Genomic DNA, 72089 nt, shown 5'->3' with positions numbered 1-72089 from the left:
TGTACCCAGCAGAGTCATACTGCCTATGTATAGCAGACTTCTTGCACTTTACTCTTACAAACTAGAATGGAGGCTCCAAGTATTTTGCACATATTTATTATGTAACTGGTAAATGGCCTATTTATCATTCAATGTTTTCAGCATTTCCTCCCAAAAAACACCCGTTTTCGGTGGAAATACACAAAAATTAAGTATCAACCCAATGTACCATGGAGGGATTATATCTCAATATCTGCTGCAGTACCTCCATTTCCAACAGCAGCCATAGCCCCCAGAGTGTTTTATGTTTCAGATTTACCAAGTTCCAGCAGTTTACTTCATGGCAGTCCCTATGGCCTGTCCCTGCGTCTGAGTCTGAGTTTTGATACATTTGAGCGATAAATACAAGCGCAATGGGCGTGCTTTATGGCAGCCCATATTTGCTTAAAAGTATTCGCAGCCCCACAGGTCTCGAAGCAAAGTTAAGTGAATTCAGGCTCAGAGCAGGTCGCGAAGGCAACTCGCACCCTTCGCATTGAATAGGATTTACCCCTTAAACAGGGCCGTGCAAGGTTTCTCGGCGCTCTAGACAAAATTTCAGCCTATTACTCCCCCCCCAAATGTGCGTTGTGTCAGTAAGTGTAACGGCGTTGTAGCCAGTATATTATATACTGTTTACAGTGCCATTACACTTATTGACACATATACACACAACATTCTTTGCTTGTTAATATACTGTATATATTATATATATTACATACTAATTACAGTCCACTACAGGCAGCGCTTATTCCTACTCCCTAGCCTCTCGCTCCACTCCAATCTGTCCTCAATGTTGCAGCTAGACTCATCTTCCTCTCCCGTCGCTCCACATCTCCCTCCCCCCTATGCAAAGCCCTACACTGGCTTCCCTTCCCTTACAGAATCCTCTTCAAACTCTTCACTGTCATGTATAAGGCCCTCTCTAACTCCACTGTTCCCTACATCTCCTACCTCACCTCCATACATACTCCCTCCCGCCTTCTCCGGTGACTGTCACTGTTCCTCCATCCTGCTTACTACATCTCACCCCTATATCCAAGATTTCTCCTGCGCTGTCCCCCAGCAGTAGAACAATTTCTCCCGCCCAATTAGACATTCCCCTAGCCTGCTTAGCTTCAAACAGGGGCTGGAAACCCACCTGTTTGTAAAAGCATATCCTTCCACCACATGACCATGTCACCTTGCAGTGTGCTTCAGCCTGTAGCGTCACCCACTCCTACCGATCTTGCCTCCTGCCCTCAGACACCCTTTCACTGGCTCACTCCCCTTCACTAGCTCACTCCTAATGTTAACCGCCTGTTGCCCCTTTCCTCTAGACTGTAACCTCCTAGGAGCAGGGTCTTCATCCAACACCTGCAGGGTCTGCCTAGCAGTGGCAGTGACTACCCATTGGAAGCACTACTAATCACAGTCGGACAGGCAGTCTAAGGGGGAGGTGTTTTCTCCCCTTGGGACTTGCAGTTCGGACTGCAATTAACATAGAGAGTGCTTACAATGGGAAGTCACTCCACTGCTGTAATGGCCAGAGGCACACTTCCAAAATTAGGGGGCTTGCCTGTCTTTACAGGAGTCCGGGAGGAGTACCCGATTTTCGGGAGGCTCCTGGCCGAATCGTGAGGGTAGGAAAGTATGACATAATGACTGCATACTGTTGCAATTTACTGGTGCGCTGCTGATCCCGGCTAGTGATGGCCATCAGTATAATAACCATCGATGGTCAGCATTGATGGTGCCATCGGTCATTACAAGTTATGGCATTAAATCCATCTACAATAAAACATTGATGGTTTGCACCTGTCGAAGGTCACCCCTGCAGGAGAGCACAGCAGGTTGCGAGCATTGGATTTTCGCCATCAATGACAAGACCATCGGTGGCAAAACATTGATGGTCGATGGTCATACCTAGTCCAGTCATGCCCAATTTAATTGGGTGCCAGGGCATGCTGACATTTAGAGAACCACAGGTGCTAGCATGCCCTCCTATATGGGCCTGCTGGGAGCTGTAGTGCACCTGTAAAATAAAAAAATACAGTAATCTCACACCATGAAAAGGTACTTTACTAAATAAACTCACCCTCAAACACCCATATTATCCACTTTATTATTAGATTGCATTGCAGATTTGTCATTTAAAGAGCCGATTTAATTCAGAAAATTGAACTCAGAGGGTGGAATTCAATTGTTTCCAGCCCCCATCGCGCCCGATGGAGCTATTCAATTGTTGCTTCTGTCGGACGCGGTCAGCTGTCAGCACTCCATTTCAGGTCAGAGCCCCAGAGGGGTGAGAGCTAAAATGTGCGACAAGTGACCTGTTTGGGCGCCCAAACGTCACTTTTCACGGTTGCGCCCAGCACTTTGGTCGGGGGTAGCCGGGAGATGGTGAGTAACACAGGGGCTGTCAGGGGAAAAGAAGTGGATAGATCCCCTTCAGTTTTTGTACCCTGACGTCATCAGATACTGTTCAACGTCATTCCCTACTATACATGTAGACATAGAGGGGACAAGTTTCTTCTTTTGGTGGACTGTATGGGCATGGAAACGCACTTCCGCCCTCACTGCACGTCACTTCCAGGTATTAAAACTGAATGGGAATATACCTTTCCGTCAGGGGAAAGGGGTCTCAGGTTTTACTTAGCGGTCACCCTCCTCGGCAGATCTATTTTTAGTAACAGCTGCGGTAGCCAGCTACTGCTTCTCAGCGGCAGCAGGCGAAGTAGGAGTGGAATTAACTCCACTGTATGTGGAGAATTAGTAAATAGACCCTAGAATCACAAGGGAAATAATTAGCTCCACCTGTGGATCTTTTAAATGTGTCATTCGTAAGGAATACACGTGTGCAGCTGCTGGGTGACCTGTAAAACGTGAACTATGTGGGGTGCTGAGGGCTTGATTCAGAGCCGGACGATATTTGTGAACGGTCGTTCAGAAAAAGGGGCCGGCTATTTAAATTGAGCGCTCGCTCTTTGCAGTCTGTTGACGCCTCTATGTCTGAGCGAGCGAACGAAACATGCGCTCGCTATTTTGTAAAGACACCCCCTGGCCGTTTGCATCATACGTCATCTCTGCTATTTATTAGATTATAATCGAGTACATCGAAAGGCGTCTGAACTGCTCGCAGTGCTTGTGGTAGGTTTTACTTCCCGCAATCACTGCGAGCAGTTCAGGCAGACAGACAACCAAGTGACGTGGTCGATGACGCTGCTTTGTTAATTATGCACACCCATTAAACGCCCATTTTGACCGGTTGGCACGCCTGCGTTCGGATCTCCACTCCCCGTTTTCAAGCACCTTCCCTTGTTACCACCCACAAACGCCTCATTCTGTCACTCAAATTAGCAGGCCCTCGCTGTTTTGCGGGTGGACGATTTCCGACCGCAATGACTGGTTGGCGCATGCGCATTACGACCCATACGCATGCGCAGATGTGCGAACATCGCTCGGAGCGAGTGAGCAGCCGCTTACGAGCGGCTCTGAATCAGGCCCTGAGTTTGAGAACCACTGCATTAGATACTCCAAATAAAGCATCCTGGATCAGCTCCCTGATAAATGGTGTCTCAGTGAGGTCGGGCAGGTCCTAGAGACTGTCTGCTCAGCTTACCTAGTAGGAGCCAGAATTTTTTTGCAAAGAAACAAAAAAATAAAGGTTAAAGACAAATATGTCTTTGTTGGGGCACTCTTAGAAGATAAATTGTAAATTAATTTGTATATGATAGATGGCTAATGCAATAAAACAGCGTTTAATAAAGAACCTAAAATAAATTCTCTCTTGAGTATTTTAATGAAAATAAGGGTAAATAGTACCGAATAGAACGACACATATATAGATATATCTCCCAATATATTGGGAAATGAGGATCACCAAAGTGATCCAAGATACAGGTGAGCAATATATACGTAACTCGTTATAATCAATAAACATTAAATTATGAAATAAGCACAACTGGCAAATTGCTAACCAACATAGTATGAATATGACATGTACGGCATATGAAAAATATACCAACATATATTGTAGAAAGGATAAATAATAAATCCAAGTGGCGAAAATATAATAAATACAGTGGATCTCACACTCCAGTTAATCTAATAAAAGTCCCAGAGAAAAACTGTAGAACATCAAATAACAAGGAGAATATATAAAGAACTGTAATGCTAAATTGCAATCATCTGGGAAAATGATAGCGATAATCTAATAATATAATGCAACTCCAAAAACAAATAGGAAAGTAGATAATAGGCAAATGTTGATATGCACAATAAATAAGAAAAGTTAGAATGGATCTAGAATAACATATAAAGTGACATGTGCAAATTCATATTAAGTGTGCATAGCATATAGGCTTAAACTATAAATCAAGATTTTAGACACAGTAAAAGTCAATAATGACAGACTCTATAAGGTGACATGTGTAAATGTCATATTAAATGTGCTTTGCATCTGAGCTTTGAACTGTAACTCAATGCACCAAGACACAGAGACATATAGGCTTAAACTGTAAATCAAAATTAAACACAGTAAAAGTCAATAATAACAGGCTCTGTAAAGTGACATGTGCAAGTTTCATATTAGATGTGCATTGCATCTGAGCTTTAACTGTAACTCAATGCACAAAGGGTATATAGATAATAATCACTTATATAGATGTATTGTTATACATAGCATGGGCGCTGCTTCAAGGTATATCAAATTAAGGCAAATAAAGGTATGAATACCAGATGAAGGAAGCAAGTCAGGGATATAGAAAATGCACCCGCACTTCTACTGTCGCCCGTCGATCAAACGGGGGATGAGAGAGTGCAAGTGCAATATTATCCCAGAAGAAACAACAGCCAGCACTTCTGCTGTCTGAGAAGTGACTGAGTCTCTCACCTGTTACCAATAGGGCATTGCAGGAGGAGTCATCAGCCAGGAGCTCAGATGAGAGAGCGCCCAGAGAGTAAGAAAAGTACCTGACAATGGGTAACAAAAGTGTAATCAGAGCTGCAGTATAGTAAGTGTGGAGTGGAGATCCCGCTGCCGTCTGCAGCAGAAAGGAGAGGACGCGCGTTTCGCCGACGGAGCTTGGTCACCTGATCATCGGAGGTTACTAATGCTTGCTGAAAGATAAAGGGCATTCCCCCAATCACGAGGATATGTCTGAAATTGACAGGAAAAAGCCAATCCTAGGTGGAAGCAAAATATCAAATCACAGCCGCCACCCAGGTCCACGGGGAAGAAATTAGCATATGTAAACAAACACATAGCGTTTGTTAAAACAAAAGACAGCATTCAGTTACACAGAAATTGTATATATACTGATGTCTGGGGACAAAATATACAGATAACAGTAAGATATGAAAATTTCATATCTTACTGTTATGTGTATATTTTGTCCCCAGACATCAGTCTATTATTTATTATTTTTGTTCTGGTGTTATTGCAGGTACTTATTACTTTATTTATTAATATACATTAATGCTTATTCTTCTCCTTTTTCTGTTTGATTAGTATATGTATATATTAGAGATGAGCGGTTCGGATTCTGTGGAATCCGAACCGCTCCGAACATTGGGGATCCGAGTCCACCCGAACCCTGTTCGGGTGTTCACCGCCTGACTCGGATCCCCGTTCGGGGCCAAACGGCGGCCGCCTGATGTCGGATTCTCACTAGAGAATCCGACATCAAATCTCCTCGCGTGTAGGGCAGAGCGCAGTGATAGCGCTCTGCCCTACACAGACACAGACACACAGCAGCCAATGAGAGTCACACATGAGCTCCGTCTTCCGGCTCCCTCCTCAGCGTGTGACAGAGCGGACGGCGCGGGAGCGGGGATACAGGTAAGTTTTTATTTTTAATTTTTTTATTTGTGCAAGGGCCGGGGGCACTACTGGGGGGGGTCTGCACTACTGGGGGGGGTCTGCTCCTGGGGGGGGCTATACTACTGGGGGGGCCATACTACAGTGGGGCCTGCTACTGGGGGGCTATACTACTGGGGGGGTCTGCTACTGGGGGGCCATACTACTGGGGGGGATCTGCACTACTGGGGGGGGTCTGCTACTGGGGGGGGCTATACTACTGGGGGGCCATACTACAGAGGGGCCTGCTACTGGGGGGGCTATACTACTGGGGGGGTCTGCACTACTGGGGGGGATCTGCTACTGGGGGGGGCTATACTACTGGGGCGGCCATACTACAGAGGGGCCTGCTACTGGGGGGGGCTATACTACTGGGGGGAGGTCTGCTACTGGGGGGGCCATACTACTGAGGGGCCTGCTACTGGGGGGGCCATACTACTGGGGGGGCTTACTACTACTGGGGGGGGCTGCTACTGGGGCAGCCTACTACAGGGGGGGCCATACTACAGGGGGGGCCCATACTACAGGGGGGGCTACTACTGGGGCTGCCTACTACTGGGGGGGGCCTGCTACTGGGGCAGCCTACTACTGGGGGGGCCATACTACTGGGGGGGCCATACTACTGGGTGGCATGCTAATGGGGGGCATACTACTGGGGGGGCCTGCTAATGGGGGGCATACTGCTGGGTGGCATGCTAATGGGGGGCATACTACTGGGGGGGCCTGCTAATGGGGGGCATACTACTGGGGGGCATTCTACTGGGGGCACTGCATAGTGGACCCTACTACTAAGGGGACTGCATAGGGGGCACCACTGCTGGGGGACATTGTGTAAGGGACACCGCTACTGTGGGCATTGTGTAAAAGGGTCACTACTGTGGGCATTGTGTAAAAGGGGCACTACTGTGTGTCGTAACATAAATAAGAGACACTACTTTATGGTGTAATGTGAATCAGGCCCTATGTGCGGTGTAATGCTAATAAGATTGTGCACTGTGACTCCTAGGGCCGTAGCCCACTTTGTAAACAAGTACTGTGACTCTGCTGGCCATACCCCACTGGTTGGGTGCACTACTTTTCATTTCTGCCACTGCTGTGTGGCAATGTGTCATAGATGTGCTTTATACTGTGGTGTCTGTGTCGTTGTGCCGCTGCTTTGTCGCTTAGTAACCAGTCAGCTCACTGCAACCTTTGGCCAATAATGTTGAAAACAATATTATAAGCTGTGATATGGTCTAAATTGACTGGAAATTAATGTTATTGAGGTTAATAATACTCTAGGAAGAAAAAAAAGACCAATTTATGTGATTTTAGCTTTGTTTGTCAATTTTTGTAAAAAAATCCAAATCCAAATCCAAATCCAAATCCAAAGCCAGTCACCGCAGTTTGGCAAATCCAAATCCAAAGCCGGACGACGAATTAGAACCAAATCCAAATCCAAATCCGGCAAAAATGGTCCGGCGCACATCCCTAGTAAATATACAATTTCTGTGTAACTGAATGCTGTCTTTTGCTTTAACAAACGGTATGTGTTTGTTTACATATGCTAATTTCTTCCCCGTGGACCTGGGTGGCGGCTGTGATTTGATATTTTGCTTCCACCTAGGATTGGCTCTTTTTCCTGTCAATTTCAGACATATCCTCGTGATTGGGGGAATGCCCTTCATCTTTCAGCAAGCATTAGTAACCTCCGATGATCAGGTGACCAAGCTCCGTCGGTGAAACACGCGTCCTCTCCTTTCTGCTGCAGACGGCAGCGGGATCTCCACTCCACACTTACTATACTGCAGCTCTGATTACACTTTTGTTACCCATTATCAGGTACTTTTCTTACTCTCTGGGCGCTCTCTCATCTGAGCTCTTGGCTGATGACTCCTCCTGCAATGCCCTATTGGTAACAGGTGAGAGACTCGGCCACTTCTCAGACAGCAGAAGCGCTGGCTGTTGTTTCTTCTGGGATAATATTGCACTTGCACTCTCTCATCCCCCGTTTGATCGACGGGCGACAGTAGAAGTGCGGCTGCATTTTCTATATCCCAGACTTGCTTCCTTCATCTGGTATTCATACCTTTATTTGCCTTATTTTGATATACCTTGAAGCAGCGCCCATGCTATGTATAACAATACATCTATATAAGTGATTATTATCTATATACCCTTTGTGCATTGAGTTACAGTTAAAGCTCAGATGCAATGCACATCTAATATGAAACTTGCACATGTCACTTTACAGAGCCTGTTATTATTGACTTTTACTGTGTTTAATTTTGATTTACAGTTTAAGCCTATATGTCTCTGTGTCTTGGTGCATTGAGTTACAGTTCAAAGCTCAGATGCAAAGCACATTTAATATGAAATGTACACATGTCACTTTATAGAGTCTGTCATTATTGACTTTTACTGTGTCTAAAATCTTGATTTACCGTTTAAGCCTATATGCTATGCACACTTAAACTTCTATCGTCAGATGATAGATGTGACCCATAAACTTAAACTAAACTTAACTAAAATAAACACAGGAGACCAAGTTATGCCGTTTAAATTAATTGGTCAGCTTTATTTGGTTACAAAGGTAGACATGGTGGCAGGAGAAAGAACGGCAATTAACCAGCGTCCACTTGTCTTAGGCCGGAAGTAAATCACAACTTGTGAGGGCCAACTATCCCAGACAAGGGTAGGGTGATCTTAAAAACTTGCAAGGGCCAACTATCCCTTTCAGAGCAAGTGATGCGGCCCCAACACCCATGCCAATGCACCATTCATCCTGCTCGGTCGAGAGGTGCCGCTGACCCCAATAGGGTGAAATCAGCCTATCAGTGCATTGAAGGGGTGCGCACCGCTATTACTGCTGCAAGATGGACACTTCAATATTGCCGGTCTTTCTCGCCACAGCGGCTCTCAGGAGAGAAGCAGCCCGCCACCATGCTAACCAACCAAGCCCTTAAAAACTGCAAAAATATCTTCTAGAAACAAAAAATTTCCCTCCTCAGTAAGATGAACTCCATCCCGGCGGAAAAGGTGGGCATCCTGAATCCGAATTAAAGGATGGTGCACCACCAACCCTCCCAATTCCAGCACGTGCCTAGCCACCCATTTGTTAACCTTCCTCCTGGACCTGTCCAAAGCCACACTATTATAGCAATATCGCCATGAAAGCCTGGCGATGATAGGGGACCACACCAAAAGTCAGTTAGGCAATAACCGAACCACCTCTCTCAAGTCACGCACAATCGCATGGCGCAACTCTAAAGAAGTTTGCTGGCCCAAATCATTGCCCCCGAGATGTATAATTAACACTAAAGGGGAACCAAATTCAGCTACTGACCTGTGCAAACTGTGCAACAAAGCTTCCCAAAGCATGCCCCTCTGCCCCAACCACCTAACACTCTCCCAACGTGGGAACACGGAGGCATCTACAACAAAGCGCAACTGCCCGGCCCAAAAAATAAAAGAGTGACCAATGAACCAAATGGGCCTAGCGTCCTGGACACCTGCAAATATACAGAAATAAAATAGATAAGTATATATGCAGCATGTAAATCACAAAGGAGGAGTGGGAGGGTGGGAGGGGGGGTGGAAGACTTGACCCGAGGTGAAAACCTACAAAAAACCTGCTGGATCTTTTTTATATTTCATTCGTTCACATTAATATTATATTAAGCTAAACGATCAATGTCCAAAGCAGGGCAAAAAACAGGGCAAAATCTCTCGGGACCCCCACCGGAAAGGCAGCGAGTTGGCCAAGGCACTCAAGTCCAAACGAATAAAGTATAACAATTTATGAGTCCAGACGAACATAACTTCTGTAGGCATTGGACTTCCATCTTCCGGGAGCCTGGATCTCCTGTGAAGAAAGACCCGAGGAGGCCGCAAAAGTGGCGGCACCTATTCTAAAAGAATGGGTGCCGTAATCCGAAGGGGAAAGCCCGAGGTGCCGTATGCAGCGATGGAAGACCAATCTAAATTGGAATTTAGTCAAAGGACTTCCGTCCTCGTGCATAAGCCAAGCCCCCGGCCGTATTGGCCTGCAAAGAGTATATTGGGAGGCCAAGTGAACCGGACAAATCCCGTCATCAGGACAGGATTTCAGGGACACCCATTGACCTCTACCCATCTGATCGGTCTTGGAACGCCGAATACGGCACAACAGCATATCACGCAGCAAAATGTGACAACGAAGCAGAGGGGGCTGAGCGCAGCGCGAAGACGCTACCAGCTCGCTGATGCGAAAAGCCCCATGAAAGGCCATCGCAAAAGCGAGGCGGAATAACAGAACCTCGAATTGCGAAGAACAAATGCCCGTCAAACTTTCACCTAGACGCGCTAACAAATCAGGACCAATAGGACGACGCTGGTCATCCGTGGCAGGCCTGACGCGAGACCAACCCCTAAGGGCCCTTTGTATTAAAAAACCCTTAGTTGTGTCCCTCCGCCCCGCTAGGCGCAAAAAGAACGAAATCCCAGCAAGCCTCTGGGCAACATAAGCCCGCGACCTGCCGGAATCGAACAAGAAACAAACAAAAGCAACCATATTAGTATCACAAGAGCTACCTGACGAACTCCGTCCTTACAAAAACTTCTCCCACTGTTGCCAAGATGTCTGGTAGGCCGTTAACGTCCGTGGGGCCACAAACCGATGTGCGAGATCTTCCATTCTGGTTTGATGATCTGCCAACAATGAAATGGACAAAGCTCACCTTTTAATGCCGCGTACGGGGCCAATTCGCGGAACCTCTGCCAATCCTGTCTGGAGAGCGCATCTGCAATGGAATTATCAGTACCCGGCACATGACGAGCTATTAACAATATGTTAAACTGCAAAGCGCGCAGAACCAGCCAAGCAAGAAGCCGCAACACTGGTAGCGACGACGATCTTTGGTTATTGATCGCATGTACTACCCCCAGGTTATCGCACCAAAAAACTATGGAACGGTCGCGCAACCGCTGACACCATAGCTCTAATGCCACCACTATGGGAAACAACTCCAGTAGGAGCAAGTTCTTGGTCAATCCTGCCTGTACCCATTCCGCCGGCCAAACTGAAAAACACCAATCTCCTCCCAAAAAAGATCCGAAACCTGATGATCCAGCAACATCCGTGAAGAGCTGCAGGCAAGCATTAGGCTGAGGATCCGCAGGCCAGACGCGCACTCCATTAAAATCGACCAAAAATGTCTCCCAAACCATCAGGTCCAGCTTTAGTATCTTCCCCATCGGGATAACTCGACATGCGAAGTTAAACAGCCCGAGCAGGGATTGACCTTGACGAAGAGTTACCTTTCCTCCTGCCAACGCTAGGAGGATAGTATCCTGCAAACGACGAATCTTGTCCGGCGGCAGCCGGCAAAGACCCTCCAAGGTATCAATTTCAATACCCAAGAAAACCAGCTTAGTGGCTGGGCCCTCAGTTTTATCGTGCGCAATAGGTACTCCAAATTCCGAGAAGAGTGCTTGCACTGAAAAAAGGAGACGCGAACCAGCTGGACCTACGCACAAGAAGTCGTCCAAGTAATGGGCTATGCTCGTCTCCCCAGACCCCACCGCGACACACCAATGGAGAAAGGAACTGAAACGCTCGAAGAACGCGCAGGAAATCGAACAACCCATCGGAAGACATTTGTCCAGGTAATAGCCATCCGTCAACCGAAACCCCATGAAGCGAAATGATTCAGGATGCAAGGGCAACAATCTGAAGGTGGACTCAATGTCCACTTTCGCCATGAAAGAACCCGGACCCGCTGCGCGAACCAACGCTAACGCAGATTCGAATGACTGGTACTGTACGCGGCAGACCTCAACATCTATGGCGTCGTTAACCGATGTGCCTGATGGATGTGACAGGTGCTGAATTAAACGGTAACTCCCGGGGGCCTTCTTGGGGACAACACCCACAGGGGAAAGGACCAGATCGGGTATCGGAGGCTGCGGGAAAGGTCCAATCATGCGACCCAGCCCGACCTCCTTCATAACCTTATCCTTTAGCATGTGAGGTAAATCGCAGGCCGAGCGTAAATTCCTAGGGGACCCGGAACTGACAGGCCGTATTATTGGAAGCGAAAATCCCTCTGCAAAACCCTTACGCAAAAAGACGGCGTCGTCCCGCACAGGATACCAGTCTAACCATTTTGCCATGGCATCCAGACGAATGGGAGTTGACGCTTTACTTCGAAGTCCCGGCCCCTGACCGTTTGGCAGAGGGTGCCGCAGCGGAGGCCTGAGCTCCTCCTGGACCGCGGGAGCAGTCCTTACAGGGGTGTGCCGCACCGCAGCGGAGGCACTGGTGTCGAAAGCGACACCTGTTACCAAGGGTACAATTCCCATTGTTGTATGCGTAACACTTCCGCTTGTTTTGCCCTCCATTGGCTGTCCTTGGTGCCGAGGGGGACGAGGGTTGAACTGGCCGCCCAGGGGACTGATCAGCAAGGACGCGTGTAGGCTGTGTCACCTCCATCCACACCTCAACATCTTTACAACCCAATTCCATGACCTTAACCTGATCTTGCTTTCGACGAAACTCTTCGTCGTATTGACGCCACGCCGTACTGCGTGAGGCCTTGAATAGGCCATGTATCAGGTGTAAATATCGGATAAGATTAAGGTACTCGGAAGGCCTGGTTTTGAGATAGCAAGTTGAGAACACGCAGAACCCAGATATCCAATTCGTGTAAGACTTAAAGGCCTCCAGACCAATACCCCCTTTTGCCTTTGTGGTCGCAGCAGCTTTCTTCGCCGTAGCTGTAAGGGTGAACATATCTACGTAGCGCCCTTTTTTGATCCGCTGCTTAACCCTGGTACGCATACCTCGAGTGACAGCTGTATTAGCGCAGTGTACAACATCCTCCGGACCCGCTCCGCGATCTACACTGGTACTACTGCCGGAGGACCGTTCGCTAGAATGCCTGTGACGACGTGAGCGACGTCTACGAGACCTCCTTGCCCTTTTACGCCAAGCCTTCTGCGAACTATCGCTTGAAGAGGAGGAGGAAATGGAAGTAGACCCGCAGTCAGATGTACTGTCACACTCACCAGAAGCACTGGCAAGGGCATTGGTAACTCCAGCGCCTGCGTTAGCTCTGACTTCAGCCGTCGCACTTCTGGTCGGGGCTGCGACCACTGTTAACTCCTCCAGACTGTCGTCTGAAAAAGAAGAGACTGAGGCAGCATCGTGCGCATTGTCTGTGTCCGTAGCCTGATTGGGCAGAGGAAGGGAGATGGCAGAGGGAGAGAAAGAAACGGAAGGAGCTGCGGGCATGGGAGCGAGGGAAAGACCGCAAATCCTGCCTAATTGCTGCACCAGCGGGCCAAGCTGCGTCTGCACGGTGGACGCCGCCGACGCAGAAGGGCCTCCAGTGTCAGCGTTTCCAGGCTGCTGGGTCAAAAGCGGCGTCAGTGCACCCACCACAGACACCAGCAGTCAGGCTATGGCACCAGCATCCAGCAAAGGAACACTCCCTGGTGCCACAGGCCCTGCAGGCATAGCAGACGCCGGAGCAGCAGCTACCCCCACAGGCTTGGAGGAGCTGGCTACTGCAGACATGGGGGACCCCATGTCTGCATCATTATAAACAGAGGGCAGCAGAAGAGGGGACGGATTAACCTGCCTGTCACTATGCAGGTGTTGGCTCCGCCCCCTTCGTCTCCGCCCCCCACCTGTAGTAACATTGGCCTGCGTGCAAGCCGGCGCCATGACAGGCATCCGGCCTGCACGCTTATGCGGCCGCTTCCGCCGCCCTTCCCCCCGGACTTCAGCCGGCTCACTCTGAGCGGCCACTGGGGGAGAAGGGACGGACGGTGTGACTACCCGCTGCTGGCCGCGGGAACGGCCGCGGGGAACACCCGTGACTCCCGTGGGCGCTGTAGTATGCCCGGCCGCCCCCGATCCCCGCCTGCCCTGGTCCCTAGTCGCACTGGTACTGGCGACCAGCGGGGAACCAGGGGCAGGCGGAGGCAGCAACAGTGGCGTTTCGCGGCACCGCCGCGGCCAAGCGCCCGGGACCGCAGCGCTTGTTGGTAAGGGGGCCGCTTCACCTGACCCTCCCGAACGCCGGGAGGGCAGGACCTGAGGGGGAAAAAGCGCGCCGGGCCCAACACCGTCTGACAGACGGGCGGGGTACCGAGCGCGCGCGCTGGGGGCGGCTCGTGGTGCTTAATCAAATTTAAGCAAGGAGGTAGCAGCAAAGAAAGGGAAAGAAAAGTTAGATAAGAAAAAAGAGTGTAGATATAGGGAAAGTATGGAGAAGAGAGTAGGGAAAGATATAAAGAAGGGAAAGAGAAAGTAGGGCTGAATAAAACACGTTTATCCCAACAGACAGATCTGCTAAGAAGGAACTGTACTTTCCTGGTCGCAGATCAATTCAAAAGAGGCAGATTTTACCACAGTAGATTCTCTACCCCTCTCCCTAACTCCGCCCCTAACCTAACGTCCTATCGCATCTGCCTATAACTGTAAACAAACATTTTTAACTTTATTGTGAGGGGCGGGTGCGGTGCAATGCCTGCTGCCGTGCAGGTGTACGTCTGTTACTTACCTTGCGTCGCACCCTCTCACCTTCAGGCCGTGTGTTGAGCAGACGGTCCTGGAACCTCCGAATAGAACACGGACACGATGACCTAGGGGGAAGGAGACGAGGTGAGTACCGTCCTTCCTCACGTCGACCGATGCGCCCTACTGAACCGGGGGATAAATTCAGGTTTTAAGTGAAGATCATCATTGGCACTTTTGGCCTCAGATCCCGAATTTTCACCTATCGGTACTCACGCACCAGGTGAAGATCCGTCCTTGCACCGGGTTGCAAGGTTCACCGTCCGCCCGGAAGGAAGGAGATAGGTAGTGACAAACAAACAGGGAGAGACAGTACACACAGATATTTCTCACCGTGTCCACTCTTGCTCTTCGTCCGCTCACTCGCCTACAGGTCCCTGTAAGGAGATACACAACACAGCCGTGCAGGGCCTAAACCTATGTCAAGCAACTACACATACTAAAACGGCATCACCCTCAACCTACAGTGTGTGTAGTGCGACAGATATAACAAAACTAAACATTTGCCCTGCACGGAACACCAAACACAGACTAAATACACAAGAGCAAAACACAGTGCTGTCCCTTTAAATGTCTGCTACCTATCCAGAGCTGGCCAGCTCCTCTTCTCGGTGACTGGGGAAACCACTACCTCATGGGTGGAAGCCGTACAGCTCTCCACCACTGCTCACACCTCTACTCATCTATGCGGGGGCTACCTAATGGGCTCAGGGCCCTGGACCTAACGCCCAGGGTCTTACCAGCGGCTCAGGGCTTATGCCTGCCTACTGCGGGGTACTCAAGGGACTTGGGCCTACTGCCCAGAGTCCCGCTCTATTTTGCAGCTCAGGCCTAGTGGCCTGCCTACCGGTGGGCTCTGGTAGTGGCCTGGGCCTAATGTCCAGACCACTTTTATTGGGGCTCAAATATAGGGCCTAGTGCCCTCCTGTATGGCCACGGGCCTAGTGCCCGCCTACTCGATCATTTAGTGGCCTGGGCCTAGTACCCAGGCCACTCACACCTTATTACGGGCCAATCCTTTTATAGGGCCTAATGCCCACTATAGTGCCCCGGGCCTTGTGCCCGCCTAATTACCCACGGGCCTAGTGCCCGACAACGCTCCACGGGCCTAACGCCCGACAATCCTGGCGGTCTAGGGAGGGGGTATATGGTGGGCCTCACGGAGGGCCTACCTGCTACGTTGGAAGAGGCTGCGGGGGGGAGCTTCGTGACGCTCTTTCACTTCCCACCCCCGCAGTCCTCTCCGGTCCTCAGCCGCATTCTTCTGCCGCTGGCCCGTCCTGGCCAGCGGCGCCGCCTCTTCTTCTCTTCCTCCAGCCGGCGCCACCTGTCTTCTCTCTTGACAGCGGCGTCTTCTGGCCTCTTCCGCGGCCGCCGCCCCTGTTGCCGCGCCGATCTTCCACTCTTCGGGAGGTCTTCTCTCCTCCCTCTCCGCCGTCGAACTGCCTTTTCCCGCTCTGCGCCGTCTAATACAAGACGGCGCGAGTGGGCGGGGCTATGACGCGGCGAGCCGCGATTGGCTCGTCGCGTCCGCCTCTGATTGGCTGCTGGCCCGCGAGCCAGATTTGGCTCGCGGCCAGAGCCAAACGCCCGCCGCGCCCAACGCCTGACCGGCGCTGGGAGCAAGTACTCTCTCCCAGCGCCGGCTACCCGCCGCCTCTTGGCTGCCGGGCGCCAAGCTCCGCTGAGCTTGCGCCCGGAGCCAAGCTTCTCCCGGCGCCGCAGTACCGCCGGCACTGGTGAAAGGGACCAGGCGGTCCCTTCACCAGGTGCCCGCGGTATCTGCACCGACGCTAGGGACATTACTGTCCCAGCGCCGGCAACGGATGTGTCCCGCAGAGGACACATCCCTCCTGCCTGCCCCTGCACGTCGGCTGATGCTGGGATCAAACTCGTGATCCCAGCACAGCCTTCCACATTTCCGCCCCCTTTTTCCTTTGTAGTCCCTACAAAGTCTTCCTCCATCTTCAACGTCCGCGGGTCAGGGTATTCTATGGTCCCTCCAGCGAGGATCTGTTCAAGGGCCCAGCCGGGACCGACTATGACCCCACATTCCTTCTCCACTGGCTCCGGGCTCTCCATCTTCGTACCTCCTGACTTCACTCTGCGGATCCTCTGTGGGAGTGGCAACTCGGAAGTGCCACTCACGATGGGCCACCATGGGGAATTTTCTTCTAAGGGTGCCGCAGCCACCCACTCTTCTTTCAACTTGTCTGGGGCATCTTCACTGAATTCAGGGTGTGGCACTAACCACCACCCAATAGTCGATTCCTCCAGGGCATCCTTTTCCTCCCGGGTCTCCGCCGACATTTTCCATGAGTCTGGACTCTTCTCCACAGACTCCTGCAGCAAGCGACACTTTCCTTCTTCAGCATACTCCACCTCTTCCGCTGACATCTCCGGGTATCCAGGTCTCGGACTCTTCCAGCATGGGGAGATCCTAGACTTCTTTGCCACTGGGTCTTCACGCTCTTCCTTATAGCGTGGCATCTTCACCTCCCAGTCATCCACATCTGTCCTCTGCGGGCAAGGATCCTTCTTCACTGGGACCTCTTCGGGGCATAACAGTGCCACTGCATCTTCCCAGGGACACTCATGGGCCAAGTGTCCCTGCCGCCGACACTTCCAGCACGGGGGTGCTGTTGCCATCTTCATCACAAAGGGGTCTCTACCCTTCGGCTCCTGCTCAGGGACAATGGGCACCTGCGAACGTACTTCCAGCAGGCTCTTCTGCTCCACTTCCCTGGCTTCTTCTATCCACTTCTGGGCTCGGCCATCCAAGACCATCCGGTTTTCGTCCCACGGACAATCTCGAAGCTCATGCTCTGGATCTCCACATCCTTCACACCGGAATTCTTCATCCTCCTGGTGCCACTCTTCATCACGTGGACAGCTATTATGCTCATGCCCGTAGGTTCCGCAGAGCATACACCAGAGTCTCTTCTTCACAGAGTTCTTCTGACCACATCTCTGGACCGCTTGCTGGGCCATCTGGGTGATCTCCAACGGGGACATTTCTTCCTCTTCTGTCGCCCTAAACTCTCTCCAGGGACATTTGCTGGCAACATGTCCCAGCCGCTGACACGTCTTGCAGGGGGTCACAGCTGATTTCTTGCGCCCCTTCTCCCGGCGCTCTTCCTTGCCGCGCTGTACCGACCGCTGCACCATCTTCATGATGTCTTCTCCCGACACCGTAATCCAGTCACTCTTGTCCTCATACGCCCGGGGATGGTTCCACTCCGGAGCTGTCCATAAGGGGGTCCTCTTGCCGGTGGTCCACATCGTGTCCGTGATCCTGCCGACTACGCCAAATGTGAGGGGCGGGTGCGGTGCAATGCCTGCTGCCGTGCAGGTGTACGTCTGTTACTTACCTTGCGTCGCACCCTCTCACCTTCAGGCCGTGTGTTGAGCAGACGGTCCTGGAACCTCCGAATAGAACACGGACACGATGACCTAGGGGGAAGGAGACGAGGTGAGTACCGTCCTTCCTCACGTCGACCGATGCGCCCTACTGAACCGGGGGATAAATTCAGGTTTTAAGTGAAGATCATCATTGGCACTTTTGGCCTCAGATCCCGAATTTTCACCTATCGGTACTCACGCACCAGGTGAAGATCCGTCCTTGCACCGGGTTGCAAGGTTCACCGTCCGCCCGGAAGGAAGGAGATAGGTAGTGACAAACAAACAGGGAGAGACAGTACACACAGATATTTCTCACCGTGTCCACTCTTGCTCTTCGTCCGCTCACTCGCCTACAGGTCCCTGTAAGGAGATACACAACACAGCCGTGCAGGGCCTAAACCTATGTCAAGCAACTACACATACTAAAACGGCATCACCCTCAACCTACAGTGTGTGTAGTGCGACAGATATAACAAAACTAAACATTTGCCCTGCACGGAACACCAAACACAGACTAAATACACAAGAGCAAAACACAGTGCTGTCCCTTTAAATGTCTGCTACCTATCCAGAGCTGGCCAGCTCCTCTTCTCGGTGACTGGGGAAACCACTACCTCATGGGTGGAAGCCGTACAGCTCTCCACCACTGCTCACACCTCTACTCATCTATGCGGGGGCTACCTAATGGGCTCAGGGCCCTGGACCTAACGCCCAGGGTCTTACCAGCGGCTCAGGGCTTATGCCTGCCTACTGCGGGGTACTCAAGGGACTTGGGCCTACTGCCCAGAGTCCCGCTCTATTTTGCAGCTCAGGCCTAGTGGCCTGCCTACCGGTGGGCTCTGGTAGTGGCCTGGGCCTAATGTCCAGACCACTTTTATTGGGGCTCAAATATAGGGCCTAGTGCCCTCCTGTATGGCCACGGGCCTAGTGCCCGCCTACTCGATCATTTAGTGGCCTGGGCCTAGTACCCAGGCCACTCACACCTTATTACGGGCCAATCCTTTTATAGGGCCTAATGCCCACTATAGTGCCCCGGGCCTTGTGCCCGCCTAATTACCCACGGGCCTAGTGCCCGACAACGCTCCACGGGCCTAACGCCCGACAATCCTGGCGGTCTAGGGAGGGGGTATATGGTGGGCCTCACGGAGGGCCTACCTGCTATGTTGGAAGAGGCTGCGGGGGGGAGCTTCGTGACGCTCTTTCACTTCCCACCCCCGCAGTCCTCTCCGGTCCTCAGCCGCATTCTTCTGCCGCTGGCCCGTCCTGGCCAGCGGCGCCGCCTCTTCTTCTCTTCCTCCAGCCGGCGCCACCTGTCTTCTCTCTTGACAGCGGCGTCTTCTGGCCTCTTCCGCGGCCGCCGCCCCTGTTGCCGCGCCGATCTTCCACTCTTCGGGAGGTCTTCTCTCCTCCCTCTCCGCCGTCGAACTGCCTTTTCCCGCTCTGCGCCGTCTAATACAAGACGGCGCGAGTGGGCGGGGCTATGACGCGGCGAGCCGCGATTGGCTCGTCGCGTCCGCCTCTGATTGGCTGCTGGCCCGCGAGCCAGATTTGGCTCGCGGCCAGAGCCAAACGCCCGCCGCGCCCAACGCCTGACCGGCGCTGGGAGCAAGTACTCTCTCCCAGCGCCGGCTACCCGCCGCCTCTTGGCTGCCGGGCGCCAAGCTCCGCTGAGCTTGCGCCCGGAGCCAAGCTTCTCCCGGCGCCGCAGTACCGCCGGCACTGGTGAAAGGGACCAGGCGGTCCCTTCACCAGGTGCCCGCGGTATCTGCACCGACGCTAGGGACATTACTGTCCCAGCGCCGGCAACGGATGTGTCCCGCAGAGGACACATCCCTCCTGCCTGCCCCTGCACGTCGGCTGATGCTGGGATCAAACTCGTGATCCCAGCACAGCCTTCCACATTTCCGCCCCCTTTTTCCTTTGTAGTCCCTACAAAGTCTTCCTCCATCTTCAACGTCCGCGGGTCAGGGTATTCTATGGTCCCTCCAGCGAGGATCTGTTCAAGGGCCCAGCCGGGACCGACTATGACCCCACATTCCTTCTCCACTGGCTCCGGGCTCTCCATCTTCGTACCTCCTGACTTCACTCTGCGGATCCTCTGTGGGAGTGGCAACTCGGAAGTGCCACTCACGATGGGCCACCATGGGGAATTTTCTTCTAAGGGTGCCGCAGCCACCCACTCTTCTTTCAACTTGTCTGGGGCATCTTCACTGAATTCAGGGTGTGGCACTAACCACCACCCAATAGTCGATTCCTCCAGGGCATCCTTTTCCTCCCGGGTCTCCGCCGACATTTTCCATGAGTCTGGACTCTTCTCCACAGACTCCTGCAGCAAGCGACACTTTCCTTCTTCAGCGTACTCCACCTCTTCCGCTGACATCTCCGGGTATCCAGGTCTCGGACTCTTCCAGCATGGGGAGATCCTAGACTTCTTTGCCACTGGGTCTTCACGCTCTTCCTTATAGCGTGGCATCTTCACCTCCCAGTCATCCACATCTGTCCTCTGCGGGCAAGGATCCTTCTTCACTGGGACCTCTTCGGGGCATAACAGTGCCACTGCATCTTCCCAGGGACACTCATGGGCCAAGTGTCCCTGCCGCCGACACTTCCAGCACGGGGGTGCTGTTGCCATCTTCATCACAAAGGGGTCTCTACCCTTCGGCTCCTGCTCAGGGACAATGGGCACCTGCGAACGTACTTCCAGCAGGCTCTTCTGCTCCACTTCCCTGGCTTCTTCTATCCACTTCTGGGCTCGGCCATCCAAGACCATCCGGTTTTCGTCCCACGGACAATCTCGAAGCTCATGCTCTGGATCTCCACATCCTTCACACCGGAATTCTTCATCCTCCTGGTGCCACTCTTCATCACGTGGACAGCTATTATGCTCATGCCCGTAGGTTCCGCAGAGCATACACCAGAGTCTCTTCTTCACAGAGTTCTTCTGACCACATCTCTGGACCGCTTGCTGGGCCATCTGGGTGATCTCCAACGGGGACATTTCTTCCTCTTCTGTCGCCCTAAACTCTCTCCAGGGACATTTGCTGGCAACATGTCCCAGCCGCTGACACGTCTTGCAGGGGGTCACAGCTGATTTCTTGCGCCCCTTCTCCCGGCGCTCTTCCTTGCCGCGCTGTACCGACCGCTGCACCATCTTCATGATGTCTTCTCCCGACACCGTAATCCAGTCACTCTTGTCCTCATACGCCCGGGGATGGTTCCACTCCGGAGCTGTCCGTAAGGGGGTCCTCTTGCCGGTGGTCCACATCGTGTCCGTGATCCTGCCGACTACGCCAAATGTGAGGGGCGGGTGCGGTGCAATGCCTGCTGCCGTGCAGGTGTACGTCTGTTACTTACCTTGCGTCGCACCCTCTCACCTTCAGGCCGTGTGTTGAGCAGACGGTCCTGGAACCTCCGAATAGAACACGGACACGATGACCTAGGGGGAAGGAGACGAGGTGAGTACCGTCCTTCCTCACGTCGACCGATGCGCCCTACTGAACCGGGGGATAAATTCAGGTTTTAAGTGAAGATCATCATTGGCACTTTTGGCCTCAGATCCCGAATTTTCACCTATCGGTACTCACGCACCAGGTGAAGATCCGTCCTTGCACCGGGTTGCAAGGTTCACCGTCCGCCCGGAAGGAAGGAGATAGGTAGTGACAAACAAACAGGGAGAGACAGTACACACAGATATTTCTCACCGTGTCCACTCTTGCTCTTCGTCCGCTCACTCGCCTACAGGTCCCTGTAAGGAGATACACAACACAGCCGTGCAGGGCCTAAACCTATGTCAAGCAACTACACATACTAAAACGGCATCACCCTCAACCTACAGTGTGTGTAGTGCGACAGATATAACAAAACTAAACATTTGCCCTGCACGGAACACCAAACACAGACTAAATACACAAGAGCAAAACACAGTGCTGTCCCTTTAAATGTCTGCTACCTATCCAGAGCTGGCCAGCTCCTCTTCTCGGTGACTGGGGAAACCACTACCTCATGGGTGGAAGCCGTACAGCTCTCCACCACTGCTCACACCTCTACTCATCTATGCGGGGGCTACCTAATGGGCTCAGGGCCCTGGACCTAACGCCCAGGGTCTTACCAGCGGCTCAGGGCTTATGCCTGCCTACTGCGGGGTACTCAAGGGACTTGGGCCTACTGCCCAGAGTCCCGCTCTATTTTGCAGCTCAGGCCTAGTGGCCTGCCTACCGGTGGGCTCTGGTAGTGGCCTGGGCCTAATGTCCAGACCACTTTTATTGGGGCTCAAATATAGGGCCTAGTGCCCTCCTGTATGGGTACAGGCCTACGCCTGGTTTATGGCCACGGGCCTAGTGCCCGCCTACTCGATCATTTAGTGGCCTGGGCCTAGTACCCAGGCCACTCACACCTTATTACGGGCCAATCCTTTTATAGGGCCTAATGCCCACTATAGTGCCCCGGGCCTTGTGCCCGCCTAATTACCCACGGGCCTAGTGCCCGACAACGCTCCACGGGCCTAACGCCCGACAATCCTGGCGGTCTAGGGAGGGGGTATATGGTGGGCCTCACGGAGGGCCTACCTGCTACGTTGGAAGAGGCTGCGGGGGGGAGCTTTGTGACGCTCTTTCACTTCCCACCCCTGCAGTCCTCTCCGGTCCTCAGCCGCATTCTTCTGCCGCTGGCCCGTCCTGGCCAGCGGCGCCGCCTCTTCTTCTCTTCCTCCAGCCGGCGCCGCCTGTCTTCTCTCTTGACAGCGGCGTCTTCTGGCCTCTTCCGCGGCCGCCGCCCCTGTTGCCGCGCCGATCTTCCACTCTTCGGGAGGTCTTCTCTCCTCCCTCTCCGCCGTCGAACTGCCTTTTCCCGCTCTGCGCCGTCTAATACAAGACGGCGCGAGTGGGCGGGGCTATGACGCGGCGAGCCGCGATTGGCTCGTCGCGTCCGCCTCTGATTGGCTGCTGGCCCGCGAGCCAGATTTGGCTCGCGGCCAGAGCCAAACGCCCGCCGCGCCCAACGCCTGACCGGCGCTGGGAGCAAGTACTCTCTCCCAGCGCCGGCTACCCGCCGCCTCTTGGCTGCCGGGCGCCAAGCTCCGCTGAGCTTGCGCCCGGAGCCAAGCTTCTCCCGGCGCCGCAGTACCGCCGGCACTGGTGAAAGGGACCAGGCGGTCCCTTCACCAGGTGCCCGCGGTATCTGCACCGACGCTAGGGACATTACTGTCCCAGCGCCGGCAACGGATGTGTCCCGCAGAGGACACATCCCTCCTGCCTGCCCCTGCACGTCGGCTGATGCTGGGATCAAACTCGTGATCCCAGCACAGCCTTCCACATTATTAACCCCTCTATCCCTGACTAGAAGTTTATGTGCCGTCGGCTCTATTCCTAACCTCCGTTATATTAATATGAATTTGCACATGTCACTTTATATGTTATTCTAGATCCATTCCAACTTTTCTTATCTATTGTGCATATCAACATTTGCCTATTATCTACTTTCCTATTTGTTTTTGGAGTTGCATTATATTATTAAATTATCTCTATCATTTTCCCAGATGATTGCAATTTAGCATTACAGTTCTTTATATATTCTCCTTGTTATTTGATGTTCTACAGTTTTTCTCTGGGACTTTTATTAGATTAACTGGAGTGTGAGATCCACTGTATTTATTATATTTTCGCCACTTGGATTTATTATTTATCCTTTCTACAATATATGTTGGTATATTTTTCATATGCCGTACATGTCATATTCATACTATGTTGATTAGCAATTTGCCAGTTGTGCTTATTTCATAATTTAATGTTTATTGATTATAATAGCCACGTATATATTGCTCACCTGTACCTTGGATCACTTTGGTGATCCTCATTTCCCAATATATTGGGAGATATATCTATATATGTGTCGTTCTGTTCGGTACTATTTACCCTTATTTTCATTAAAATACTCAAGAGAGAATTTATTTTAGGTTCTTTATTAAACGCTAAGTTTTATTGCATTATCCATCTATCATATACAAATTAATTTACAATTTATCTCCTAAGAGTGCCCCAACAAAGGCATATTTGTCTTTAACCTTTATTTTTTTGTTTCTTTGCAAAACAATTCTGACTCCTACTGTGTAATGCACAAATCCTGTGGGTGCACCACCAACCTAGTGTTATTTTACTATATATAATATACGATAGACCTTTCATGTTGGTTTTTCCTTCATTTCATTAACTATATTGGATCACAGATTCAATTATATCATATATTGTTTATTTTGTAAACCTGTGCGGACTCTACCCCCCCTCTCTTTTCTGTGCTCAGCTTACCTGTCTGCACTGAGGATGGAGGCAGCACAACTTCCTACACTCGGAGCAGCTTTAAGAGGCACACCAAAGGTACTTGCTGGGACCAATATGTTACTTCAAGACTTAAATATTGGCCTCAGTATTTTATAGTGAAGAGGAATTTGTGTATTTATACAGTCATAGGGCCTGATTCAGAGCCACTCGTAAGCGGCCGCTCGTTCGTTCCGAGCGATGTTCGCCCAACTGCGCATGCGTACGGATTGTAATACGCATGCGCGAACCAGTCAGTGCGGCCGAAAATCGTGTGTTCGCTAAATAGCGAATGCCTGCTATTTTGAGTGACAGAGTGAGGCGTTTGTGGGTGGTAACAGGGCAAGGTGCTTGAAAACGGGGAGTGGAGATCCGAACGCAGGCGTGCCAAACGGTCAGAACGGGCGTTTTAAGGGTCTGCATAATTAATAAAGCAGCGTCATCGACCACGTCACTTGGTTGTTTTATAGTCAGAACTGCTCGCATGATTGTGGTAGGAAAAACCAACCACAAGAATAGCGAGCAGTTCATACGCCTTTCGATGTACTCGATTAATCTAATAAATAGCGGACATGACGTATGATGCGAGCGGCCAGGTGGCGTTTTTTTTAAAATTACGTTCGCATGTTTTGTTCGCTCGTTCAGAGATAGAGGCGTGAACAGACCGCAAAGAGCGAACGGTCAATTTAAATAGCCACCCCCTTTTTCTGAACGAGCGAGCGCAAATAGCGTCCGGCTCTGAATCAGGCCCATAGAGCGCAAACAGTACCAATAAGCCTAAACCAACTGATTTACCTATAAGGGGCAGATACAATTAAGCATGGAAGCTGATGGGACCGGGGTGGGTATGAAATACTGATGACTTAAAAGCCGTCAGTTGAAATCCCGACCCTGGAAGCCCGAGACATCATAATCCCGATGCTGGCTGGTAAGTATATTTAATCCTCCCCTCACCCCCCAGCTAACCCTAACCCTCCCTTGGGGGTGCCTAAGACTCAGGGGGTGGTGCCTAACCCTAAGGCCCCCCTGTGGTGCCTAACCCTAACCCCTCCTCCCTGCAATCTAAGCCTAACCCTCCCGGGGGGGTGCCTAACCCCAACCCCCCCCTTCCCTTAGCCTAAACCTAACCCTCCCGGGGGGGGTGCCTGACCCTAAGTCCCCCCGGGGGTGCCTCAATCTAATTCTCCCACCCGCGGTGTGAACACATCATGACACCTGGCTAACGTACGTTTGGTATATCGGGCGTCAAGATTTCAGAGTGCGGCTAATGATAGGTGTCAGTATTTAGATGCCTATCTTTAGTACCATGCTGGGCTTTCTGTGTTGGGAATCTGGCGGTCAGCATCCTGACTACATCCCGATGGGACCCTCTCCGGCAGCCTCCCTGCATTCACTGATAGAGGCTGATTTTGAGAAGAATCAGCCTACCGTAACAGATGGAAAATGCTTTCAATTGACTCTGCCTATAATCATCGGTCTAGCCAACTTCCAACAACTCTCTGATACTGCATCTCTAACTGCTCCCCCCACTTTTTAGTGTGTGGTATGAAATGGAATACATAATTCCAATTAAAAATATGAAGTATGTCTATTTATTGGTCCTATTATCAATAATTATGCCCAGACACACACATACAATATACAAGGCTGGTGCTAGGGTGTTCGTGCCCCCATGCAAGCTATAAATGTGTGCCCTCCTACAAATATGACCTCTTGGCATGTCTCTTTACAATTCAATTATTCGGATTTCTATTTTACTCTTAGGGGTATATGTACTAAAGTGCGGGTTTACAGATGTAGAGGTGTTGCCCATAGCAACAAATCAGATTCTAGCTATTATATTCTAGAATGTGCTAGATAAATGATAAGTAGAATATGATTGGTTGCTATGGGCAACAACTCCACTTCTATAATTCTCTGCATTTCTCCGTCTCTCTTGTCTCTTCTTTTTCCTTTAGCTGGGTTCTTCTAACCCAGTTAAAGGAAGTAGAAGAGACAAGAGAGAGAGATAAGCAGAAAATAAGAGTAAAACAGAAATCCAAATAAGTGTATTATAAAGAGACGTGCCAAGAGGATATATCACTTGGAGCTAGAAACTGCAGTTGATTACAGGAAGATGTAATTATATACTTCTGTTTTTCTGCAGGAGTTGGGTATGGGATGCCAGCAGTCGGGATCCTGGCTGTTAGAATTCCGACATCGGCATCCAGACAGGGCTAGCATACCAACACCTGTTCTTCGGTATGTTAACCCTTCCTCTCTCCCTGTTCTAATGATAACTCTCCCTTTTTGGTGCCTAACCTTAACCTCTGCCTCCCCGCACCCTAAACCTCCCCCTTAGTGCCTAACCCTAACCCTCCCCCTTAGTGCCTAACCCTTAAACCTAATGCGCTAATTACCTTTGGTATTTTGGCAGTCAGGATGCCGGCATTAGGATTCCGGCACTGGTAATATCAGCGCGGGCATCACGCCCGCCAGGATATTGACTGTATCCCATTGTACTGGGAATACAGAATGATTTCTGGATGCCATATTGTTGTGTGATTTTATAAATGTATAAGGCAATAGGTATCTGTGTCAGACATTAGATGTGCAATGCCCAAAGTTCACTGTTTAAGTTAAGTAAATAGTGTCTTATTGTGCCCAGATATGTAGCCAGACATTACCAATCCTGAATAAATATAGCGTTAAATTCAGTTAAGCTAAGTACATGCCATAAATAGTAAAGTGTTGTTGGGATGTCCAACATTCATAATTGCGGCAACAGTGCCCCCTACTGTCTATTCTTTCCTCTTTCTTAAATGCTTATGCATGAGTTTCTTCCCTATATAATATGTAACCTGTCAGTATGCGTTAGCCTATTGTCGATGTACGAGATCCCAGCTTCAAGGTGTTGAAGGAGGCTCCTGGGAATGAAGCCATCTATGTTTTAAGTAGATCAGACAAGAAAGTTAAGTATTTTTCCTTTTACTTTGTAATAAATATCTTTTTAACATATATTGTTTGTGTGGCTTGATTAATTCTTTGTATCCAAGAATCGCATTCTCGTTCCACCAAGAACACCCATTCTGCAGGTTACTTTACTTAAAGCCACTGGAAAATGGAATACGCTTCAGGCATCATTCAGAATCAGTTCTACTTTTGTTATTCTGCAGTTAACTTTACATTACCTAAGGCTGCTGCAATAAGAATACCTTCAAATAACAAGACTGCTCTGTTGCTTTAGCAATCTTCATAAACCGGTTATGCCTCTGCAGATTACATTACCTAAAGCTGGTTATTCACTAGGACATAGGCGTCGGAATGGGCTCGCGTCCCCAAAAAAACTTTTGAAAGGTGCCGCGGATGGTCAGTAGCTGTGCTTAATTGCAATAGGTTGCACAGCCCCTGTACCACATGGAGGAGGCAGTGTAATGTGTGGTCTTTAAGTTAAAAGTCCGTACATAACGCCTCTTCCTCTGTGCTGCAGGCAGGTGAGAGAGCGAGAGAGAGGGAGGGGGCGAGGCGCAGGAACGATTTTATGTTGTCCCCCAACAAAAAAATCGTTCCGACGCCCCTGCACTGGGAGATATATTGGGTGTTCAATCGAACAGAAGATATATAGTGAGTGCATCTGTGGGTGTGTACCCCTGATATGTCTGTGAATAACGTAATTCACAGACATATCACATCGGCTGCGCAGCACATCTGGTGGCCAATATATCTGCAGATATTTCGGTGCATCTGGCTGTGTGTACATGCGGCCCGCAGACCGCCCGTACACTTGCTGCAGGGACTGACATCACAGCTGTGCAAATTCATATGCACACCCAGCTGTGATGTCAAGACAACATTTCCAGCAGCCAATCGTTAAGTGTGTATACTTACCTCAGTCAGCGCAAAGGCCAGTCAGACATCAAGTCGCCAAGTGTATACCCAGCATAAGGCTACTGGAATATTTGTGCCTTCATGTAACAAGAACTCATCAGTGGCTTCATGCAACATTCTGTGATCAAGGAAACACTTACCACAAACTATTGGTTTATGCGGAATAAAATAATTGACTTGCAGCAACAAAGACTCCCTTATTGCTTCAGGCAACATCAGTTGTTTTCAAAGTTTAAGTAAATACATCAAGATTTTAGTTGTCATTACAAACAATACTTCTGTTTCATATCTGGAATGTACTATATACAGAAAACTGTATTTATGAATGACAGTGAGTGTCCTCAGCACAGCTTCTTATTTGCACAAGTGCTCAAACTTTTCTGCCTAGGACATTTTATGATTAATGGTATCACCTCTGGCCAGGGACATAGCAAGACCTATGGGGGCCCCGTAGCAAAATTTCCACAGAAGCCTCCCCTCCCCCTGGGGCAAATAATTTCAAAGGTAATCAATTTTAAGAGATCTTATAATGCACTTTCTGCATATTTAGCTGACATACATGATTTAAATGAATGGTGATTAGCATTAAAGAAAGAAAAAAAAAATAATAATAATTTAAATATATATATATATATAAGTCTCCCTAATCTTAATTGTTTAGAATATAATGTGGTATACAAGAAGTCTATGATTCACTAATATATCAGTCAGTGAGAAGAAGCCACCCTGGGCCAGTGACAACAGATGTCCTGCAGCAGCACCCTGGTGATAATAGTCAAGGGTCAAGAAATGGCAGTGTAACTCTGTGCAGGGAGTGGGCTAAGTCCCAGAGGAGATCTGCACCCCATTGCAGCAGCACTCCCTGCACCTACTGTAGCTGTTACAAGCTGCCACCACGGTTCTACCTCTCTGCGGGTCCTGGCCGTTACCAGGCAACTGGGACGCCGCATCAGCCGATGGTCCCAACAGTCACTAGGGACTCCAGGCTGCCACAGGATGTTCTGGTCTCAACTGTTACCTAGCAGCCCGGATGTTGTTGTATGTGCAGCATCACAGCTGCACTGGTTCTTTCATTAAGGTGCTGGTCTCTCTGGCAGGCCTCTCATTGGTCCTTCTCTCTGTTTTATGGCACCCAGCCATGTTACTCAATGCTGGTTATAGCTTCTTCTGAGTCAGCCTGCTTACCCTGGTGTATTCAGTTCTGTTGGATTCCTGTATTGCTGTGCACCTAGCCGGTCTGATCTATGGTCTCATGATTTCTGCAAAACGTCTACTGCCAAGTATTACCTTACTTACTTTTAGAACCGTGACAATTGTTTGTCATCATCTGTTACAGTCTGCTGTTACTTGTGCCTGCTGTTATTATCTACGCCTCATGTTTCTTGCAAACATCTACTGTGAAGTATCTCCTTACATTTGGTACCGTGACAATTGTGTGCAATCACCTGTGATTAGCTCCTGCTGTTATTATCTACGCACATGTTTAATCAGCCTCATTGTATGTGTTTTTCTACTATTCCAGCCTAGTTTATGTGATCACCTGTAATTTATATAAACCTCTACTACTCTGAGTTTAAGGCGTGGCAGTATCTCAGTACTGGTGAGAGTATCTCCGATATATGCTGCGTCCCTCCATTTCCAATAGCAGCCCCCAAAGGTTTCTATGGGGCTGCAAAGCAGGTTTACCAAGCTCCAGAATAGTTGGCCTTATGCTACAGTAGCCTATGGGCCACTTATTCGCACATTCTTCTGGATACAGAGCCTCGCTCCCTAGCGATGCATGCGCCATCTGGAGACCTGGAAGCAGTGTGATAGCATCACGCTATTTCCAGCTCTTCGCCAGGACGTGCACTTCGCCCATCTCCTGGCAAGAAATTGTTAGTAAATTTGTGTGAAAATATTTTTTTTAGCTTTGTAAATTAGCACTAAAACTATATATCACATCCCTATTAGAATTTTGAACCTTCTGATAAAAGAACCAAAGATTATAAGGAAATTATATTCTCTATCTGGGACAGTCCCCTTGTTATCACAGACTAAATGGGTGTGGCTTGTAGTTCATGGGAGTGCCCAATACAATTCTTCACTATGGGCGAGTTAGGACTTTAGGTAAAGGTATAGCAATTTTGTTATCTACAGTATCTCTAGATCCCTTATTTCTGTGGTTGAAAATTACTATTAAAAAAGAAAAAAAAAAAAAAGAAAGAAGGTGTAGTCAAGATAAACAAATGAAATACCAGAAACTACAAGTGATAGAAATGTAACTAAGCTGAAATTTTGGAGTAAGATTCATTAGAACTAATATATCTAAACATAACTTTATGACGTTCAAAGCAGAAAATTCCTAGGGATGTGCAGGCTCGGATAGGTTCGAGTTTGCACGTGGAGTTCGGATTTTTCCCTCCAAAAAAACGGAACTCAGAACGAGGCAAAACGTCATCTTACATGGACGAACATCATCATTCCTGGTCTTTTGTCCAGGAATGATGATGTTCGTCCATGTAAGATGACGTTTTGCCTCGTTCTGAGTTCCGTTTTTTTGGAGGGAAAAATCCGAACTCCACGTGCAAACTCGAACCTATCCGAGCCTGCACATCCCTAAAAATTCCAATATAAAGAAATTGGAATATAGACAGTAGGGTGGGGTTAACACAAAGTCAAACAAGATTGAAAAATATTCAAAAAAGTGGATTTTGCCTTTAATACAATTGTTGTCATTTTAAATCCTGCTGGCAAAATTGATGGAGAAACAAAAACACAATTTTCAAATGAGAAATAAACCCGGCAGTGTCTTTATTTAGGCTGGAGCTGTAAGAGGAATGGAGGATAAGTGGCTGCATGTACTGTAAGTGCCCTGAACCGGGGGGTGAGGGAGGCTGACGACTTGCAGCCTTCCATCATCACCTTATAGCAGGTGGTAGCACAGTCTTAAGCTGCATACAGACGGTACGATCTGTACCACCAACGACTTGAAAGATATCTTTCAGTGAAGTCATCCAGCCACATCTCTGTACAGGCAAAGTTGACAATATCGTGCAAGTTGGCCTCCATGTACAGACGTTCATAGATATCGTTAATGCGGGAACGAGCATCGTTGGTCGTTCACTGCATAAAAATGAACGCTCTAGTTATCATTCATAGATATTGTACAGTGTGTACACACCTTAAAGGTTGCAGTATTTAAAGATTCATGCAACTCAAAATACAGATGTGGAAACACAAATGTGTCTTTAAAACATCTTTTTGTGGCATATTTATGGTGTGTACAGAATAACTGATATTCCAAATAAAAAAGCACCAGAATCACCTACTGAATTTCAAAGTTAGTTTATTCAGGTCAACAAATAAATACATAATTATTCAACATAATGGAGTTTTATCTACATATTAAAATTCAGCTGTATTAATTTTCCTTACTAACTTATATAAGCTTTATTACATCTTTAACCATCTCACTGATGCCATGGAAGATCTCATGTATGGGGCTATTACACATGAAAGCGCTGGTAGTGACCAGTTTATTTTTCGTGTCCACATGAACTTCATTGACCTGTTTGTTGACATGTTTACAGCCAAGTTGTGTAATGGCTCCAGCTGTCCCAGCATGGGGCCACCTGCGGAACAGACAAATGACAGGAGGTTACAATGGTGATTAAATGACAGTGTAAAGTACAATACAAATGTCTTCCACAGTCCCAGGGTTTATTTTTTTACTTATTTATTATCTTTGATCCTTATAGATAATGACTTCTAGCATATCAGACATAGGGATCCTGTGGGTGTCTGGCTACCAGGTTGTATAGGGAGTTATTGCTCCACATCCAGCAGAGCCACATGGCGATTACCTCTAATCTATATTACATGTTCTAATTCATATATAGGCCAGATAAGGATTACAGGTGTTTAGCAACAGCTGTCGGTACAGATTCTGGTGTTGGGCAAACTCCCTTGTTCCTCTTCCTCCAATCACCTCCCAATTTAGGGACTGAAGTAAATATACATGTGGACAGAGCTGGACTGGGAATTATTAGTAGGAAGACGGATGGCAGCTGGGTTGGGGCAGTAGTAGAAATATATGATAGCAGTGATTATTAATAGAAGTAAGGACACCACAACTGGGGGCACTGAATTGCTCCATCAAGTCCACCACCACACTATTACGTGTGTGTGTAATATATTTTTTCTCTTTTATAGTGAACACAATGCAACATTCCTCAACCAATTTTTATGTATACCTTGTAACAGCAGAGTCTGCATAGGGTTAATGACTGACCTGCGCTTGCCTCTCATATGCCTCACCGCCTGCCCTCCTCCTCCCCTGTGTTTGTAGCATAGAGCCTGCACAGGCTTTTACGGTGTGCTCCAATTGGGCGGACGCTGGTGCAGCTGTTAGCAGTGCTCTGCCATGCCATAGTGAATAGTGTGGTTACAACAGACAGAGGCTGCTAATGCAGATCAGTGATCTTATTGGTGGTGGGTAGCGGGGGATCCCTGAAAGTGCTGGCCCTAGTGCATTTGCCTCCTTCCTAATCCAGCAATGCCAACCAAGACAGGCCATCAGCCCATCTAGCATTTGACAGAAGTGCCAGATAGCCAGTATGCCCTCTGCGGGGGAATAAACACTTGATAGGTTTCCAGAATTGTGTGATGGCACAAGTCCTACTAGCATCCACCCAGTGTATCAGTTATAGTAACATTAGTGTCTGCTTGTTTCCAAAATCTCTACCAAATATAAAAAGGGAATTATGGCTTTTTAGCCACACACATTGCCCTGTAATCTAGCACATGGCTGGAACATACTTTTCACATTCTGTATCGCAGCCAATGGTGACTTCACACCCAGGGAGCAGTTTTGCAGCCAGCACAAGGGAGATACAGCACAGGCCAATGGGCTTCTTAGCAGCATGAAATCCTTTAATCGTTTCTTCAATAGCTTCTATAACAGAACAGTCCTTCCCTTCCACTGCCCAGGTAGAGAGATTCTTAGCTACTCCGAAACCTCCTGGGTAAGGATGAACAGAGAAGACAGAATGAATAATTCTCCTCATCACATACATTTATCTTACTTACTATGGTTTGTACAGATACACAGAATATGCATCTATCACTGTACCTGGTATGATGAGTGCATCATATTCACTGACTGTCAGATCAGTAAGGTCCTTAATGTTTCCTCTTGCGATCCGCGCACTCTCTGTGAGCACATTACGGGTTTCCTCAGTGGGCTGTCCTTTCACATGGTCCACAACATGCATCTGGTCTATATTGGGTGCGAAAACCACATACTGCGGGAGGAAAACAGAGAGATCTCCTGATTACACTAAGAATACACACACAGTAACATCACAGGCAAACACACCACAACATGGGTAAGCTCATAACAATCATATACAGGGTAGAGTTGTATTGCTCTGAGAGAAGCACCGAAGGCCCATTAGGGTACTCAGAAAAAAGAGTACAGTGTAACAAGACAGTAACTGATGTAGAGGACTTATGTTGCTATATTGCAGCAGATATCGGTAACTGACCCCATGGCACAGGGTCTGCAGCCAAAACATAAAGTGATAGTTATAGTTGGTACATGCAGTTGGAAGGTCATCGTCACACTATCATACCTTCCCCTACACATGCTGTAATGTCCATGTCCCCAGACACCTAGATGTGATGCGGAATTGGGCAGCAGACTCCCCTCCCATCCATGGGTGTAACTACCATAGGTGCAAGGTGTGCAGCTGCTATGGGGCCCAGAGCTGAGGGGACCCCATCTTCTTTGTCAAAGTTACACGTGTTATATACATTTCTCACCATTGGGTGGTACATAGGGGCCCTACAAACTTTTGCTATGGGGCCTTCAAATACCTAGTTATACCTCTGCTCCCATCTAGTCATGAGTCTTAGGGGCCCATTTATCAAAGTGTATTTGAGGTATAATCCCTGGGGTTTACCTCAAATACTAAGCATCCCCAGGATATATTAAGGAGGGACCGCAGCAGGTATCTCATATACCTGATGTGATCCCTCCATTACTGCTGGCAGCCGCCTCCCCCATAGGTTTCTATGGGGAGATGTGATGCTGCCAAATTTACAAATATCGATATGCGATGCATTCCCGATATTGGCCCCCACAGCTAACGCCATCTGAAGATGACTTTAGCCACTGTAGCCTATGGGCTACATCACGCACTATTAGCTGGCAGAGGGATCCCTCGGAACCATCCCCGGCTATGGCGCATATGCAGTCCACGGGACTGCACATGCGAACCACCCCTTGCAGTGGCCGGCAGCTCTCCGGAGACATCGCAGGGATGGACTCCTTTCACAGCTCGTGTCCCTACATGTCCCGGATGATACATCCAGCCGATAGGATCACTTTTTGCAAAGCGATCAGGGGCGTTCCTGGCATAAAGGAAAAAACTCTCATTTGTGAAACGTACGTTGGCAGCAGCAGGGATTTTACTGCTGCATGAGCAGATATGTTACTGCTCAAACGTCTGTAGTGATGTGATGTGATGTAAAAAGAAGATAATACTTCACTCAGTACTCACCTGATATATGCGCTGTGTATATGAGACACTTATCTCTATTGAGCTGATGTAATGCTCATATATATTATATCAATTAAGTCAAACCTAATACTCATATAACTTATACTGCTGAATTCAACCATTATTAGTGAGCTAGTGTAAGGCTCAGATAGTGTATACCATGTGACTGATTAGAGCTGTTTCTAGACTCACTAAGTTACCAGCTATTCATGTTAGATCCTATTTATTTATAGCTGCATGAACAGCAGCAAGCTTAGAATCATTTATACACACCATGTGTGCTGTTCAAATTTGGCTTTTTTCCCAGATACTCCCTAATTTGGGCATGGGTTTTCTTATTGTCAAAGCTAATGCAAATACCCTTATGATTTAAATGGCTACATGTGCTGCTAACATTATAACAAGACACTGTGACACTGCAACATTGTATATCTGAAGATTTGGCTTTCTTTCCAGAGATTTGCTGAATACACTGCAGACAGCACATGTGCATGTTTACCTGCAGCCTAATGAATAGCCAATTATGTCCAAAAACATGGTAGAATAACATGAGGGGATAAGGTGATAATATAAGATATCAATCTCCTATTCCTACATGACATTTGTGATATGAAATCTATATTAATTGAGCCAATTGACTGATTACAAGTATATTAGTCAGTCTTTACGGAATATAATTCCAGCCCCTTAGATGTTAAAAGTTATTTGTTGGCTTTGCAGCAGTTAAGTCAACCCTTGTTTAAATGTATTAGATTCCATGTGCATTTCAGTTACAGGTGGCAATCTAGGTATATGAGTATATTGCGGCCACTTCTCACATGCATATCATGGCAATTCTGACATGCAGTGGACATTGCAGAATATTATCCCACTTTTAGGGATGTTATAGCATGCCACATATAATTGGTCCCAATTAAATGCATTTTTTGATTTGCTATTTTTGGATTTGCATATATTCTATGACTTATTTGTGAGAGATTTTCTATTTATTAATATCCATTTTTGTGTCACCATTACACGCGCAGGTGTACCAATAACACTATTCATTTCAATAATTAACACACTGAGACGTTTTTCATTTTTTAGATTTCACTGGAGAGATTATTATATATACAATTTTAATATTGTTTAATAAAAGTTACATTTTATTAAATTTTTTGTTAGTGCACCAACCAAGGGACATTTCTGTCTTCTTTTTTATTTTTCTTACGCGTTCCTGGCATACCCTGATTGCATTGCAAAAGCGATCATTGATAAATGGGCTCCTATGTCATGAGCCTTAAGTGATATCATTATTCTCCATAAGGGAGACATGACAGTATCTATTAATTATTGAATTTTGGGGGACGATAAAAACCAGAAGATGCTTACAAGTATACAGTGTTCTAAAATAATGTATTACTTCTATATGCATGGTTAGGGTGACAGCTGGCTTGTGTACGGAGTTAGTTATTCTTACAAATGGATGAAAAAAAAAGTCACACTCTAATATATATTTATTTATTTTTTGTACATTGCTGCCTATTTCTTACTCAGGACAGAGACAGATAAAAAAAAAAAAACGTTACCAAGGAAAGTGTGGGAATCACAGAGCGCCTATCAGATAAACAGGGGCAAGAGGTTTTATTTATTTTTTTGGGCCAAACATTTTTGAACAGTACAGTAACAAGTCCTCTAAGTACAGTATGGCTGCCAAGTCAGCCAGCACCTTATTGTATTGAATATTTTGTTATTGCAGCAACATAATCAGAATCAGTGAATAAGAATGTAAAAATTACAATGTAGCAGAGATATGTGGGCAAACTAATAATGCAGGAAAGGTGGTAATAATACGGCAGGTTAGAGAACTGACTGACTGATTGCTGTAACTGTAGAATAATATTATTACAGAACTTGCTGGTCTGCACAAGGCTCTATGCAGGTAAATGTATTTCAAGCATGAAATATCAATGTAAACTACTACAATGACTAGTAATACTATTTAGATAAACATTCTTATTAAATTGTGCCAGGACTATAGTTACACTGTATGTTACACTAAACATTGTAAACTAAGACATTTGTTATATTCTTAATTATTTGTACAACTGGTACATCATAAAGTGCCCTCTGCTATATGACCGTGTATACAGCAGATGTAAGAAGGGCAGTATGTCTGTAACATGTGACTGATATTACAGCATCTTGCACAATAATTACTTCTTGCATAATGAAGAAACACAAGTACGTGTATACAGCCTCCATTGTATAAGACCCTGTAATAGTAATAACTTCCATGTGCTCTGTGCAATGAAACACTGATATATCTCACCTGATAGCCAGCTCTGCTCAGATGCACAAACACAGCAGAGGACTCGTGGATCTCACTCCCATCATACACCCCGCAGCCAGAGAGGATCACTGCCACCTTCTTGGACATGATGATTGCAGCACACTGGTGTCACACTGGCAGCAGGAGCCTGGAATACCTGATAGTAGTAGCAGCTGCTGGAGAGAGAGAGAGAGAGACTGCTGATGCTGAGAGCTGTGTGTGACCCCGTCACTTTTATACACAGAGAGGGGGCGTGTCTAGGGGAGGAGCCTACAGACAGGGAAGTGCTGCCAGCAATTATTCCACTGTAATCATCTAACTAGAGCTTGGGGCTTTCCCACTCTATGTGGCTCACCTAGGGAGTGTATTCCAGACCTATTTCATTAGATTTCCCTAGTTTTAACATGCTAGAGCAGTGCTTCCCAAACTTTTTTGAATCGCAGCGCTCTAGAGTATCAGCATTGTTTTCACGGCACCCCTAAGTTTGTTATTGAGAAAAAAAATATTAAGTAAATTGTGCTTACCCCCCCCAGTAGTGCCCCTTATATAATGCCCCCATTAGTAGTCCATCCTATACAGTGCCCCCCCATGCAGTGCCAGTACCCCTTACATATATAAGGACAAAGACAAAAAAAACCACTTGATTCCCCGCTCTTGTGCCAGCTGCCATCCGCTACTCCTTCCTCCTGGCCCACTCGGCACTATGGGAGAGACGTCATGATGTCTCTCCCATCACCCACTGCGGGAGCTGGAAGGTGGAGCTCATGAGTGAGCTCCAGCATGGCTCCCGCAGTGGGTGCAGCAACCAATGAGAGTGTGTCTGACTCTCATTGGCTGCCAAAACAAACACACCGCAGCCGGGTAGTATAAGTGTACCCGACGCCGGGGTTTGTTACTGTGTAGTGCGGACCGCACTCCATGCAGTCCGTGCTACACTGACCTGTGTCCTGGACTGCAGCCGGTGGCACCCTGCCCACACCACCGGTCCAATGGCGACCAGAGCACGTGCCCTGCTTGACCCCCCCTAGATACACCACTGCTACTACTACTTTAAAGCAATGATATTTCACACACGATTCTTAGTAAATTTCTGAGTTAGATTGTTTTCTATTTAAAGGATTTGGGAGTTGGTTTGATTGGTTATTATTAACACATTACTAATTTGTAGGGATGTGCACCGGACCATTTTTGCAGGATTTGGATTTGGCTCTGATTCGCCATCCGGCTTTGGATTTGGATTTGCCAAACTGCCGTGACTGGTTTTGGATTTGGATTTTTTTACAAAAATTTACAAAAAAAGCTAAAATAACATAATTTGGGCTTTTTTTGTTCCAAGAGTATTATTAACCCCAATAACATTCATTTCCAGTCATTTACAGTCAGTTTAGACCACCTCACAGCTCACAATATTGTTTTCACCTTTATTGGCTAAAGGCTGCAGCGAGCTGGCTGGTTACTAAGCGACAGACACCACAGTTTAAAACACATCTATGAAACATTTCCACTCACTGCCACTCACTACTGAGTCATAGTACTTCTGTGTTATGGACACACAAAGGGCTAAGGCCCAAGAAGTCACAGCGCTTTTATACACAGAGGGCTGCGACCCAAAGAGTCACGGTGCTTTTATATACAGAGGGCTACTCAGGGGCGTCTTAAGAGAGGAGGGGGCCCATGTGCACTCCCCATGCGGGGCCCCCTCCTCTCTCCCCGGTGGCCGGCAGCTGGCTGACGTGGCTAGCCAGCCACCGGAGCCTTAGTAGACTCCGGGAACTAGAGTGTGCCCAGAGTCTACTGTGCATGTGCAGAACGCCAGAAAAATGGGTATGGTGCCCATTTTCCAGAATTCTGTGCATGCGCAGGAGACTCTGGGCACTAGAGTGCGCCTGGAGTCTACTGCGCATGCACAGAACACCAGAAAAATGGCCGTGGAGGCCATTTTACGGTGTTCTGAGCAGCGCTGAGCTGGACGCAGGACCACGGACAGGTAAGTTTAAAATAATATGGTGCAGTGTGTGCGGTGCGGGCCCCCCTGGCTCCGGGGGCCTGTGTGCCCCACACACACTGCACCCATTATAGATACGCCACTGGGGCTACTGCCCAAGGAGTCACAGTGCTTTTATACACAGAGGGCTTATGCCCAAGAAGTCACAGTGCTTGTATACAAAGGGCTAATGCCCAAGCAGTCACGGAGCTTGTATACACAGAGGGCTTATGCCCAAGAAGTCACAGTGCTTGTATAAAGTGGGCTAAGGCCCAATTAGTCATGGTGCTTCTCAGGGGGGTATCTACCCATTGGCCAGGATGGCACTCGCCAGGGGCACCGGCCAAAGGGGGGGCTCTGTCCAGCAGTGCCACCAGCAGCCAATGGGTGGACTACCCCAGGGGCTTGAACTAGACCCGCTAGTCCGCCGGGCCCCAAGTGTAGGGCCGACCACAGTGAGAGTGGTCTGCCCTACACAGTGTACAAACACACAGCCGCCAGCACAGTGGGAGATTGTGGCTACTAGGGGGCACTGTATAGGGGGTGGCCGCTACTGGGGGGCACATTATGGGGGGGGTGGCCGCTACTGGGGGCACTGTATAGGGGGGACTACTACTGGAGGCACTGTATAGGGGGGGACTACTACTGGGGGCAATGCATAGGGGGAACTACTACTGGGTGGCACGTCCTGAAATTATGGGGGGAGGGGGGCGCCAGTCCATTACCTTGCGAGGGGTGCTCGGATCCCTAGATACACCACTGGTGCTTCTATACACAGAGGGCTTATAACAAACAAGTCACTGTGCTTGTAAGCACATTAGAGTACAGCACAAAAAAAAAGTCCACTGAATAGTACAGGGCCAAGCTAATACAGCAGAGTAAGCACAGCATACATCAGCGTACTGTGGGCCTGATTCTGACCCACTCGTGAGCTCTGAGCGCTCGCAAGCGGGTCGATGTTGCCCAAATGCGCATGCACATGACGGAGGCACCTCCGTCGTGCATATGCGCGAGACCCGAATAACGACGGGGAAGTCGTCGTTGTGGGTCTCGCACCAAAGGGGGTGTGCTGTCGATAGTGAGTGACAGCATGCCCCCTTTGGTGGGTGTGCCGGGGGCGTGGCTGCCCAGACAGAGGCGTTCCCATGGGAACGCCTACTGTCTGGGTCCGGCTCCACTGACATCACAAGTGATGTCAGTGGGAGTGCTTTCAGCTCTGTTAGAGCCGAAAGCACTCTGGGGCTTGCGGAAACAAGACCCTACCAAAATGGTCTCATCGCAAGCCCGATGGTCGCAATGGTCTTGACCATCGCGACCATCATCATGGACGCTCGCATAAGCTGTGGGTGGTAACCCACAGCTATGCGAGCGTCCAAGAGGCCGCTTTGCAAAAAAAAAAAAAACATCCTGATTCAGAGCGGGTGCTCATTCAGAGCGTCCGGCTCTGAATCAGGCCCTGTGTGTGCCTCCGATCAGCCCTGACTCCCTCCCTCCGTCATGCAGAGCTCAACTCTGCACAGCGTGAAGCGTGAAATGGCGCCGAGTCCCGGGCGCCGCGCTTTTATCGAGGCCAAACGTCACCTGAGTCTTGCGAGAATCCGACGTCGGCTGGGTGACGTTCGGCCGCGAGGTGGAATCCGAGTCAGGCGGGAACACCCATGCTTGAGCTCGGGTGTACTCGGATTCCACCTGTTGGAAGCTGTTCGGATTCCTCTGAATTCGAACCGCTCATCTCTAGTTACCACCTCTTGCTTCAGTTGATGGCAGGGCAAATTAAACTGTTCTTGCAGCTGCTGCAATCTCCTGCATGCTGTTGCTGAATGCCGAAAATTTCCCGACATTTTTCAGGCCGCAGACAGCATCTCCTGCATGCCCCTGTCATTTTTTTTTAAAACCCTGCACCAGTAAGTTGATAGTGTGAGCAAAACATGGGATGTGTTGAAATTCACCCAGCTGTAATGCTTTCACAATAATTGTGGCATTATCAGAAATCACAAATCCTGAGGAGAGTCCAAGTGGGCATTGAGTCCAATGTTTCTATGCCATCTCTTTTTCTAAGAGGTTGTCAGCAGTATGCCTCTTATTGAATCCGGTGATACACAGAGTAGCCTGCCTCTGAATTAGCTGGCATTGTTTGTTAGATACCGCTTCTGCTGCTGCTCAAGGCGATTCACCTACCCAGTGGGCTGTCACAGTCATGTAATCTTTAGTTTGCCCACTACCGCTTGTCCACATATCTGTGGATAAGTAGACAGTGGGTACAATCGCAGCTTGTAGGCTAATAATTACAGGTTTTTTTACGTCCTGGTACAGCCAAGGAATGGCTTTTCGGGTAAAATTAAACCGAGACGGAATTTGATACTGGGGACACAGGACCTCAATTAACTGTGTAAAACCCACTGCATTAATTTTGGATATTGGACGCAGATCTAATACTAGCATAGCCGTCATGGCACCAGTGATCCGCTGTGCGACTGGGTGAGAGTTGTCATATTTGCTTCCTCTTGCAAAGGATTGTTTAACAGTCAATTGTTTTGTTAAACTAAATATGCAAATTATTGCGCTATACTTGAGGGTGTTTAATGATCAAAAATTGCGGTCTGGTTTATAAACAATTTATTAAACATGCACAGAATAATGACTAGACAATAAATATACACAAAGAATATAGTTAGAAAAATGAATAATCAAATTAAATGAATAATTGAATACAACACACTCAGCAAAGGTATTCAACTTCAATAAGTATTAAAAAACACAGTTGCTCTGCTTATAACAATTGTTTCACAGAGTTTGTAGATCGTATCCACTCTGTATAATTGTATCAACTTGGCTGTTATTAAGTATCCACATCAGCAGCTGAAGAAAAAAAGGCTTATTAAATCGCTGAAATATTATAAAAAGACGGGGATGATTAGTTAATCAGTCTTGTTTCCCCGAGCGGCGTTAATCACTGGCTGTGCACAAGCACAGTGATCATCACATTATAGTAAATTATTAATCAGCAAAATGTGCTGTGTGGATTTAAATAAGGTGGTTATTAATCGAGGGCCAAATCTCAATCCACAGTCCAACAGTACCAGATCACTGAAAAGTAGATACAGTCTAGTAATCCACAGTGATTAGAACTTACTGCGTCCTAACCGGACATGCCGTTTGTTCCAGCCTGATGACGGAGAGTATTCCCTGTAGCGGTGATGCTTTACTTTGGCTCAGCGAGATCCCTTTAAATGGGCATCTAGATGTATCAGTGCTTGTAGTATGTCTGACAGACAGTCAGTATGCCGTAAGGGAGCAAAAGCCGGCGTGTCCAATCATATATAACTAGTAGTCTTCTTGGTCCACTTCTGGGATGAAGATCCACCCCCAGCAGCAGTAGGGCGCTCAGCCCTGGAAAGGGGAGGAGACACCTAGCAATAACAAATTGGATGCTGGACTACCTCTGATCATTACTGAGGATATTGACAAGGAAGGTGTTGGTGGTGGAGATTGCAGGTGCTGGGATCTAGTAGAGAGAAGGGAGCTAGCTGATGCTGGACTGCTTGTTATTTTTTTTAGCACCAGTTTCTGATGTTATCAAATACTTGTCATGAGCTCGCTGCAGATGATGTAATATCGTGGAGGTTCCTAGATGCTTAATGTCCCTACCCTCCACAATGGCTACAGATGGCTTGACAAATGTTGTCAGGATTTGGGTAAAAATAATTCCACACATAAGAGGTGGATTTGTTGGTCCTATGCCCAGGCATGACAATGGCCTTCTTATAATGGTCAAGAGCTGCTTCCACTGGTAGCTGACTTACACAAATAACATCCGCATCCTCAATATCCTCATTAGTGCTAGTGACAGCTACACAAATATCCCCCTCATCCTTTTGCAATTCCATGTTGGTATCCTTAATTTCTATGTCATCAGCAATACTTATGCTGCTCATCCCCACAAATACAGAGGGGATTTTACATATTATGTTCAAAATCATCTATACGGTCTTCTCGGCTTTTCTTTTGTAGAACTATATAGGCTTTTAAAAAGCCAAAACATCTCATGAAAAGTTAGTACACAGACACTGTGAATCCCAATGATCCTGATGTTGACCTTATTAAATATATTTAATAAGGTCAACATCTGTAAAACTGTGGAAGGCGGCTTCTCTGAACGGTCAGGTTCACACATAGCACTTGTGGACACACTTAGGGATAAATTTACTAAAGTGAGAGGTTTTAGAAGTGAGTTTTAGAAGCCATGTTGCCCATAGCAACCAATCAGATTCTAGCTATTATCTTCTAGAAGGTGCTAGTTAAATGTTAAGTAGAATCTGATTGGTTGCTATGGGCAACATCTCTTCTAAAACTCACTTCTAAAAACTTTCACTTTAGTAAATTTACCCCTTAGACTCTCCTCAGGGATTTGTGATATTTGTGTTTCTGAACGCACAGTTTGATTTACTGCCTTAGTGGTTTTAAGTTTTTTTATACTTCTTCTAAAGTCTGAGTGAAAAAGTCTTTCATTGTCATGAGAGGCAGAAGATGCCTCACTGACAGTTGCAGAACCACCACTCAGAAATAAAGGCCAAGGCCTGAGCCTTTCCTTGCCACTGCGTGTGGTGAATGTGATGTTGCCAATTTTCTGTTTTTCTGCACTAACCTTTAGAAGTGTTTTTGTCTTTACCCCTGTAAAATGTAAATTTTTTTTATTTCAGATAACATTTGCTTGCTGCTTTTGCTCTCCTCTCGGTTGGTTGTCGTGATCCATAATGATGAAAACACTAAAGTTGTACAAAAAAAAATGACTTACTAGTATTATGTATTTACTAATCACCGCTCACTGCAGAGTCACAGTACTTGTTTGTTATGGACACACAGTGGGCTATGGTAAGCAAAGTCACAGTACTTGCATACACAGTGGGCTATGGCCCAATGAGTCACAGTGCTTGTATACACAGTGAGGTACAACCAACAGAGTCACAGTGCTGGTATACACAGTGGGCTATGGCCCAAGGTGTCACAGTGCTTGTATACAGTACACAGTGGGGTACAGCACAAATAAACAGTTCTTTACTTTTATGAACTTTTTAAATTTTTATGAATAGTTTTCTTGCATTAACTTGTCACAGTACTTGTGTGCTGTGAACACACAGTTGGCTACAGCCCAAGGAGTCACAGTGCTAGTATACACAGTGGGCTATGGCCCAAGGAGTCACAGTGCTTGTATACACAGTGGGCTATGGCCCAAAGAGTCACAGTGCTTGTATACACAATGGGCTATGGCCCAAGGAGTCACAGTGCTTGTATACACAGTGGGTTATGGAGTCACAGTGCTTGTAAACGCAGTGGGCTATGGCTCAAGGAGTCACAGTGCTTGTATACAGTATGGGTTATGGCCCAAGGAGACACAGTGCTTGTATACACAGTAGACTATGGCCCAAGGAGTCACAGTGCTTATATACATAATATGATATGACCCAAGGAGTCACAGTGCTTGTATACACAGTGGGCTATGGCCCAAGGAGTCACAGTGCTTGTATACACAATGGGCTATGGCCCAAGGAGTCACAGTGCTTGTATACACAATGGGTTATGGCCCAAGGAGACACAGTGCTTGTATACACAGTGGACTGTGGCCCAAGGAGTCACAGTGCTTATATACACAATATGATATGACCCAAGGAGTCACAGTGCTTGTATACACAGTGGGCTATGGCCCAAGGAGTCACAGTGCTTGTACACACAGTGGGGTATGGCCCAAGGAGTCACAGTACTTGTATACACAGTGGGGTACAGCCAACAGAGTCACAGTGCTTGTATACACAGTGGGGTACAGCCAACAGAGTCACAGTGCTGGTATTCACAGTGGGCTATGGCTAAAAGAGTCACAGTGCTTGTATACAGTACACAGTGGGGTACAGCACAAATAAACAGTTCTTTACTTTTATGAATTTTTTTACTTTATATACTTTTTTTAATTAGTTTTCTTGTGTTAACTTGTCACAGTACTTGTGTGCTGTGAACACACAGTTGGCTACAGCCCAAGGAGTCACAGTGCTTGTATACACAGTGGGTTATGGAGTCACAGTGCTTGTAAACGCAGTGGGCTATGGCTCAAGGAGTCACAGTGCTTGTATACAGTATGGGTTATGGCCCATGGAGACACAGTGCTTGTATACACAGTAGACTATGGCCCAAGGAGTCACAGTGCTTATATACATAATATGATATGACCCAAGGAGTCACAGTGCTTGTATACACAGTGGGCTATGGCCCAAGGAGTCACAGTGCTTGTATACACAATGGGCTATGGCCCAAGGAGTCACAGTGCTTGTATACACAATGGGTTATGGCCCAAGGAGACACAGTGCTTGTATACACAGTGGACTATGGCCCAAGGAGTCACAGTGCTTATATACACAATATGATATGACCCAAGGAGTCACAGTGCTTGTATACACAGTGGGCTATGGCCCAAGGAGTCACAGTGCTTGTACACACAGTGGGGTATGGCCCAAGGAGTCACAGTACTTGTATACACAGTGGGGTACAGCCAACAGAGTCACAGTGCTTGTATACACAGTGGGGTACAGCCAACAGAGTCACAGTGCTGGTATTCACAGTGGGCTATGGCTAAAAGAGTCACAGTGCTTGTATACAGTACACAGTGGGGTACAGCACAAATAAACAGTTCTTTACTTTTATGAATTTTTTTACTTTATATACTTTTTTTAACTTGTTTTCTTGCGTTAACTTGTCACAGTACTTGTGTGCTGTGAACACACAGTTGGCTACAGCCCAAGGAGTCACAGTGCTTGTATACACAGTGGGCTACGGCCCAAGGAGTCACAGTGCTTGTATACACAGTGGGGTACAGCCAACAGAGTCACAGTGCTTGTATACACAGTGGGGTACTGCCCAAGGAGTCACAGTGCTTGTATACACAATGGGCTATGGCTCAAGAAGTCACAGTGCTTGTATGCACAGTGGGGTACAGCCAACAGAGTCATGCTTGTATACACAGTGGAGAACACCCAAGAAATCACGGTGCTTGTATACACAGTGGGGTACAGCACAAAATTTTTTTTTATTTTTTTTTACTTTTAAAACTTTTGACTTTCTTGAAAGTTTTTTTTACTTTTTTAAACTTTTTTTTGTACACACAGCAACTTGTGAATCTGAACACAGCCACTTTAGTCAGCAGAGAATAGCGCAGCATACATCAGCATGCAGTGTGTCCCTATACACAGTCACTTTACCAGCACAGCCACTTGTGAGTCTCTGGACACAGCCACTTAATCAGCAGATTATAGCGCAGCATACATCAGCGTGCAGTGTGTCCCCTATACACAGTCACTTTACCAGCACAGCCACTTGTGAGTCTCTGGACACAGCCACTTAATCAGCAGAGTATAGCACAGCATACATCAGCATGCAGGACCTCATTCAGAGTCGGTCGTTGTGGCCGCACGGTCATATGCCACCGATGTTCGCTAAACTGCGCATGCGTAAAATTCGCAATGCGCGTGCGCAAACTAGCTATTACGATCAGAAATTGCTCTCTCCTTCAACTTGGCCAGGTCGTTAGTTTGAGTGACAGGATGAGGCGTTTGTCGGTGGTAACACGGGAAGGTGCTTGTGAACGGGGGAGTGGAGATCCGAACGCAGGCGTGCCTGACTATGCAAACGGCGTTTTATGGGAGTGCATAATTAACTAAGTAGTGTCATGGCACATGTGACATGGGAGGTTTTTACACTGACTTGATCGTAGTGCTTAAGAGAGGGTATGGTCAACCTTAAGGTCTATGACCAGCTCCGATGGTTCCCGATGGTCTCGATTAATCCTTATATGCCCGGAGATGACGTGTAATGGGAATGAGAAGGGGGCGTATTTTTAGTCTTACGGCCGCATCCTCCCCTCGCTCGTCCAGCTAACGATCCCATCTTAACGACACAACTTGCGAACGCTTCATTTGCATATCCGGCCCCTTTTACCTTACGACCGTGCGGCCGCAACGACCGACTCTGAATGAGGTCCGCAGTGTGCTCCATATACACAGTCACTTTACCAGCACAGCCACTTGTGACACTTATTTTAGCAGAGTATAGCCCATCATACATTAAAATGTAATAGAATGTACAGTAATATATATTAAAGGGTATAGTGCCTTAATGAACTGATAACAGTCTGTAATTCATTGCTTAGGGGTGGATAGCAATATACAGTAATCCTCCTCTTGTGCAGCTCCAACTCTGCTACACTACAGATTATGGGCCTGATTCAGACCCGCTCACTAGATGCGGCCGCTCGCTCCCAGCGTATGGAAATTCAGCTAAGTGACGTCAAAGCAGGCGCTCGCACGGCAAAGCATAAGCATGCCTACTATGTCTTGGCGTGCAATCACTTTGTGTTTACAGATGCCCACCAGCCTGTCTTTAGCCACCTACTAGCGAACGTCATCTCCAGGAAGTATATACAACCATCGGTAAATCGGGTTCCATTTGATCTGACCGCAGCACTTGCGGTTGACTATACCCTACCGCAAGCACTGCGAGAACTTCAGTGTATAAATCAACCAGGTGACATGTACTATGACGCTGCCTGTTAATTCATGCACGCCTCTGAAATGGTTAAAACACTTAGGCACTCCTGCGTTCGCAACTCCAGTCCCCCGATACTACTGCCCTGCCCCTGTTACCACCCATAAACGGCCTCTCCTGTCACTCATTCCACTGGGCTCTCTTTGCTTGTACCAGTTTGCGCACGCGCACTGCGAAGTATGCGCATGTGCACATTAGCAAACATCGCCAGCAACAAGCGATCGCTTTCTAATGATCAGGTCTGAATCCGGTCCTATATCCCTCCACTGACTCCCAATCTCCTCTTAGATCATATTTAATCTACTCACCCTAACCCCCAACCTATCTGACCCCACTCCCATTCCCCCCCAACCCCGTAACCTCATCATGATATACCTCTACAATCTTAATTGGTCCCGTTCCCTCTAGACTGTAACACTCACAGGCAGGGCCCTTACACCCTCCGTCTCACATTTCCATCTCCCCATCTGTTCCTTTCACATACTGTCCATTTTATTTGCAAACTCTGTTGTATGATGCTTATATGTATGAAGTGCACATATTATGTCTTGCACAACTTACACATGCCTAAGGTTTTGCACAAGTCCTGTATGAAGTGAGTTTGTATTCTTTACTAACTGTACTTTGCTGGTCCGGCACTGCAGAAACACCAAATGTGATTGGTAACCATGATTATGTGGGGTGATGCCACAAACAAGGTCCAATCACCAGGGGACACCCGATTTATCCAACCAAAGGATTTCACATATAGATAATACAGCTTGTGTTACCTAAAACCACATTTTAAGAGTGGGTCACTAACAGAGGCGGGCTGGGCCGGGGGGCAGGGTGCCATCTGCCCTCCAGGCCGGTACAATTTTAGTTTTCTAGGGCCGCCAGGCTGCAGCAGGCAGAGGATGCTTCTGCTCCCCGGCCACTACTCTGCAAGAGAGAGATCCGAGTAGCTATAGCAGAGTCTATAAGAAAATGGCTGCCCCCATATCAGGCTACACAAAGATGGCCACTGTCGACCAATGGGGAGCCAGGTTTCCCTACCCAGAAACCCTGGCTGGAGAAGGGAAAAGGGGCGTGGCTTGTCGGGGGAGTTGGAAGAGGAGCTGAAAAAATAAATTGGCACCGCACCCATGGAGGAGAGAGTCAGAGAGGGCAGAGATGAGGAGTACCACAGACTGGGGGAGATCCTGCTTCCTGTCTTCTCCACCCATACCAGGTAAGTGGAGGGTAGATTGGAGATATATATATATATATATATGTCACAATTGCACAAACTTTGCAGGGAGAAGATGTTTAATTATTTAAAATATGTGTGTGCTAAGTGTGTCTGTATGTTGTGTGTGTATGTATGCCAGTATGCATGTGTATGTATGTATGTATATATATATATATATATATATATAAAACTGTATACAGGATTGGGTATGGAATCCCTGCAGTTGGGAATGTCGGCTGTCAAAAAACCGACAGCAGCATCCCGATGCTGAGGTTCCCAATAGGGGATAAGTATGCTATCCCTGCCCCTTTTACACCCTAACCATAACCATCCTTTTCTTTACCCTAAACCTCACTACCCTGCACCCTAACCCCCCCTACCCCTCACCCTAATCCTCCCTACCCCACATTCTAACCATAAGTGCCTAAACCCAACCATCCCCCCTTGGTGCCTAACCCTAACCTCCCTTCCCGGGGGAGGCCTAAACCTAATCCTATGATCGGGATGCCGTCTGTTGGGATCCCAGTGTCAGGATCTCCACTCATGTCGGAATTCCGGCGCCGGTCTTCTGTCCGCAGTTCGGAATTATAGCACTGGGATTTAATTAGTCGGCATCCCGATCATAGGTTTTTTAACTACATCGTATATATATATATATATATATATAGCTATTTTCAGGGGGAACGCTAGAGAATGGCGTTCCTGGAGGTCTTCTGAAAGATTATGTCATTAGGAGTGGCGTTTCGGAACCTCCCGTCTGTGCAGCTTGATGTGCTGTTACTCTGGGGGATGGCCCACAACACATGAAGCACTGTGGGGACGGTGATAACAGGTAAAAAAAAGATCCTGTCATCATAACCAGAGACCCGGGGGGAGAGTGTCCGCTGCTTGTGCACACACTTCCAGGGCCATAATGGCGGTGCGACCATGAGACGGTCACCTGGGGCTCAAGACCCCGCCACACACTATAGTCCTGCAGCCCAGTAGCAGCTGTACCTGGCTGCCAGAAGACAGCAACTTCGTATCCCCGCTGAGGCAGTGCACTGGCACCCATTACTGTTCGCGGACACTGCACTTAAATCAGCAAAGTCGCGAATGTGATGTCATGACATTGCGATGTTGTCTGTATGCCTACCAGGATCTAAGTGTTGCTAACTGCTACCTGTCACTGTCAGTCAGAGCCTTGAGACAGGAGAGGGATCCGGCGGCTGCAGAGGGTGAGATTGAACCTGGAGGAGAAGCTGAGCTGCCGAGTGGAGAAAGACTATCGAGCGGAGCAGGTAAGTTAACCATTGGGGGAGGGAGCAGATGACAATTACTGGGGGTTGTGGACCACATAATAATGCATATATATATACTAGGAGAAGAGAGGGGCACAATAATGCATATAGGTGTGGGCACCCTCACAATCTCAGTGCCCCCTGCTGTGGTCCTGCATTTTCACATAACATGTGCTGCAAAACTCTGAGCCCTTGCGTCCAGCACACTGCCTAGGTTATGAGAGACTAGTAGACACTAGTCTCTCATAACCTAGGCAGCATTGCCCCTCCATTCCTAATTCCCTCCATTGGCATCATAAGAGGAGTGGATTTTGTTTATCTTGCCCCTTTATTAGGGACCTTAGCGCTGCTACCTGACTCTCCTCCCTTATTCTCCTCTTATACCTGCTTACACAGTAATACACAGGACCTTCCCATGTGTACCCATACCCACATTACACAAACCACACCCCCAACATTCCCATGCCCATTCTTAAAATTGCTCTTGCTGTTAGAAAACCTGGGCCACTTGCTCTTGTTTGCCCCCCGGGCTGAAAGTTGCCAGCCAGCCCCTGGTCACTAACCCCCCCCCCTCACCCCCGGGAAGTGTAGGCACTTCCTAGTGAAGTGGGCAGAATGGGGAAAATATTCCCGGGGATTGGCGAAATCTCAGAAGTCAGTAAGTATTCTGCACAGTCTGGATACAGGAAGAAGCTGACTGTCATGTTTGACTTTGGGAAATCCCCTACTGAGGAGATGAAAGCTGAGGTCCCGGGTTTAGGGAGGAATCGGAGGCGTGGGGCCTGTATATAAGATCTCCTCATCCACAAATATTGGATGTTGACGAGACCTGAACAAAGGTGCGGAGTCTAACCTGCTGGGAGGTGTTCACCAGTGACCTCTCCAAGCGGGATATGGGTTTAAGCTGCACCCAGCAGGCAGGTCGCGGTCCTTTGGTCAGGTATCCGATACCCACGGGAATGGAGAAAATACAACAATGGCCCAAGAGAAATACTTCAGTAAGAAGTACAGCTGCACCAAGAGTTAGTATTTGTAGTTGTACACAAGTAGAGGGTTTTTGATGCACAGTTGCACAAGGAGGTGGCACTTGTAACTGTACGCCAGTAAAGGTGTCTTGATGCACTATTGCACCAAGAGGTGGCACTTGTAATGGCACGCAGGTGAGGTGTTCTGATGCACTTCTGCACAAAGAAGATGATACTTGTAAAGCACACAGGCAAGATGTTCAGACGCACTGTTGCACACTGAGATGACACTTGAATGGCACACAGGCAAGGTGTTAGGACGCACTGTTGCACACGGAGTTGGCACTTGTATAGCACACAGGCAAGATGTTAGGACGCACTGCTGCGCAAGTAGTTGGCACTTGTATAGCACACAGACAAGATGTTTGGACGCACTGTTGCCCAAGGAGATGACACTAGTAGACTCGAGGATATCACTATGAGGAAACCTGGAACGAGGTAATGGCAAGTATACACAAGGCAGGGACAACATTGCACAGGCAACTTCCTTCTGTCCAGAGACTGGCTTTATACCCTAAGGCAGCAGATCATTGGTGGACAGGGTCAGCTGACCACCACCATGCTACCATTGGGTAAAGGGTAGTCAGGTGTTGTGAACTGTCATGGCTGTGTCCATGACGGCAACCGCAGCAACCAAGGCACAGCACAGCTCATGAATGTCCACATGGCTCTAAGTGTAATGCTCAGCGTGTCACTCGCTGCCGCACCTGACGTCTGACCACCCGAGGGATCAGGGGAAGCCAGTGCTACGGTGAGTAACGGCCGATCCTAGGCCGCAACCTGACACCGAATTGCTGTCTAAGCCAGTGGTTCCCAAACTTTTTTGAACCACGGCGACCTAGAGTATAAGCATTGTTTTCATGGCACCCCTAAGCCAAAAGTTTGTTATTGAGAAATTAAAAAAAAATATATAGCAAAGTAGTAAAGTGAAGTAAATTGTGCTTACCTGTCATCCTTAGGGTCAGTTATGTGGTGGTGGATAAGTTTGCGCTTCTGTTTGTCCACATATTTGCATTACATTGATCATAAATTATTTGATTTGGTGCTGGACCACTAACGTGAGGCACCCCTGCAAGTGTCCCAAGGCACCCCAGGGAGCCACGGCGCACAGTTGGGAACCACTGGTCTAAGACTATAATTATGGCTTGCATAAATGAGAAAGTTGTAGCCAATAAAAAGAGCACAAAAAGCCATGCCCAAACCCATCTCCATTCAGAAACATTATGTTCATAGGGTGTAATTATTTAATGGTTAATAGCTGAAAATAAATGAAGCTGCTACTGTAATATGTTCCATTTGTATCTTCTACAGATTCTGATGGGGATGAGTTGCATGAGGAACCTACAGTCATGTCTAGACACATTTGCGATATACCTGATTTCAATATAATTAATTGTGTGTGTTTGAACTGTGCTTGGCTCAGCATATATACACTATTTTTACACATGGCATAAATGTGGCGCAATGCTGACCTGACCCATCTCTTATTGGTGAGAATATTTTTGCATGTGTTTTTTTGCCTTAATTTTGCAGCCAGTTCTGCATCAGGCCAGAATGTGATTGGCAAATGTCATGTATTTTGAGCTGAAGCAATATTTATTGAACTATAGCTAATCAATCACTAGCACAGGCCACACACATACATGCACACACATACATACACACACACATGCATAATCACGTACGCACCCACGCAAACACACATGCTCACACACATGCACACACACACACATGCACGCTCACACACACACATGCATGCACACACGTTCACACACATACACACGTGCATGCATGCACGCTCACACGCACATACACACACTCTGCGACATAAGGCAGCTGCCTAAGATTAGTATCATTATAGTGCATGTTGGTAAATGTAGTTGAAAAACAATCACTCACTAATGATGTGAGTGTGGTTAGAACGTAGAAGAATGGCCGGATAGTGATGAATTTGTCCGTGTGTTTTAGTGACTACACTGGCTGATGATCTTGCCGCTGGCCCATCTGGCAACAGGATCAATGTGGCCACCTGTAGGTGCCATTATTTCCCAGTATATTAATAGGCTGTATTATCATGAATGGTGCTTTAGCTCATAAAGTCAGAGGTGGACGCAGACGCAACTGCAACTTTTGGCGATCACTCATCTACCTATTTATGCAAATGGAACTACATTGTCCTTTCCTGGTATACATCCGTGTGTATGGATGTGCAAGGACTGAGACGCCCAGTTTGAGGGCATGTAGATGCTGTAATACCGCCTGGTGCGTCTTTAGATGCTGCCATCTGTTGTACCGTTGAAACTTGCACCAGCATTATTGCGCAATTAAACGCCCATAAGACGGATTATCTCCATACATCCGTTTAGCCACCTCCCAGTCACCACCCAGGAACGCCCGACACTTTTCCAAGACATTTCTGATACCCTGCGTTTGAATCGCAGCAGCGCCTCTGTGCATACACTCTGCATAACCCCTGAGCTATAGGAGTCTTTAGGGAGTGTCACATATGTGCAGTAGCAAAATATCACTCAACACCATTAACATAGTCATGACCTGCGGTTCTGAATCAGACCCAAAGTGTCTCCCTGCACCGTGTACATAATACGTCTTTCTGTGTATTATTATATAATAGATTATTTATTTATCTATCTATCTATCTATCTATCTATCTATCTATCTATCTCTCTCTCTATCTCTCTTTCATAATTTGCATTTGTAGTTGCACAGATATTGTAATTATTCAGCTGACAAAATAATATATAATAAAGTGTCAATGATTAAAGAAATAATCAGTAAGAACAGCCTTTATAAACTCTACCCAAATTGATAAGTTAATTGGTTCTCCATCATAAGTTATACACTTTAATAAAGAAAATGAATAAATGGTCACTGTTATTTTTCAAATACAATTTAATGCAAGAAACATATAAAGTATTGTTTTCTAGCAAATACAGCAGCAGCTTTGATTTTTTATTCTAAACTATATTACAAATTAAATAACCCAAATCTGTGGTTCATATGTGAACACTTCTGAATGACTAACCAGGCAACTATAAATACGTAAAAATATTATAAAATACAAATCTATGTAAATATTACCAACAACAAAATGTGTTGAATCATATTTATGTATTAAAAAAAAAACAAATAAACCAAATATAATAGGATGTGTGTGAGAGGCCAAGAGAAATCTTATAACCCATCATTTCCCATTTTCCTTAATGGGCTCCTCACCTACACTTATTAAAGGTAGCCAATTTGTTGGCCTGAACAATGTTCAGCTTATTAATTCATTAGGATCCAGTAAGATATGGGAGGCAGGTGACACAAAGTGCCCCGTGCTTTATTAATGTTGTTACTTCCTAGTAAACTAACAAACAAAACTTTTATTTTATAGAGCATCTGCTCCTAGAAATAAATGAAATTGTTAGATCTAACAGTACATCTTACCACTCAGTATATTCTCCCAGCATACTACAGCTCAGCAACATAGCGGAGGGGGATGTCACATGTGCACAGGGGTCTCTGTACCTGTCACTGACATGACACTGAACTGGTAGCAATAGACTTGCATTCACCATCAATACAGGTCCTTCATTTCATTAATATGGCCAGGATACAGTATGTAGAGATTGCCAAAACTCACTATACACATCGGACTTCTCTAGACCAGAGATTTAGAGCTGTGATGAGGCCCAGCTTCAAAAATATTATAATAAAGTAGCAATGACACACTTTACATATATAACTAATCTTGATTTTTGAGATGTGTTACAATTGTGCTATTTTAATGGTATGATTTTTGTGTCATACATTCGACAGATCTGTCATAAATCCTAGTACACTGATTGATAAATAACATACTAAAGTCCCGGTTTAGAATTCTTGTAAACAGAGTAATAATAATTCTTATATGAGTTATTGGAGTAGCAGTGGCAGTAGGGAGCTGTCTTTGACACTTTCTAGATTGTCTACTATCTGTATTACACCTTGCACCTGGTCTTCCTGCAGGACATGTCGGGCATTGGAGGAGAATTTCTTCAGCAGGGATTCCCGGCTCAGGGGTTTTCTCCAATGTCCATAAAAAGTGTCACATTTCCCTATAATCACATCCCCATTTCTCAGCAGCAGAGCCACCTCGGCGTACATCTTGTCAAAGTTGGCTTCATTATCTCTAGGATGCTCCACCACCACTTTGCTCAGGAGATTCTGGAGTTCATTACGGAACATGGTGTCTTCATGGAAGGAACGGACGTTAACTTCACCATCTAGGAGTGCGGTGCAGGCATTGAACTGGAAAGAGTGGCGAGCCTGGTGTTCTGAGTCTGGATAGGGCCTGTCAATGTATTTGGATACTGGGACTCTAAGAACAATAGACTGAATATCGGATGGGTCAAATGAGCCATATTGTTGGACAAATGTATTTCTAACTGAAGCAGCAGCATCAGCGACCCAGTGCATCCCTAGATGTGCAGGAAAAGACTTGAATGCAATGTCTTGCTTCTCCAGAAGAAATTCATAATGTTTTCCTGGGGGAGATAATGGCTTAGGCTGGTAATCACCATAAAAAGCACTAAAGCCAGCACAGCCGGGCACATCATCAAGTATGAGTGTATTGGCCTCCATTCCCTTAGCAGCCAGGATAGCAGCTTCCAGACCTAACCTAGTGGCATTGCCAATGTGCAGGGGCTTAGCCAGGGTGGCAGCATTTGCCATAGGAGCACCAGCAAGGGAGGCTGCAATTGCCAGGGCATGAGTGCATTGCTCTTTATCTAATGAGAGGAGATTGGCTGATGCTGCAGCACTTCCCATGGTGCCAACCACAGACGGTGGATGAAATCTGTAGTGAGAAAATAATACTATATTATTTATTTATGTAACAATAACATGTGCAAATTATCTTATATAATAATATTTGCAGTATTCTTTAGTGAGATGTTCCTGCCTTATAGTGCCCAAGCTCTAAGAAAAGTGTCCTTGTTTTGCCCATGGCCATATATAATATATATACTGTATAAGTAAGTGTGAGTGTAAAGCTCAGTGAGGATCTGAGTAATTTAAGATCTGGTGATGAGTTGTGGTGTAACCTGCAGGAGCCGGGGAATATGAGAAAGAGGAACAGATGGAGACAGACAAGAGAGATCTGGATTATGCCAAACAGGAGCTCAGCAGAGTCTGGTGTTACAGAGATAGTGTTAATAGTTATAGACACAATCCTGGCATAGGCTGGAAACAGATGCTGAGCTCCATGAGTGCTGCACAGGGCTGCTGGACTTCTGGCGGGTTTGGGTACTCATGGGGGTGTGATCACTGGAGGGAGTGTGTCTACACCCCTGGTAAAATATTTACCTATTGCGTTTGCCTACACAGAGGTTCAGCACTTGTACAGGGAGCATGATCACAGCATCACATGGGGGCATGGTTACATGTCCCCTGTAATACTGCCCCTACAAAGACCCATGTTGTCTGTACCCGCTCCCCCTGCATTCAGTATTGAATTTGTCAGACAGGACCTCAAAATAGTTTAGGCAAATAATTGAGGAATTATACCTCCTAATTGGTGGTTCTGGACACTATAGATACAGTTATATAGAACACCTAAAATGGACCTGGGGAAAAATGGCTGGATGGAGCATATACTCAAAGGGAGACTTTAAATATACATTGATGTCTGAAAAGTTTCTATATACCCAGTTTGCAATTAGAATCTGTGTAAATGTATACAAACATTTATATGCATTTATTCTTAACAATTAAGCCACCATAATAAATATGTAGCTCTTTATACAAGTAAACACATAATTGGTACAATAATAGGAAGTACATTTCATCAACCATTGGGACTAAGGGGGCGATTCAGACCTGGACGCAACGCAGCGCACTTTCGCAGCCGTAAGGGTCAGGATATGCAAATTCCGCGATCGCACAGCGAGGCTTAAGGATGCCTTCTATGTCTTAGAGAGTGACAGCAGAGTGAACGCACGCCGGTCTAAAGACGCCCCCTTTTCCTTCGCAACACACGTCATCTCCAGGAAGTGTATGTAGTATCAGTAACATCGAGAGCCATCGTAGCTGCTCGTAGCCCTTGAGGTAACCCTACCCTGCCGCAAGCACTGCGATTGCTGCAGGCTGAAATACAACCAGGTGACGTGTACAGTTACGCCTTCATGCTAATTATGCACACCCATGAAACGCCGTTAGAGCACACTGCATTCACACATCCACCCCCCCGTTTTCATAGACCTTCCTCTGACACCACCCACAAACGGCACTATCTGTCATTCAAAGTAGCACTCAGCAGAGCCATAGCTAGGGTAGTGTGGCCGGTGCCATCGTACAGGGCACCACAGGTCAGGGGGCGCTGTTCGGGCCTGTCAAATATCTGTTTATTATCATTCTTGCTTGTAGCTTCCTCTTATTTTATCCCCAGCATCTCCTGGCCTCTCCTATCTCTTCCCTGGCCCTTCCCCATGAAGCCATGGCCCTTTTTTGGGTGCATTATGTCCCTTTGAAATATGAGGGGGGCGCCAATGCTCTTTCTGGCACAGGGCACCAAAAAGTATAGTTACGGCTCTGGCGCTCAGTCTATGTACTTTGAGCGCCCGATTCCCGATCACTAAGACTGACTTGCACACACGCACTGCATCTTATACGCATGCGCAGAAAGCAAAAATCAGCCAGCTACGAGCGAACGTGCATTGCGTCCAGGTTAGAATGAGCTCCTAAGTACTCACTTTTTAGGAATGCTCTTTGCTTCGCTGGAGAAACCCATAAGTCTTCCTTGTATTTCAATCCCTACATTGAAAGCCGTCAGCAGTTCCTCACCACTGATCTTTCTGCCATGTGACAGTATCTGTGACAGTGCCAGGATGGCAGGAAGCACGGCACCAGAAGGGTGTGTGGCAGGGTGCCACGTGTCATCAAAGTCCATGGAGTGAACCTATGGTGACAGGGAAATGATTAGATGGACTGTGCAGCTATATCATAAATATTATTTTATTTTTATTTATAGTAAAGTCTACTTACAGCAACTCCATTGGCATAGGCAGCCAGGGTCGGAGAGAGCTTTAACCCTTTCTGTCCATAGACAGAAGAAAGGGCAGAATTTCCATATGTTGAAAAATATAGGTCCTGAAGAAACGAAATAATATAATGTCAATATTTACAGAAATTCTAAAGACTCAAATTATATTTAACTTGTGTAACTAAGGAGATCAGATCCAGGTCTTCTAGTGCCCAGAGCAAGGGGCTCAGTTCTATTTACTTCTTTGTAATTTTATTTTGCAAGTTTATTGTTAGTGATTATTAATCTGTGGATATAAGTGAGTGTGTCTATGAGAAGCAACAATTAATAATAAAATAATAATAATTATTATTATTATTATCAATAATAATAATAATAATAATAATAATAATAATAATGTATAACATAGCCATATAAAAATGTGACGACAAGAGGTGTGTTTATCCCATTGCCCCAGATAAGAATATACAATATCACAGATCATGTCCATGTATTATTACCTGGCAGTATTTCACCACGATATTGAAGACATGAGTTGTGCTGCCGACCAGTCCGACCCCAATGCTGTCCAGGATCATGCGCTTACTTCTGTGCCGCACAATATCAGAGAGGTGATCGCGGCGGATCTCATGGATGAATGATGCAAAACTGTTGGTGACGGATTCTTCTACCTGTTGTCCTACAGCCACTGATAAGAGACATACCACATTAATGTTCCTGACCTTCCTGTGTTATATTTCTTTTTTTGTACTCATTTTCTCCTTTCCTGTGAAATGGTGCCTTTTTTAATCAGATGAAACCCTATTTATAAGAAATTCATCCAAGGGTTCCAAAATATGTCTATCTGCCTTTTAAATGCTTCAAAATAAAACAGTATCTACCCTGTTTTTATTCAATTCTAGTGCTTAGTAGTAATTATAGAGTTGTGTGATATAGCCCAATGTTTTTTGGAACCATAACAGTGTCACCCAATTGTATTTATAAATTGATTGCAGTAGGATTATCACCATATTAACTTCAAAGCCAGATCTGTTACAGTGGAAACATTAAAAATATATACATTTTTGGATAATTACCTTTCGCAGTCGACTTGTGGATGTGCCTTGAGAGTTGGTGAAGTTTCTTTGTGTTCTAAGAATTATAGAAATATTGTAAGTACATACATTATTTATTGTAGTTTCATTTTAACTAGGGATGTGCAGGCTCGGATAGGTTCGAGTTTGCACGTTGAGTTCGGATTTTTCCCTCAAAAAAAACGGAACTCAGAAAGAGGCAAAACGTCATCTTACATGGACGAACATCATCATCCCTGGACTTTTGTCCTGGAATGATGATGTTCGTCCATGTAAGATGACCTTTTGCCTCTTTCCGAGTTCCGTTTTTTTGGAGGGAAAAATCCGAACTCAACGTGCAAACTCGAACCTATCCGAGCCTGCACATCCCTAATTTTAACACCTATGTTATCTAATTGTGTAACAAGCCTTTCCATATTTTAAATACTATGTGAACATTCTATGCATTAATGTATTTTATGTGCTGTGAAATCCATAAACAGCTCAACTTTAACCAGTGTACGGTCTTATCCTCAACATGAACACTGTAACCGTGTCCTATGAAGCTTGATCATATTGTGCTGCTTGTTACATCCACCAGAGGGACCTACCCTTTACACAGTCTATGTATGAACTAAAGCTTATACACTTTCATTTATTTTGTTTAAACAGAATATTGATTAAATCAGTTTTTTAGCTATTTTAAGTTGTCTCTTTGTTCCATGCTACTTATACAGTTATTTAAAGCTTTGTACCTTTACATTACATATCACTTTAGCAACATTATAAAACTTTGTAAATTATATTAGGGTGTAATTATCTTATATATTTTACTTTTTTCCAATTGCATTTTCTATATATTTTTTTTTCTTAGGAGTCCCTATAACAAATGCTGGGAGATTATTCCATAGAACTGCCAAGTTGTAAAGAAATGCTTCCTACCTATAACTGTTCCAGTAACATATCTGTTCTTAGCCTCGTTTACATTTCCACTATTTAAGGCTTACTTAACAAATGCTAAACTACTTTTGTTACATCAGTGATGGCAGGGATCATGTTGGGAAGTTAGATATACACGTCTACATTTTTATACATGCACAATTTATATTGTTAAATTATACATAAATAGAATATAATAATTAACAAAAAATATATATATACAATAATAAACAATGGTAACAATTTGCATATTTTCAGATTGGCTAGTATGTTCATTTAGCTAAGGTTTTAACATATTTAGTAAATGTGAAATATTTATGAATACATCTCGTGGTTGTGAAGCTTCTAGTTTTCAATAATAAAAAGTGACATATTTACATTACACATAGTACTTACTTTAACAGCTGCAGAAAGCATCTTGAAGTAAGATATGTTTTAAAATTATGAGGACTGTTTTCTTCGGTGATGGCAAATTCTGTGTTGGTTGAAGGGATGTTTTATGTGAATGTCCAAATATATACAGTACGTCCTTATATATCCTGGTGCTGATACTGTGCATGTGGGCATTACACGAGCAGCTCACACCCAGAAAACAGGTTCAGGTTTTGTGCTGGGGGAATTTCTGGGAAAGTGCAGACACCTCCCAGGATAGCACTAATGACTATTGTCATCACTGTAAGATGATGTAAGACTTAGGCATTTTAATGACTTTTTTAAGTCCTACAGTGTTTATAATTATAGGAATGTGATAATATAACAATGGTACAGGTTGAGTCTCCCATATCCAAAATGCTTGGGACCAGAGGTATTTTGGATAACGGAATATTCCGGATTTTGGAATAATTGCATATCATAATGAAATATCTTGGGAATGGGACCCCAGTATACACACAGAATACATTTATGTGTTATATACAGCTTATACACACAGCCGGCAGCTCATTTTATACAATATTTTCAATACTTTTTTGGCTCAAGCAAAGTTTGTGTACATACAAGAAATAAATGTATGTTTCATTTACACCCTATACACACAGCCTGAAGGTATTTTTATACCATATTTTGTAATAATTTGTGCCTTAGACAAAGTTTGTGTACATTGAACCATCAAAAATCAAAGGTTTTATTATCTCAGTCATGCCAAAATTATTCCGTATTTCGGAATATTCCGTATTTCGGAATATTTGGATATGGGAGACTCAACCTGTAATATATAGCTGTATTTATATTTTATCTTCCTACTCAGAAATTATCTTAGCAACTGAAAGGTTGATGATGACAAACTGATAGACCTGACATAACAATTCACTTTATAATACACACTCACAATACAGAATAGTAAATTGTTAGATACAGTAGCAGACTTGACCAAATTCTTATTGCAAAGTTTAACTACTGTATATTTAATATTTTAACATATATTAAAATGTCATTTTGATAATAATATTAATTTTGCCATCAGCTGAGTTTAGCCTCGGGGATTTGTAATTGATAATAATATTTCCTGATATAATATGTTGTGCCTATCACACAGCTGGCTGCTTCTCAAACAAATAGTTATTATTGGTACAAATACAAATGTGGAGTTTGTCATGAACACTATTTTCCAGAGCTATCAGCCCAGTATGATAAAGACATACTGCACTCACTGTATAACTGAATTATATGAGGAATAAGAGCACTAGAATACAAAATGGTTTGATAAATCCAGCAATACAGGTTTATCTGATGACCTGGAGTTATTTGAAATTTGATTTATTCTTTTATACCTTAAAAGTATAGTCGCATACACTGTATATTGATCTTAAAAAAAATAAAAACTAATCTAAACTTACATAAAAAGTTTGTCAATGTTATTTTTTATTTGTAAGAGGTCTCTGGGCAGAGATATGTCTGTATGTTAATTTATTATATTTGGAAATATGAACTTTTTAAGTAATACCTGTGTATGCAAAGCACAAATTGCATTATTCCCCAATAATTATGAGATAAGGTATTGGTTGTGTTTAGGGCATTTGTCATATGATTATGTGTAACAATAGGGAAAGGGATAGCACCCAGACTTCCTGCTACAATGGGCTCAGATGTCAGGTTAATACATTGTCCTATGACTGTTCATTAGATATAGCTATAGCTGTGCGCCCATCTACATACTACTCTGTAACTCCAATAACCAACGTTTCTTTAACATCTGCATGACTTATTCAGAAACATGCATAGTGGTGTTAGATAACTCCTCCACTGACTGACTGACAGAGACATGGATATTTATTTATTTATTACCAGTTATTTAAATAGCTTTACAGAAAATATTTGTCCATTCAAATCAGTCCTTGCCCTAGTGGAGCTTGCAATCTACATTCCCTGTCATATGCACACACATACACACTAGGGTTAATTTTGTTGGCAGCCAATTAACCTACTAGTATATTTTTGGAGTGTGGGAGGAAACCGAAGCACCCGGAGGAAACCCACGCAAGCACAGGGAGAATATACAAACTCCACACAGTTAGGGCCATAGTGGGAATCAAACCCACAACCTCAGTGCAACAATTTTTTACATGATGTAACAGATAATGTGATTCATCAGACAGGGTCACCTTCTTCCATTGCACCATGGTCCAGTTCTGATGCTCATGTGACCATTGAAGGCACTTTTGTTGGTGGACAGGGGTCAGCATGGGCACTCTGACTGCTCTGCACCTACGCAGCTCCATACACAGCAAGCTTGGATGCACTGTGTGTTCTGACATAGACAACATTAACTTTTTTCAGCAATTTGTGTTACAGTAGCTCTTGTGAGGGATCGGATGGGCTAGCCTTCGCTCTCCATACACATCAATAAGCCTTGGGTGCCCATAACCCTGTCTCTGGTTCACCAGTTGTCCTTCTTTGGATCACTGCATACTGGAAATACTAATGAAATTCACTTGACCTGGCAGTGGTTTTAATGTTATGGCTTATTGCGTGTGTCTGTCTGTAGGGGGAACGCCATATTTTTTTTTGGGGGGGTTACACTTTTTTAACACTGATCCGTCCATGCAGCTGTGTCTTGCCTGATGGATCGCACTGATCCATGCATGCAACATCATGAAGATACATGTTACATATTGTTCAGGCATAGACACTGAACGATATGCCACCGGATTGTGGACGAGATTATCTTTCATGCAGCGGTTATGTGCCTCGTCATCGCTATCGAGAGTGGACACTCATGATGTGCACATATTATGCACGTTCTGTCGTTTCAATGTATAGAAAACGGCCAAATGGTGCATAATATCGTACTATGTGTGGGGGCCTTAAGTATAAAATTGCTTAGATATATCACAATAATTAGTGCTGTTATCATCCTCTGTTACGCACAATCACACACGTACTTTATTTTTATTGTAGTCTTATGAATGTTATTGTTGTGTTTATTCTGTCCAATGAGCAAATCTGACAATGAGGAAATCTGAAAAATTATCTTGATGTCATAAAATCCAGAAGTAGTTAATAACTTTATAACAGTTTAGTGACTTTATGGAGACTGTCTACACTTAATAGCACTAACAAAACATGATTGTATGTAAATGCTTCCATTAAATATACAAAGCCAAACCCCTGAGCTATATTAAAAAAAAAGAAAAAGTGACGTCACTTTGGAAGATCTTAGAGTTGTGTAAGTAGGTTAAAGTCTTGTTTCTATTGTATCTCTGAGTTATACAAAAGGTCCTTAGTGTTTGCAGCAATTACATGTTACATTCCCCTGGAAGGTGTGGGGAAGAGGAAGGAATTGTATTTTTCTAAAAACATGCATAAAGGACAATTTTTAAATTTATCAGTTTTTACATTATTTTAAAACAATTGAATATTTTTTTGAAACAAGAAATGCTAAATCATTATTTAATCACTCTATATAACAAAATATTGTGCACAATTTTGTAGCTGTGTTAATATTGTCTTAATAATACGTTTGATAATACTAATAATACTAATGCTAGCAGAATCATAATATTACAGAACTTTTTAATATCTTGGATCAAAGCCTATGGGGCCTATTTATCATAAAATGTTTGCTGCAAATTCCCAGATAACACCCATTTCAAGAATATTTTGTGTAAATTTTATAAGAGGAGCCAAGAGTCAAGTTTAACAATAAAGATTTGTACTTCTTGCCTAAAAGTGGAATACTCTGAAAGAAAAGAGGGACATATAGGTCAATTCGATTAACCGCTAGCCCTGCAATGTGATGTTGCAATGACATGGAAACACCAGCAACGGCACGCCAACTTACCCCCATTATGCCCTGATTTTGGCCAGAAAATGCTGCAAACAAAAATCTGCAATCTCTGGGCTACCATAAGTACAGCGTATGTGTACACTTACAGGGCTCGCAGCTAGTGAATTGACCTCATTGATATGGAAATAAACTCTATCCTCCTACTGACTGAATACTCCAAGGGTTTGGAAGAAGCGCACTACTGTTGCTGTTTGTAGACTAGACAGAAATCGCTGTAGTTGGAGGTTACGGCCACAGCTGATTGAGACAAACCATTTCTCTAATATTTATTTTCACCATCGTTTCAGTTCCACAGTATGTGCTGGGTGCTGGCAGGAGTGAGACTCTTCTGATCCACATGATCTCCTCCTAGTTCAGGTGACTTCAGAAAATAAATTAAATCGGTGGACTTTAAAAAGACTTGGAGGATTGACCAGGGAATGATGGGTAAGGGCTCTTATTACTTACATGCAGAACAAGATATTGATATACCCTATTGCGGTGGTGGTCGCAATAGATGTCAGGCGGAATATGAAAGTGACTGCTAGGCCACACAGAAAGTCCTTAACAAGTATTCAAAAAGAATATGTCTGCGCTAGTGTGCACATAAACAACAATAAAAATGATTATTAAAATTGACAATTTATTGCACATAAAAATCCAGAACTGCAGTTCCTATTAGCATTGGTACCAACAAGATTCAATTTAACAAATTTAATTGCATAGGATGCCCTAACGATTTCTGTATAATTAACCATATGGTGATGGTAAATAGATTAATCTCATAGACAATTGATAACTATGAGACACAATTAGCAAATAAATAATGGGTTGATGTCCCACCACTGGAGGGGAAAATGGACCAGGGGAAGACAAGTGACAATTGTCTAAAGGCGTAGGGCATTCACAGTAACCCCGGTATAGAACTGTTAGTAATTCCCAAAATGTGGTCCCGTGGAAAATCCTGATGGAGAATAAAAACAAATGGCCAAGTTGTATATTCCAATAAAGTGGTATTGTCTAATCGCCGTCAGTGAAATCCACGATGTAGAAAGGGGATTCAGTTTAAGGATCCGCGGTGCCCGTAAAATACGGGGGACACAGTGTGCTGTACTCAAATGTGGATGATAGTACAATAGCCGCTCACCATCAGCTCGAGCCGCCCGGGGGGGTCCATCTGCTCCAGCAGGTTCCCAACTCCTGATGGTGCAGCACGCTTGAATGCTGCACCGCTGTGTGCGCTCTGGCACAACACCGCTCCCCGTTGACACAGCTGTCCCAGGGGGTCCGTCTGCTCCACCAGGCTCCAGGCTCCCGGTGGTTAAGTACAGTGGGCAGTGGCTGATGGCGGCTGGTGGCGGCTAAGAATTAGTGCTGATGCGGTCTCCAAATACAAACATTAACAGATGCAGTGCTGGTTAGATCCCTTGACGCATTTCTCCCTTCTCACAGGGGTTTTATCAAAAGGCTGAAGAAACCATTATATCCATGAGTTCATTTTAAATGGGTCATGACCAATCACAACTTCAGTAAATCACCATTATTCATTTGAAAGCTAATTGTATACCATTAACTCATTGTTGAAGGTTTAAAATACATCTCAACATATTTAATTGTTAAACAATTAGTTGTTTAAAGACATACAATACAAATCCTTTTTGGTTGAGACTCTTAATGGGTGAATACAAAAAAATATATTAAAAGTATCAATCATCCAAAATGATCAACTATGTATTCTTTTATTAGTTTATTCAAAACCATCATAAATATATATAATATATAGATACCCTCCAATTAAATAATAATAATCGAGTGTTTTTATTTCTAAATATAACAGCTGTTCTCATCAGATTGGGAACATTTTTAGGAGGAACTATAAAACATTACTTTTGGATCCACTTTTGAAAAAAGAGCTGAAAGTGAAACCGACAATAATATTTAAAAAGGCAGACAACCTCAAGAATATATTAGCTCCAAGCTTCTGTAAGAGAAATAAGACATTGGAAGCTAAATCTATGAAAACAGATTGGTTACCTAAAATTGTCAGTTGTTACAATTTGTTCTAAATCACGGTGTATAACGTGCGGTTACATCCAGAATAAAACTCTATCTATTTCCTCCAAATATTCCCTTGTTAAGCACTCTATTAAGTCTTTCATCAACTGCAACAGTGTTTATGTTATATATCTATTGCAGTGTCAATGCCTCTTGCAATATATAGGACGTACCACAAGATGTTTAAAAACAAGGTTTTTAGAACATAGGAGGAATATACTTAATGGTTTAGATACACATAGTGTCTCAAGACATTTTCGGTTGAAACACTCTGGGAGCCCTGAAGGTCTGAGACTTATAGGTATTGAATTTATCCCCCCCACTCCTAGAGGGGGGGATAGATATCGTAAACTATGCATCCATGAGGCCTATTGGATGCATGCATTACGGACTTTATATCCAGAGGGGCTTAACGAAATGGTTGAATCAGATTTCTGATCTCTTCTGCTTATATTTATTTATATATATATTTCTTTATATTTCAAAATATTATTATTGTATAATAGGGGACTTATCTATTTACCTTTATATGGATGGGTTGTCCTATATTGTAGGGTTTTTGTATAAAAAAATTTTTTTATATATCTATTCAATCTTATTAATATATTCTTTATAATAATTCATCTTTAGGTATTTAATTTTTATAATTTTTATGGTTGTTGTTTTTATGTAGTCATATTTTCAAGATTGTTTAAAAAAAATTTTTTTTTATATTAAACTATATTATTTAATTGGAGGGTATCTATATATTATATATATTTATGTTGGTTTTGAATAAACTAATAAAAGAATGCATAGTTGATCATTTTGGATGATTGATAATTTTAATATATTTTTTTGTATTCACCCAGCAAGAGTCTCAACCAAAAAGGATTTGTATTGTATGTCTTTAAACAACTAATTGTTTAACAATGAAATATGTTGAGATGTATTTTAAACCTTCAACAATGAGTTAATGGTATACAATTAGCTTTCAAATGAATAATGGTGATTTACTGAAGTTCTGATTGGTCATGACCCATTTAAAAATGAACTCATGGATATAATGGTTTCTTTAGCCTTTTGATAAAACCCCTGTGAGAGGGGAGAAACACGTCAAGGGATCTAACCAGCACTGCATCTGTTCCTGTTTGTATTTGGAGACCGCATCAGCACTAATTCTTAGCCGCCACCAGCCGCCATCAGCCACTGCCCACTGTACTTAACCACCGGGAGCCTGGAGCCTGGTGGAGCAGACGGACCCCCTGGGACAGCTGTGTCAACGGGGAGCGGTGTTGTGCCAGAGCGCACACAGCGGTGCAGCATTCAAGCGTGCTGCACCATCAGGAGTTGGGAACCTGCTGGAGCAGACGGACCCACCCGGGAGACTCGAGCTGACGGTGAGCGGCTATTGTACTATCATCCACATTTGAGTACAGCACACTGTGTCCCCCGTATTTTATAGGCACCGCGGATCCTTAAACTGAGTCCCCTTTCTACATCGTGGATTTCACTGACGGCGATTAGACAATACCACTTTATTAGAATATACAACTTGGCCATTTGTTTTTATTCTCCATCAGGATTTTCCATGGGACCACATTTTGGGAATTACTAACAGTTCTATACCGGGGTTACTGTGAATGCCCTACGCTTTTAGACAATTGTCACTTGTCTTCCCCTGGTTCATTTTCCCCTCCAGTGGTGGGACATCAACCCATTATTTATTTGCTAATTGTGTCTCATAGTTATCAATTGCCTATGAGATTAATCTATTTACCATCACCATATGGTTAATTATACAGAAATCATTAGGGCATCCTATGCAATTAAATTTGTTAAATTGAATCTTGTTGGTACCAATGCTAATAGGAACTGCAGTTCTGGATTTTTATGTGCAATAAATTGTCAATTTTAATAATCATTTTTATTGTTGTTTATGTGCACCCTAGCGCAGATATATTCTTTTTGATTATTTGTATCTGTTGAGAGGAAACTGGCAGTCTCCTCTATATGTCAGCTGCTGTGTAAACATTTAGATCACCAATTGGAATAAGCGCTCCACTAATTTTCGTATTATTGTCCTTAACAAGTATGCTGGGTTTATTGATAACAGGTAACAGCGTAACACAGCGGTATCAGTGGTAAGCAGAACAGTGGTATTACAGGGGTTAAAAGCAGTATTTATGTGTCTCTGGAGCTAAGTATTGTATATCTGCAAACTACTGTAACACTCTACACAATAAAAATGGTGCCAGCTGCACATTAGCAATAGACCAGCGGTGACATCATCAAGTCAGAAGTCGTACCTTCCTTTGACTCTGGGTCCTAGTACCCAGTATGTATAGAAGAGAGGAGACAGTGCTGAAGCTCTTAATACTAGAAATTTACAGAAAAGAAGACATTCAGACCTACAGGGCAGGTAAAATGTATATGTTGCCAAGGACAATTTACAATAGGGGGTTTTGGAACTAGACCCATTAAGAAAGGGGTCTGCTGATACATTTCTTAGTTAAAGAGCCTGGAAAGAAGTCCTTCTACTTCAACTGCCTGGTGGAATAGAAAGACAAGAGACCTACTGTTTAATGAGAGGAGTCTTTTATAATACATGGCTCAAACAAAGGTTTAAATAAAAGCAACCTTAACATAATAGTTTTAATCCTACTTACTTATACCCTAGACCTAATGTTGGCCCAATGCAGTCCCATCAATCAACCTAACAATTTCTAAATTATTTTATATAACACAGTGGAGCTGACCCAGCCACTTCCCAGGTGATGGAGGATTGTGGAGCAGATAGGAGGTGATAGAGCGGAATACATCCCACATAGTAATGATTAATGTCATTACCATACATGTGCGCCCTGTCTCTGACCTGCCTCTGCCCTAACTCTGTGCAAATATGGAAGAAGAGCGGAAATGTTCTGCTATCGACTGCATGTGTTTCTCAATACATAGACTCCATACCAGAAGGGCCGATGACCTGCAGGACTAGTTCGACCGCCTGAAGGTCTGCCTGAGCAGCTTCGCCTCCTGGTGCTCTGCTCAGCCGGCATGCTAAGACGGGAAAGTGCCGTGAGGCCACACCGCATGACTTCAGATACCATGTTGTGTGGCCACACCCATATTCCAATATTTTAACTTACTGATTGTATACATTATGGAGTTGGATATTATAAATACTTATAATTAATATGTACATAAACTGGTAGAAACAAGGCATGAAGGCTCAATAAGGGACCTTGATCAATCTGCCTGATCTCATGCCCAGTGTTGTTAGTGGTATGTCCATTATATAGTATACTCTCATAGACATCTTACTAAATATATATATAGATGGTGCTAAGTTCGTTTGTAACTTATTGCTGCCTGTTTATTTTTCTACTTAAAATAATGCATGGATAAAGAATTTGCCATTACATGTCTAATTTCTATGGTATTAACACAAAATGTTATTATTAATTATTGTTGTTACAATCTAGTTTTTGAGACTTTGTAAAGCTATATAAAAGGAAAATTTATTTGACACATGCTGTGACACCATCAATCCTAGATCCGTGTGTTGGATGTCTACAACATCATGTGACTTTGTTTCCTGCAGCAAATTGCAGTAGTAATCTAACAGGTATTTTATATATTGTACAATAAAAGTCTGAGTGCTGAATAAAAATAAAGATTACCTGAGTAAACAGACTGTAAAGGTAGAAAATGATAATCAGAGGGTTTTCCCAAAACAGTATAATTATTTCCCTGTGAGAATTTATGATGTCAATAGTCAGTTACCAGCAAAACACATTTGAGAATCTTCTATTTATAGTAAATTATTCTTCTGCTGCAATTCCTAATCTCAGAGTCATTTTCTTATCCTTGTATCTTCTAGGGTGAATTGCAAAATTTCGTAGCTTGGTACACTAGGCTATTATGCAGTGCCCATGGAAAGCTTTGGGGACTACATTTGTGATCATAGAAAGGGGAAACGAACAGAGATCGCCGATACCTGCTGTGTTACCTGTTACATCCCCTGATGGTCAAAAATGTGCCAATTCTACGAAAACAGCCATTTTTGGGGGATTGAACAATATCTTTGGGTTTAATAAATAAGCCCCCAAAGCTTGATTGAGTTCAGTTTTAAGGGCTAATATCAGAGAAATGTAAGAGTAAATATTTAGATTCTAAGACTAAAAATAGAATTTACATAAAAAAATGGAAGAAATTTATTTTTTATTATCTAAAATTGATTAATAAACATATTCTTAAAAAAATTTGAGAAGACTGAAGTATATGAATTGATATAAGAGAAGTCTGTTGATATATAAAACAAATTGCTGTATACATACAAGCATTAAACAAAATACATGGCATAAACTATTTTTAACATTTACTATTTATTATCAGAGTGTAAGTATAGGGGTATCCACAAGGCTTGCGCAGTTATTTCCGAGGTTTAACAGCTTTTGGTGTATCTACAGTACAGTACGGTACAAACAACTTGTAGATCCAAAGTACTAGAGAAGCGCTGTCTTCCTTACCTGTACATCCAATTCACCTGTTGGGCGCTTTGTTTTCTAAATAATGTATCTCCAAGCTGTTTATTTCTCACACTTTCAGAGTATAGAAAAGATCAATTAATAATAAATATTACTGTATTAACAAAATGTATGAGAATAGAAAGTCTAAATTGAATAACATCTAATATTAGGTAACTTGTTAGAACTAACAAATAAAATGATACACAATTTTCAAGTGAGTGTAAGAAAGTATTGTTTATTGTCCGATACTGATTCATTGTGATGTGTTAATTTAAATTTTTGATGTACAAGCTATTTTCAAAATGAGTTGTGAACATATTAATCCTGTAGCTAACAGTGGCCTTTATTGAAGGGGTTGTTGACCTTTGGATAATGATTCCCCCTTAGGTAGTGTCCTCGCATAACAACTGAGCCATGTAGGATCCCACACCTGGAATTCCCACTATTACCCTAAATCATCATTATAAAGTCTTTTCACCCTGCCAGTAATATACCTGCTCGCTGAGTCAGGCTGGGAACAGGTTGCTGTTTGTCCTGAGGACAGTGGAAACTATTAGGAAGGCTATATTCTCTCTGCCTCACAGCATCTTCTAGTTTCATGACGACCAGATTGCCACATAGGTGACATAGACCATATAAACATTATCTTTTTAGCAATAACAAGTAATGCCATGGCATTTCCTTGAATGTGTTACTATAATGTGACACATCAACGCATTAAAAAGAAACAAAGGAAGTATCAGTTAATATTTTACATAGTAACTACTGGTCCAAGGTGTCAATTTCTGTTCAGATGAATAATGGAAAATTCCCAGTTGTAATGCAAATTACATTTCTTCCGTGAATACGTGATGTTACAGTTGTAGCTTATCTAGAAGTCGTAGATATCTGCAAAAGGCGGAACACTCTTAAGTGACATTATTATGTCTCTTTTACCAATAACATAAGTAAATAGACAATACAAAAAGAAAAAAGATAGCAAAGTACATATTTAGTAAATAGCTGATGTGAGAGATTAAGCTCTTGTACAGAAGTAGACTCCTGCACCATCTGGACCTAATATTGGTGGCTTACCTCTGAGCAATACTACTCCAGGGAAGAGTTATGCATTAGACTGGAGGTACTGTATGCAGTTGGGCTCTGTGCATATTGTCTGGCATTGGGGGGCTGTGTTATAAAGGGGTTCTGTTCAACAAGGATCTATCCACTTGGGGGAATGAGCAGTGTGGAACTATGGGCAAACTGGCCTTCATGTGAGTTTGTACTAATAGGTAGTACTGTGCAGAGAGGAATATAGGTACTAAAGACAAGTATATGTATTTGGCGGTAG

At 45.2% G+C, this 72089-nt stretch overlaps 2 protein-coding genes across 2 annotated transcripts; both read right to left on the bottom strand.

Moving 5' to 3' along the window:
* Nucleotides 1–31287: 31287 nt before the first annotated feature.
* Nucleotides 31288–37024, bottom strand: LOC148453601 (glutamine amidotransferase-like class 1 domain-containing protein 3, mitochondrial). The gene is made up of 4 exons (XM_088461937.1): nt 36833–37024; nt 33090–33261; nt 32777–32978; nt 31288–31590 (listed from the first exon to the last, which is right to left on the bottom strand). The coding sequence occupies exons 1-4, from the start codon at nt 36938–36940 to the stop codon at nt 31398–31400; spliced, it is 675 nt and encodes a 224-aa protein (XP_088318063.1). The 5' UTR covers nt 36941–37024; the 3' UTR covers nt 31288–31397.
* Nucleotides 37025–54835: 17811 nt separating this feature from the next.
* Nucleotides 54836–60349, bottom strand: LOC148453600 (cis-aconitate decarboxylase-like). The gene is made up of 6 exons (XM_088461949.1): nt 60329–60349; nt 59018–59072; nt 58442–58629; nt 57944–58048; nt 57652–57857; nt 54836–55757 (listed from the first exon to the last, which is right to left on the bottom strand). Exons 1-6 carry the CDS (start codon nt 60347–60349, stop codon nt 54836–54838), a joined length of 1497 nt encoding a protein of 498 aa, XP_088318075.1.
* Nucleotides 60350–72089: the final 11740 nt, after the last annotated feature.

The sequence above is a fragment of the Taudactylus pleione genome, unplaced genomic scaffold (assembly GCF_031769625.1).
Source record: "Taudactylus pleione unplaced genomic scaffold, aTauple2 ptg001126l, whole genome shotgun sequence".
Taxonomy (NCBI): Eukaryota; Metazoa; Chordata; class Amphibia; order Anura; family Myobatrachidae; genus Taudactylus; species Taudactylus pleione.
The sequence above is the reverse complement of the archived record's forward strand: the minus strand, read 5'-3'. Positions and strand labels throughout refer to the sequence as shown.

Excerpts from the sequence above, each read along its gene's own strand:
- LOC148453600 (XM_088461949.1), bottom strand. The coding sequence starts at position 60,349 with ATGCTTTCTGCAGCTGTTAAA. Across the intron at positions 58,630-59,017 it reads CCACAAGTCGACTGCGAAAG|TGGCTGTAGGACAACAGGTA; the intron begins GTAATTATCCAA and ends GTCTCTTATCAG. Across the intron at positions 57,858-57,943 it reads CCTATGCCAATGGAGTTGCT|GTTCACTCCATGGACTTTGA; the intron begins GTAAGTAGACTT and ends CTGTCACCATAG.
- LOC148453601 (XM_088461937.1), bottom strand. The coding sequence starts at position 36,940 with ATGTCCAAGAAGGTGGCAGTGATCCTCTCTGGCTGCGGGGTGTATGAT. Across the intron at positions 32,979-33,089 it reads TGATGCACTCATCATACCAG|GAGGTTTCGGAGTAGCTAAG; the intron begins GTACAGTGATAG and ends ATCCTTACCCAG. Across the intron at positions 31,591-32,776 it reads TGCGATACAGAATGTGAAAA|GTGGCCCCATGCTGGGACAG; the intron begins GTATGTTCCAGC and ends TCTGTTCCGCAG.